The sequence below is a fragment of the Strongylocentrotus purpuratus genome, unplaced genomic scaffold, assembly GCF_000002235.5.
Source record: "Strongylocentrotus purpuratus isolate Spur 01 unplaced genomic scaffold, Spur_5.0 spur5_scaffold_7, whole genome shotgun sequence".
In the NCBI taxonomy this organism is placed as follows: Eukaryota; Metazoa; Echinodermata; class Echinoidea; order Camarodonta; family Strongylocentrotidae; genus Strongylocentrotus; species Strongylocentrotus purpuratus.
The window spans coordinates 17,828,714-17,900,802 of record NW_022145613.1 but is presented as its reverse complement, the minus strand read 5'-3'; the positions used below and the strand labels follow the sequence as shown (position 1 = coordinate 17,900,802).

Below are 72,089 nucleotides of genomic sequence, written 5' to 3'. Positions count from 1 at the left end.
TCTCATTACATGTACATGAACCCCTGCAGTATTATAATCCGGTATGTCAAGTTACAAGGGTTAACTTGAGGGTCACATTCATGGTCTTGACGACGAGACCCTTTGTTGGTAGCGGAGGATAAGAAATCGCTTGCATCATTCAGCTCAGGTTAAATTACTTAAATCAGCTCAGGTTAAATTACTTAAATCCAGGTGCATAGACAAACCTCCTCGCTTTAAGCTATCCATGAAATACAAACTTATAAACTGAGAATATATTTTAATATGTAGGATTGACTTAAACAAGTCCTATTCCAATAGAAATATTTTAATGCACATGATGTTTAACGCAAGCCTTACACTTCCTCCTCTGGTACTTATTGGATTTTGACTGTCACTCGTGCGAAGTGACGAAAAATGAAACGAGATTAGCAGTGCACTTAGACTGAGCGTTAACAAACACAATTAAATAATAATAATGCATATCACACCAAACTTCCGTTTATGAGTCTTATGCAACCAGTACTAATTATTTGTCTAATAATATTTCGATGACGTCAGAAATTTCATTAGGTGAATTTGTGGGGTGAGCGCGCGCATGCGCACGCACTCAAAGGTAAAACATAGGCGATCAGAATGAGGTCTACTCATCAAACAATACGTAAGGCACGTGTTGTTCATAATCTGTGTGATATATGCCCAAACTAGTTGGACCGCGGGAAAGGAATAGCCCGAACTGATTTTGAAAGAAATCATTCATTCATGAATATGGTGTTTTCGTGGTTTCGTGCTTTCATCCCGTCTGTATACAGACCAGAAGCAGATGGTCGTCCCATCGCTCTAATTATGTTCCGATGATGTGCACTCTTTGACTGTGTTTGGCTTCGGCTTTGAGCTCGGTCATTCACTCCTGCAAAGAAAATTATAAAAAGGTGCATGCAGTGGCGGATCACGTGCCTCCCGGCAAAATATGGTATATCATTGTGCCATTCGACGTAGGTCAGCCGCCTTTTAAATGTACCCCCTCTGTGGCTAATTTAGATTAACAAAGGCACCCCGAAATCTGATTAAACCTTTCATCGTTTGTCAGACCTGAATTTTTTTTTAGGGGGGGGGGGACAGGCGGCAGTGGTTTTATCAAAGACTTTTCAGATTCATATATCCACTAATACATATTTAGGATAAAGCAATCCAAATAAATGTACATCATTGATTACAACGAATATCAATGAAATATCACTACCCAAATCTACGCATAAATTCTGGAACATCAGCAAATTATATATAGTGTTATAGCACTCTGATACCCCCCCCCCCCCCCCCCCACTTTTTTGTTTGTTTTTGTTTTACATGTCAGAGTGTTTCCCTTTGTTCCGGAAAAGGCATCCCAAAAATCTGATGCGCTTTTAAAAGTTTTGGGGGAGTAGGGGGAGGGGGTTGGGAGGGGGCTTGTCCAAGAATGTTCAGGTTCATGCTCCCACTCTCAACTAGATTCCTGGATCCGTCAACGAGGAAGACAAGTACAAATACATAATACCTCTACACGAAGTGAATGTATGATAATAGGCCAGCACATTGTTGCCGACAGGATTGACGGTTTATCCTGTTCGATCTCCTTTTGTTTTGCCCGAACTAAATAACCCTGTATGCCTACGTTATAGCTAGATTCATACTCGAGATTATGTATAAATACATTTTTAGGCTAAAGCAATGCTGATAAACGTATATTGCAACGAATATCAATGATACACTGTTGCTCTTAAAGTTGAAATAATTTTTTTTTACCCCAGTTTATGGAATTTTTTTGACAATGATTTATTCCTAATAGATCTAGATAATAGTATACATTCTCAGATTTTATTGAATAATAATTTGCCGGTGTTTGTTTTGCGTGACTGCTGAAGCATGTGCATGCTAATATGCTTATCAACTAGGGACCTACGCCCTTAAGTCATAAATGACAGTAATGAGGATTAATGCCTCCACAAAAGGGTACTAATATAGCACATCGATATGGTTTTGATCCTGCTTTGCTACAGAACCATGACTGTACGCAGCGAGAGCTAGGGTAGGGGGCAGTTCCCACAAATAAAAAACACACAAAGTAAATGCAATAAATTATCAATAATTCACTGCATTTTACCCCGGTCCCCAACAAAAAAATCCTCTGTAAGGCCATGCATTATGGCTCAAGGCATGGGCACACAGAAGATTGTTTTCTGTTTGTGGGATATAGCACAGAGGTTAGGAAATTAATTTAACTTTATTGTAAACCAGAGTAGAAATGAAAACCGTATGCGAGTTGTTATTACTCAAAATGTAGGAATCAGCTGTCCGTATGGAAAATGTCATGCACGTATTAAGCAATGATATTTCAGCATATACTAGCCGCCTACCTACCATCAATCATTGTAAATGTAACGTCGACTCAAGCAGCCTATTTGTTAAAGACACGTACCTTTTATGATTACTATTCATATCAATTGCTCACAAAACAACACAGATGGCGAATGTAGTACTTTGAGAACGCCAGATATGTGAAAATCGGCATCTAATTTAATAAAAACGAAAAATCATGAGAAGTCTCAGATCTGCAGAAGCAGTGTTTTGACTACGAAGCGTGCCTAGTGACGAGTAGGCCTATGACAAGCCAAATGTCCAATGATTTGGAACACGCATGGAGATTATCGATGATAACTCGAAGTTGATCGAGCATATGTTTGCTAATGCTAGTTTTGTTTATAAACGAATTTAACACAATCTGGAATATAAACTCATTTCCCATCCACCCTATGCCAGTTCACAAGGTGAGATGATATTTCATACAATTCCAGAATGAATGATAATAATATTATTTGTGGCAAATAATTCGGCTAATGTATCAACTGAACTGAGTAGTTGCCAAAGAAGACCATATTAGCAAAGCATCATTAAAATATGAAATCCATCTATTAATACTTTTGGATGAACGAATCGTCAAACATGTGAATAGAGAAACAGGGTAATTTATCATATTAACCTTATTCGAATTCGTGAGCTATTTACAACCTTTTTACGATTTGAAGACATAACCTACATAATTTAATGACATCCACTAATAATGATAATTGTATGCAAACAAATTGCGTAAATCAGATTTAATAGTGTCGAGGACTTTACGGTTTTTACGTTTCATAAATTTTCCATTTTTCCCCAAATATTTTCCTGAATCTAAAGCTCACACAGTGTCGTCATTGTTTGAGCCCGTGTTGAGCGAAAGAGAGTAAAATATCATGGAGAAAAAACTAAAATAATATCCACCACATACAGCTTTGAGATACAATAATGGGGCATGTAATATAAACATCGACTTACATTTAATTGTAAAGATCTATTTTCCTCGATGTTGCTGCAATCAGTTGCATCTTACAATCATTGATAATCGTAAGTTATTATTTAATGTAAAGTTTCATTTGATTAAAGGGGATACGATTAATCTTAGAAGGAATAAATCGATCATATCTCTTATGTTATAGGGCCCTTGCATGATATAGATATATGGTTATGTAATCAGAGCAAGGCATGCAGGGAAGCATATTTAATCCACTAAAAAAAAACACACACGAGGAATCGTATCATACTCTTGCTTCTCTCACATTACACTAAATTATTATCTACTTTATCATTTTATAATATACCCTATCATACTCTGTGTGAGAAACGAAATACAAATGAGAAGAGAATTAATGTTAAAAAACAACACAAACAGTGAAGAAATACGCCTCTCGAAAGAGATGTCAGGATACAAGCTATTTTTTTTTTCTTTTAATGCTTGCTGGCGAGTTATATAAGGTCCTACATTATTCTGGTTATGATAATTTAAGGTACCAACAAGTATTGACTATTATGGTTAACATATCATATATACATGTAATTTCACCGTAATATTTATCGCTACGAGTAGGATCATTGCAATGCCAGGGAGGTTTCACTCTTCTGCCGAGTCTTTGGTTTCGATCCCACTATTACACACAACTGCTGAATATTGTTTTTTTCCCCTTACAATATTATTGTGTACAACAGTCAACATGGAAATAACCATATTATTTCATTGATTGAAAAGCTCAGCACATCTGAAACCTAATACCAAGCGCATAGATATGTGACTAGGGGTTAAAAGGTCCCAACATGGAATGACAGAGTAGGGGAGGGGTACATGAGGCGGAGAAAGAAACGGAAAGAGGAAACAAGAGGGTAAAACAATACAATCGTCTAGGCATATTGGAAATGGTATATTGTGTCTAGGCTAAGGCCTACTTATTGTTGTACATTGTCATGATTGTTCATGTCTACTGCCTCGCTCGGGTGACCGAAATATTTTAAAGTGGCGAGCGTGACATTCACTTTGGTAGCCAATTAATTTTGTTGTTGTTTTTGCTTGTTTCAATTATCGTATGTTAAGACTTTCTTGCCCACCTATTATTATTGTTGTTACGTCCTTCACCATTGCAAACCACTCATATCAAATATTAGTTTTTATTTTAGGGGAACCTATATGTATAACCTCTAAGCTAAGCTAAGTTGTTTAAAGTATATATTCATTGATTTAAAAAAAAACTTTATTTTCATTATTGCAAAGTTGAAACTTTGATTCGACAAGGTTATCAAAATTCAATGCTTGGAAACATTCGAAGTAAAGATTATTATAAATTACAAAACGCTTAAATACAGCCCCGGCATAGCACCTGAAGAGCTCTCCGAACGCTGCTGAGATGTGTGCGATCACAGGATGGACATGATTTGCACAAGCAGACGATGTCCCATGACATCTCACACATTTTCAGTGCCTGTTTTTTCATCTTCTCTTGAGTTCTTTCTCTTACTTCACTAGCGTCAGGCATAATGTTTAATGTATGGCCTCACTCTAAACCCCGCGCATGGTTTTTTTTTTATAACAAATGCAGCGATACAAAAATAAAGGAATCTGTCGCTTGTAAACAAATAAGACGCCGTTGTATATTCAGCTGCACACACAGCGGTATGTTCGGCGTTTCAAGAGGGAACAAATGCCGTCCTTAATATCATTCCGGGGGGTTTTCAATTTGAAAGTCTGGTTTCTTTAATTGTTAATTAACCCATATCCTGTGTATTTAGAAACAAAAGATTTTAGTTATTAGAATCGGTTTCATATCCCCTTTTGAATGGTTTGAAATGCCATCATATTTATATACACTAAACGCATTATAATTTGAGAAATAATAGCTTTTCAATTATGTTCATTCGTATGGGATGTCGTCTGCTTGGGCAGTATTGGTCCATTATAAAACATCGTGTTTTTCTGGCGAATCTCTCGTATTATATATCCCAGATGCTATGGAGGTGGTTGTATTTGTATTTTTTTTAAATAAATCACCCGATATGTAGTTGACCTAAAACTTGTACGATGGCCATCTGTTAGCTTACCAGTTTCTAGTGATACATTAGTTGACATATTTGTGATTTTCTTTGAATTTCTGCTTTAATAAGTTCCTCACATTTCACCCTGTATAACCTACCGTTTAATATAATTAATTTCGACATCTTTCCAAAGACTTTATTAAATAATGTCATACCTTGAAAATATTTCATATTATATTCTAATCCTGTTTGGTGAAATATCAAACAACAATTCATTTTGAAACACATTTGTGGAGGCCTTCACATGGCAATCCAAAGATGGCAATGTGTGAACAAATAAAGGAAATAAAAGAAGAAACACGTTTTTGAAACTGTGAAAGAATTGGACAAATAATTAGAAAGATAACTGATGAGATGACTCAGTATAGGTGAATCTGAAATTGAATATCGGTCATCTGTGTCCCGTTAGACTGTGACGCTGTACGATACAATAATTTATGGTATAGGAAACAAATTATGAAACTCCTTTTCTCTAATATTATTCCTGGAGCTGTACAAGTACGTTACATCTTCCACTGACACAAGTATTGCTCACAAAAATGGAGCAAGTTTGGAAAGTTGTCCAACAGTTAATCAGAGTGACATTTCGAAATAAGTAATTTTAGATTTCCCAACTCCTCCAAATGAAAAAACATCTCAAACTTTGACCCTCCAAACTTAAAAAACAAACATTTAAACTAGTAATGTAATAACTGATTTCCCATTCGCAACTTGTTTGTAAATATCTGCCTCTAAAGTGTATCTGACTGGAATATGTATTCGATAAAATACCTAATCATTTTCTTAAAACGGGTTGCTGAAGACACTTATGATTGGACATTATACTACACTATACTATCCCGTACTATACAGTATTATCCCATACTATGAAGTATTATAATTTTACATGAGATTGAAATTTTCTTGCGTTGTTATCTCAGATTCATATTTCCTGTTATTATATGCGTATGGTTGTCTTGTTTGCCAATGCTGGCACACAGGCGCGTACACAGGGGGGGGGGGGGTTTGGGGGGTTAAACCCCCTCCCTTTGGTAATTTTGTGTGTGTAAACCCCCCCCCCCCCCCTAAATTTCTCTAAAAAAAAAACCTTTTGGATTTTTTTTTTTTTTTTAAAAAAAAAAAAAAAAAAAATATTCCCATGGTTGACCTAAAAAAGCTGACCTTACCCCCCCTCCCCCAACGGAGCAAAATGTCAAATTTTCAAATTTCGAGACCAAAAAAAAAAAAAAAGTGTCCTCTTACCCCCAGGCGCGTACACAGGGGGGGGGGGTTTGGGGGTTAAACCCCCCTCCCTTTGGTAATTTTGTGTGTGTAAACCCCCCCCCCTAAATTTCTCTAAAAAAAAAAAAAAAAAAATATTCCCATGGTTGACCTAAAAAAGCTGACCTTACCCCCCCTCCCCCAACGGAGCAAAATGTCAAATTTTCAAATTTCGAGACCAAAAAAAAAAAAAAAGTGTCCTCTTACCCCCCCCCCCCCCCCCCCCCCCCCCCCCCCCCCCCCCCCCCCCCCCGCTTATTCAGCGGCTGGCTGAGTCGTTGCGGAACAGCTGTGCAAATTATGAAGTATGAAGCACAAAGTCCTATGTGTTAATTAATCATGCACGATATTATTTCCCCCTCCAATAAGCCATTGCTATTATGCGGAACAATGTTTCAGCTGCAGTTTTTTGAAGTCGGCTACGAATATAATTGGAACAACTTGTCCATACATTATGGATTCTAGTAGAAAGGAAATGATTTGGAATCAGTTTAAAATAGGTGACTTAGTCATGGTAGAGGCGGGAGGGGGTCATAAATCTGCTTGAAATGATAATTGGGCACGCTATGTTCAAAGTTACATGTACATGAATATGAAGTATAGTGTAGCCTTTGAAGCGCGAAATACAATTTTAATTTCTTTTTAAAATGTAAATTCAACTTTTAACACATCCCAAATGATAAATGTTGGACTACATTATAATTATTCAGACAAAGCATATACATATCCTCGCAATCAAGTAGTAGGCCTATACAATCATGAATTTCATTCATACATTTCAGTAAGTGAATTGTCAGTTATCACAACTGTCTATGTCATAAGTTGTACGACTGTTAGATTTCACAAAACAGAAGTCATCATTACAAATCATTGTTGTTCACTGCAAAGGTCTAAGACAATTTGATCTTTTTAGTTATAATTACATTACATTCAGTTTGAAAATTTATCCACAGTTGCCTTATTGGGAAGTGGAGATGGAATGCATTAATGTGAAGCAATGAACCGATGAATGAGTGAATGGATGATCAAAGCTTCCACTTTCGAAAAATCAACCTCAGGCAATTTCAGTAGCCTTGACAATGACACGACAATTACGTTGGTAGGAAGGAATTCCTTGAAATGCTGTGAGCGTCGAAATCGGCAGCCTAGCATAGCCGGGTAATGTTGGAGCGCCTTGAGGACCTTGCAAGGTCGATACATGCGCTGTATAAGAATCCAATATTATTATTATTATTATTATTATTATTATTATTATTATTATGTAATCCCAACATATGATTTATATGGGACATACAATAGATAGGGTATTGAAATTGTCCCTCGAGTTGGTTTTATAGATTCGATCGTGTTGTATCTTGCTCATCAAGAACAGGTGTTAAATTTGTTCATCTTGGTATTCTTAAGTCATAGTTAGGATGATAAATCATAATACCATTGCAAAATGGAGCCTGATCATACATAATTCACATTGTTGTACTTTACAAGAATTCATTTTTGGTTGTGTATTGTAGTTAATAAAACATTCATATTCAAAACTATTTCGAGTGATATGTTGTTTTTTCTTCACCAATGTATGTACTGCCACGAGCTCATGGGCAGCTAACAGGACAACAAATGTTTGTTATTAAGTCTAGGCCTACACATGAAATGAAAAAGCATCATGAATTTGGCAGGAAAAAACGGTTGAATTCGAGGGACTTTAACCTGTATTTCTCTCACGTTTCTTAATCACAACCATGATGTTATTATATAAAGTTACACTGTGTTATGTTTAACCCAACAAATACAATAATTCTGCCTTTCGGAACGTACTGCATTAAAGTCGAAAGCACATGACAGAATACATGTAGGCCCACTATCTAATATTTTTCAAGCGAAGCTTTGATATTGTTTGTTAAACTTATATAATAGAGTATTGATGAGGGGGGAAAAGAATCCGTGTCTTTTTCTAAATGTTTTCTTGTCATAACAGTTTTTGGTGGGATGAACATGAAGTAGGGTCTGATGACTGAATTTATGGAATTTCTATGCGATCTTTATAACTGATTCCGTTTTATAACATTCAATCTTAAAATTCTATGTACTTACTTCCTCAATACCAAATAAGCATTAAAACATCAAACAATTCAAAATATCGAAAAATGTTAGAAATTGATATATGCATACCTGATCACAAAATATAAGTTTCAAAATTATTTTCCCACGCTGTATTACCCTCAGGACACGTACGAAGTACAATACAAATTCATTTATAAAATATACATTACGATATGGAAGAAGGGAATATAATAGACTGGTCCTATAGCTTTACGTCTCGACATTTTGTGTGATAAAGTGATGAAATATTATGGCGGCACTGTTTCTTACCCCGACATTTTTTTTTTACCTCTGACATTTTTACACCGAGCCATACATATTAATAGCCTACTGCTCTTCCTGCGGGCCCTGCAACCGTTTTTACCCGAGCTTTGCCACGTACATTAGTCGAAAGGACCAACAAACATAGTTGATGTGGGCAAATCCCCTTATCCACAAGTAGGTAAACACAGTCTCTGAGTGAGCAACAAACCCAGGACCTATCATAATGAGAGTCAAGAGCTTTCACCAATATACCACAGTGCTCCAAAACGCTTAAACAATGTAAAACACTTCAAGCCAGGACTGATAGGTGTTATCTTCAGGTCCATATCTTAAACGGCGAATGTAGGTACATTATGTATGATCACCTATTTTTATTTTGTTCTCTGTTTATCTTTGTTTATCCTAAAACACGACCCTTTTGAAGCTTGTATCTTATGATTTTTAATTAATTTTCTGTCTCTTGTATTATTATGACCTAACGCCCCTTTGAAAAATATGGTGCCCCATAAATACTGTTAATCATCATTATTATGATCAGTTAGATATGGTCATAGAAAGTCAGTTTTCTACCATTATAAAATCAGAGATAGTTCCATTGCCTCTCAATCGACCAGTTAAGCGATCAACTCTTTGCCCGGTGCGTAGGTCATAGACGAGACTTGTTATCTACAGTTGTCTCTTTCGACCCAAGCAAGGACAGTATTAAAGGTACTATGTCCCATTTGCAGGCCAAAAAAATTAAAAAGTTAAATTCCAACTGCATTTGAAAGATAATACTAATTTAGAACTTCCCTAAAAAAGGTGGGGCTTGAAAATATCTTCAAGTGGGAAAATAACGACTATTAGTTGTCAAATCGACTTTAGGGCTATAGAGCCCAAAAGTAATAGTCTTGATTTTCAGACAATTGTACCGAATGGTCATACGCTTTATGCTGCGCAAAGATTCAATCAGTTTAACCTTGGCCATCACAAGAAGTGGGTTATTGATGTAGACATATGCTCATGTACCCTTTACAACTCTTTTCATGTATGTTATTACCAAAGAAGAAAAAAAGCCAGTCAGTCACTCAATAGTGTCTGACAGTGAAGTCTAGCAAGTAAACAGGTTTCCTTGCATAAAAATTGAATATGAGGACACTGCTAACGTTTAAATTTCACAGATAGGACATACATGACATATTCATAATTCCTGCAAAGTTCTACATAATTTGAGGTTGGCTGCAAAAGGGACATAGTACCTTTAAGAGATCCGAGTATTAAATGTGTATCGTAGAATTTATTCCCTCAATGCACTGTCCGATGATTCTTTGATTTGATATAATGGTTTCTGCATCTTTTTTCTTTTTTTCATCATACATTTTCATGAACATAATACGGTTTGATACAATATTTTAAGTGTATATAATTTTATACAGATAATAAACAAAATTAAACAAATATATTGAATGCATAATTAACATACATTAGATGCAGGAGAGCTACAGAAATAAGCAAAGTAGCTTGATGTGCCCGCAGCCCTCAACTTAGATACAACAATACAAAATAAAAAAATAATAAAAATAAAAAAGAAGGACTTGCAGAGAAGGAAAGGAAAGGGAGAGAAAGAGCGTTGGTAATAATACAATAAATCTCATACATCTGCTGATTGAATGCATGTTCATTCATGAATGGATAAACGATGCTAGGTCATGGACGATTACACATCATTGTTGAATATACAGTCAATGTACACACGAATGTACAACCAGAGCGAAATCTGTGAATAACTAGATTTCCAAGCAAGCATTGACAGGAAAGTTGTATCACAATATGATCTAAAATAAAATGCTTCATTATCGTTATTCATGTATCAGTATTTTTCCCGTTGTAATAAATATTTGTGAGACAGACATAATTATTTGTGAGACAGACATGCGAAAATTTCAGGCATAAGTCGGAATTATTTTGTTTGTGTTGGAGATACTCATTAGGCAGACACTTACCTGCTGACTCGTAAAGAACGTTAATGTTAAGAATCCTCTCTATAAACACCTCACGAAAGGTTAAGTTCTTCCATGGCCCAAAAGTTAGCTCCTATAGCATATAACTTTTTTGTACGAAACTTTTAGGAACGTAACGGAGATACACAGCCAGATTCGCGAACAGAAAACAAATTGATAGTGGTGAATTCTCAGTTGCATTAAAACTGACATACGCTGGTTTCACACGCTTAGCTGATTATGCGCATGTCAAGATAATTCATGCATAGACCGTACTTATCTTTACTACTTCAAACAAAAAAAATTCATTCGCTTCGTGTGTAAATTATTTTATCGTTCGTTTTTTGTTTTGTTTAGCATCAGCTGTATACATATTTTATCCACAAAACACCTGGACCTTTGGAGTTCCTCCTGACCCGTGTGTTATCGGCGTGTTTGGAGGATGGGGTAGGGGGAAACGGGGTTCTGGAAAACCTTGTATCTATACATCTTAACCTATTAATTTGTAAAGGCCAAAACTCAAAAGCATTAGTCCTGGAAATCTATTGGATTATTCTCGATTTCTGAAACCTTCATTAAACTTTTATGTAGTCTAAAATACCATGTATGCCTAAGTCATACACATTTCAGATAAACTTTCCAAGACAAAATATCGGGGAAATAATAGTCGCTTAATCAAAATAATCCTTGTTGCACGTTACCACCTATGGCTGTGGCAGTTAAAGGTACTATGTCCCTTTTGCAGCCAACCTCAAATTCTGTAGAACTTTGCAGAAATTATGAGTATGTCATGTATGTCCTAATCTGTGAAATTTAAACGTTAGCAGTGTCCTCATATTCAAATTATGCAAGGAAACCCGTTTACTTGCTAGACTTCACTGTCAGACACTATTGAGTGACTGACTGGCTTTTCTTCTTCTTTGGTAATAACTTCTTGTGATGGCCAAGATTAAATCTTTGCGCAGCATAAAACGTATGACAATTTGGTAAAGTTGTCTGAAAATCAAGACTATTACTTTTGGGCTCTATAGCCCTAAAGTCGATTTGACAACTAATAGTCGTTATTTTCCCACTTGAAGACATTTTCAAGCCCCACCTTTTTTAGGGAAGTTCTAAATTAGTATTATCTTTCAAATGCAGTTAGAATTTAACTTTTTCATTTTTTGGCCTGCAAATGGGACATAGTACCTTTAATGAATAAACAGTCATGGAGAGAGATGGGTCCACATTACGCTGGATTCCCAGTCCACATCGCCATCTAGCGATACCAGTGTTTGATCGATTTTACGTGATGCATTAGGGGTAGATCTGGCACTGGTAATATACCCTAGGACAGCGGCAGCATATATTGTAAACCGGGTGCTGCAGGACATTTCTAAGAGTTCCTCGAGACAAATTAGTTTAAGATCTTTCTTCTTTTTTTTTTTATCCATTATCAAACTTAACCTGAATTTTGTGTACAAAAGTGATAGAAGATGATATTTCTGTCATAAATTTAGGAATAGGTTGACGCGAAGCTATTTTCTCATACGAGTGCCGTGACTATAAAAGGTTGACAAATGCTGCCCTAGGAGATAAAGCAGAATGTGTTGATGGGGTGGTTTGAATAGTTTTTCAGGAGTAAAAATTTGCGCTGATTCCATAAAATATCAGTCTTTTTGACCACACTCACGACGTCTTTATGGTTAAAATCGACCATAATGGTCACTTTTGATCAGGGCTAATTTGATTGTTGTTATCCGCAAAGGAAATTTGATGTATATATATTCTATTATAAGAATGTGCTATGATATCCAGGGGACAAAGCAGGTTCTTGAGACATGGAATGTTGTAAAAAGGTGTTCAGGGCAACTCTGTGCACAATTTCTCGGTAGAATACCTTAAAATGCTGCTATTGTTTTTTTAAACATCAACATGGACATTAATTATTCATTTTTAAATAATTATATTTGGAGCGAACGGGGTGTATTGATTTAAAGCTGAATGTAGGAAACGTTCAAATATCAGTATATAATGTAGGTATTGGCTTTCAATATAAGAGCTACGTGCAAAATTAAAAGCATGTATATAACATGATAATTCTGCTCTTTTTAACAGGCAAAATTAAATAGAAGCAGCCTGAAGCGGAATGTCAACATTTCGCTTCCATATTACCTGTCAGCCATTTCCAGACATTGTCTATCTCATTGTCTGTATGTCTAGTGAACCATCAAAAAGCCACCAGGAGGCCCACAAGAGACCTACATTGTCGTCCTAGTAGGTTGTCTGTCTCGTTATAACTGTAGGTCGAGTGAACCATCAAAACGCTGTTAGAAATCCCTCGAGAACGACCGTTTCATTGGGTGTGGGTCTCTTGGGCTGTAGCCAAGATAATTAATAATACTATAAACTTGTTTGACAAGTCCGAAGCACTGCGTTTGACAGCTATTCAAAATCAATAGATTTAAGTAAAAATAAACTATACATTTTGACGTTAAACTTCGAAATGCTTTTCCACTCGTTTTGAACTGTCCAACTGTCACAAGGTGGGAATTGAGCAACACCTTGTGGCTGGGATGATGTCATGAGTTTAGAGTGAATTCTATTTCCGAATCTGCCATGTGATATTACCACAAACGCATAATTGATTAAAGCGATAATTTTCTACCCCACTTATTTTAAGTACATCAAAAATACTCTCTACATCTACCATGACGCAATCATATTACATAACTGATAGAATCAAGTCAAATTAAACATTTTAAGTACTCACAACTTCTTCTTGGTGTTTACCAATTTATATTGATTCAAATGTATCCACTGTGAAATTACAAGACCTAAGCATGGACCATCAGGTTGTCCTCTACAACACAAACGATGTTCACCGAATGCTGAATGTAGCATCTTGACGAACAACTCGTAATAATTTGTGTAGGACTCAAACAGCTAGTTCCTCCTTCGAATTGCAACAAATTCTGAATTGGAATCGACTGTCTAGTTGTATTTATAATGGTCAAGATTTCGGGTGACTAATATTCTTAGAAATAATGTTCTCTCTCTCTCTCTCTCTCTCGTTGTCAGATGGTGCCCAGGCGCTGCTGTAGCCTTCACTAAAGATCACCACCTTCCTCTATCTCTAGCTATAATTGTATCTTTTGCCATACTTCCACCTGACCAGACATTTATTTCATTTGTCCAAGCTGTTGTCGGATGCCCTCTTCCTCGATGTCCTTCCAAGGCACCCTGAATAATTTGCTTCTCAATGCAGTTTTCCCTCTTCATGATGTGCCCAAAATATTTCACCGAATGCTGAATGTAGCATTTTGACGAACAACTCGTAATAATTTGTGTAGGACTCAAACAGCTAGTTCCTCCTTCGAATTGCAACAAACTCTGAATTGGAATCGACTGTCTAGTTGTATTTATAATGGCATGTTTTCGGGTGAATAATATTCTTATAACTAATGTTCCCTCTCTCACTCTCTCTCTCTCTCAGCTTTCATTCTCTTATAAGATCTCTCACCACAAAGCGTGAACCAATCCTTTTAAGCACCCAATCATTTGATCTTTTGTCTTGTCAAGATATCTTTAGAAGAAGTCTGTAACACCACATCTCAAACGCATCAATGCCTGTTCTGTCATTTTTGGTTGGCGCCCAGGATTCACAGCCGTAAGTGTCAACGCTGAAGACCAACGCTGAAGACTGTCGCTAGTAGGAGACGTAGCTTCAGATTTGTTGATACTCCTCTACTCTTTTCCAGATGCTTATCATGCCAGTCTTCTTTTAATTTTAGTAGTAATGTCGCTTTCGATATTGATGAGCGATCCTTATCAAATTGTTGTACTTCCTCAAACTGCTGACCCTGTATTAAAGATAAATGCATCAGCTGTCCTTGCCTTGTCCAAAACCATTATTTTGTGTAGTGTCATCGGCATATCTGAGGTTGGTGATCTTCATGTTACCAAAGAAAATTTCTCCATCAAACCCTTCCAGTGCCTCCCTCATTAAATCCTCCGAAATACACATTATAAATGTTTGGTGATAAAATTCAACCTTGGCAAGTCCTCTTCCTCTTCTGAACCAGTCGGTGTTCACGTCCACTCGTTCTAACTGATGATTCCTGATGTTTGTAGAGTGTACTCATCTATTTGATGATGTGCTTTGGAAAACCCATCCTCTGCATAACGTTCTACATCTCATTATGGCTGACACAATCAAATCCTCGATAAAGCACATATGCAGTGGATGTTTGTGGTCCTTGCATTTTTCAATGACATTCTGTACGTTGATAATCTGATCTCTTGCCCCTCTGCCTTTTGGAAAACCGACTTGCGTATAACAGAAATCTCCTCTTCCATTTTGATCTTCATCCTGCCGATGATGATTTTTAGCATGATCTTGCTTGCATATGAGATTAGGCTGATAGTGCGATAGTTTGAACACTCTTTTGAATTTCCCTTCTTTGATAGTGGAACAAACACAGCTCTACACCAGTCTTCTAGTCATTCTTCCTCTTTCCAGATCTTGGTACACAGACGCCCACGCAAATCGACATCCACAGCTCTATTAGAATGTTGTCTGTTCCAGGTGAATTTCTACCATTTATTTGATGTAATGCCTTCTATACCTCTGACCTGAGTAGTGGTGGTTCTTCTTCTACCATGCCATAGTTGTATGTATATGTTGGTGGTCTTTGGCCTCAAACAGCTTTGCAGAATACTCTACCCAACGTTGACTTTGTCCTCAATTTCTCCGAGGGCATGTCCTTCCTCATAATTAATAACATCTGTTCGTGGTGTCCATTTGCAATTCAATTCTTTTACAGTTTGGAAAATCTGTTTTGATCCGTTTCTTTGCATCTCCAACTCTTTACATTTCCCTCGATGAAATTCCTTTTGTCCTCCTTTGCTTTCTTTGATACTGCAGCGTTCAAGCGGGACCAATCATTTTGTTGCCTTCTGCTTTCGCCTTCCTCCTTTCATCAGAAAGTTTCAGCGTGGCTTGTGAGATCCATGATCGTTTATTTTTCTTCTTTTGTGGGGAAGTGTTTCTTTGCTTCTGTTATAACATGTTCCTACATATCCTCCCACAGCTCATTTGGAGTTTGTTCTTCCTCATGTGAGTGCAGCGACTTTTGGAAACTGTTTCTCACCTCCGCTGTGAATTTTGATGGGATATCCTCAACATCATACCTGGCTGTTAGTGCCTCAGAATTTTTCACCTTCAACTTTATTTTCATTTTTGAAACAATCAACTGATGATCGCTTCCACAATCTGTGCCAGGTAAAGTTATAACATTCTGGGGTGATGACTTTCACTTGTAGTCTACGCCCCACCAAATGTTATGGGCTTGTGCCTGATCACTTATGTTGCATCTTGCACCTGACTGGTTGAAACTTTCATTTCCTACTAGCCGGAAGAACCAGGTAACAAAAACTGTATTTCTTCTTGGAAATGTCTGACCGGTGGATGTTTACTTTTTTTCCCTATTTAACATTTTCCTTCACCTTTTATTGGCATAAGGATTCCTTTTCAAGGAAAATCTTAGAACTCTGACTCACGACTACTGTGACGTTAGGCCAGCGTACGTACGCTTCATTATTTATTTAGAAAAATTCTAAAGTTTTCTTCTTCCTTTCCATGAAAATAATCATTGTTTTGGAATGTTCTGTCTCAAGCCTGTCCTACTAACAAAAAACATACATTAATGTACATGACTTAATGCCATGCATAACATTTGCATGACATTACTGACACATAATAGTAGTAATGCCTTTGCTTAGCATACATGATACCAACCGCTTACCATACAATGAATAGTCCTAATACATGACACCAACCGAGGCCGTATCACTTTAATCTTGAGTGGTACCATATACGAATTATTACATTAAAGGTAGAGACCAGTTCTGGTCATGCAATTGCACTGTGGAAGAAACGTTGTGGAATCGATCAGCAAAGGTTGATCATCAAGCATATAAGTATTGGTGTGTACTGCAAGGTTCTGGAATCATCAAAATGATAAGAAATTTGGCCCAATGGGACTACGATATATTTATCCAGTCCAGATAAATATAATAATTTACCAAATATATCAATTAGTAGGCGGTTTCCCGGCAAAATTTGTATCATCACGTATTAGTCAAAACGTATTCTTTCACATGATTGGTAATCAAAGCTTCAATTTCATTTGTTTGAGAGGGGTGCGTTTCCAAAACTGGTTTCTACCTTTAATGCCTAATCAAGAATAATTCACGCACATTTTTGTCATACTTCGCAAATTTCACGTAAACTAGACGTATGATCTTGACCAAGAATGTGTAATACATCAGACGAATTTGAATGACAAGTCATGATGTTGACTTGTCTCACAGACTACAGACATTGGATGCTTGTTCCAGACCTAAAACAGTTTGAAAAATAGTTTAAAAACAATTGCAATATACTTCTTCGAAATGCATTAAGTTGAAATATTTTGTTACAACTAGCTACGTGTTACGTGCAGATACGTTCGGATACCTCCCGATACGTTCATCACGAACCGATGCGCTCTGTTGCGACAGTATATGGTTGTGGTTACGGTGTCTTTCACGATAAGGGTCGAGAGTGATCAGGATTTGAGCTGCGATTGGACCCCGACGGCTATATATATACAAGCCGACTGACCATGGACTTCATTGTTTCTTGAACTTCTAGAGTAACCACTACAACCCAAAACCATTAATGATGGCAGGAGTTGAAGATGATGACAACGTGACATTTGCACTATTACTGTATGCTTATATTATCGCCAGAGAAGAAGAAGACGAGCAGCAGCCAGACCAGCCACAGGCCCAACCACAAAGGGCCAGGAGAGCTGCAGTCAGGCAATTCTGGGTGCGACCATGGCTCACAGAGGAGAGAAGACAACAGCTTGGCCATTTTTTCCAGCCTCCTAGACACCCAAGTGAGGTTGGACGATCCAGTAGCGTTCCAAAACTACACACGGTTAACACCACAGCTCTTTGATGAAGTCTTGCAAAGGGTAGCCCCAGCAATCGAGAGGAAACGCACCAGTTTCAGGCAACCTCTCTCACCTGGACTGAAACTGGCAGTGACACTGAGGCACCTTGTCACTAGAGACAACTATCGGTCCCTTGCGTATACCTTTAGGTGTGGAGTGTCCAGCATCTCAGAGATGGACAGCCATCGCTAACCAGTTTGAGCAGAGATGGAACATCCCCCATGCCATTGGAGCCCTGGATGGCAAACACATTGCTATAAAGAAGCCACCCACACTGTCAGCCTGTACTACAATTACAAGGGCTTCTTTTCGATACCACTCCTGGCTCTAGTGGATGCAGATTACAAATTTGTGTGGATCGAGCTTGGTGGAAAAGGACACATGTCAGATGCTCAGATATTTGGCGACTCTGAGCTGTTCAATGGCCTAGAAGAGGAAGGCCTAGGACCCCCGCCCCCCCCCCCCCCATCCTGCCCTCTGAGTGCAAGCCCTGATGACCTCCAAGATATGCCCTTCTTCATCTTGGGTGATGACGCCTTCGCACTCAGGAACTACCTCATGAAGCCATACGGCAGAAGAGGGATGGCCAGGGAGGAGAGGATTTTCAACTACAGAATATCAAGGGGAGGAGAGTGGTGGAAAATGCCTTTGGGATCCTGGCCAATAGATTCAGGTATTTCCTCGGGACTCTAGAGCAGACGCCCAACACTGTGAAGGATATGGTTGAGGCGGCAGTGGTTCTGCACAACCTACTGAGGCAGAGGCATCCAGGTATTGCAGGACAAGAGGCGGACCATTAGGCTGAAAACCACAATGTCGTCCCTGGAGCATGGAGGGACCATGTGGACTGGCTAGACGTGAATCAACCTCCTGCACCTCGCAACTCAGCTACAGCAGATGCAAAGCATCAGAGGGAGCTCCTGAAGGCCTTCTTCAACTCACCACAAGGCGCGGTTGCATGGCAGGAAAGGATGGCCGGGCTGGATGACGCGGAAGGTGGAGAGGGTGATATTTGATATGGTTTGTTTGTGGGTTGATGTCGACTATAATGCGGGTGCCACCACTTCCGGAAGTTACGCAGAGTAAGACTGGGTCGGTGGAAGGTCGTGTTAACCTAATCGTGGCAAGTTGGTCCGAGTAAGAGGGTGTGGACAATTAATGGTGTAAGTGAAATATACATGAGATATTTACAGCTGCAGGGATTAATTGACACCCACGATTGGACATGGCTTGTGACAGTGATTATTCTAAAATGCACAAAGTGAGCCCTCTCCATGTTTAAAGGACCCGTGGGTATTTGGGGGTTATTTTTATCTCCAAAGTCGCTTATTCGCGGCCTGCGAGCCAAATAGAAAAAAACACTTTGGAAAAGAATATAACAGAATTACAACAAAGTAACGATGCACTGATTAATACGATCGATATAATTATTTCAATATGTTAATATGCATGGTTTGGTCTCGGAATATTTGATTCACAGCTTGTGTCCAAAATCTTTTGTGCATCATAATGAAATTCGTCACACAATCAAATAATGAACAATAACATAATTGTATTAAAAGAGACGTCAATGGTCCGAGCTGTGAACTCGTGAACTTTATTCACCAATCTTTGTTATCAGTAGCTAGGTTCACACGATAGTCCGTTACATTTATGTTTAGCTACAGGTTTTACACTTCGAGGTTACCTTGTAATTAAGGACTATGCTGACATAGTCGTGATTTCGAAACTTTGCATTTAATCGAGCTATCTATTGGTTAACGCGATGACAACGATCTATTTACTTTGCAGTATCACTGGCTTGTAATAGTTACGATTCATTTCTCGGCTTGTAGTTTAAAAATATGAACGATTGTCTTGATTCGATACCGTATGAACCTTCGTCGTTGTTGGTACTTTCGATGTTTCGAGAAACTCAAGTCTGAGACTATAAAGGTCCCATGTAAACATAGGTTTTTTTATTAATGCTGTAGCTATATAGAGGGAGATAGAGCAAAGAGATCAACTCTCTACTGAAGAGTATAAGATAGAAGTTGAAATCTTCATCATTTCACATTTCAATCAGCAAGTACATCAAAGATGCATCAATACCCATTCTCGGCGTTTGCAAGGGGTACAACCCAGTTTATCAAAATCAATAGTTGTCCCTCCAGCAACAAACAAAATATGCCTCTTGTATAAATGGGAAAAAACAGGAGAAGTAAACAAACTCAGTTGTTATGACTTTTGTGCCTCTAACATTTTTGTTCATGACAACTTATTTTGCTCCTCCTAACGAACTGACAAAACAGCTCTAAATAACGATTACGGATATAATTTCAGTACAAAATGTGTTTTTCTTTACCCTTAAAAAAACACCCTTTTCTTTATGAATCGGTCATTATCCTACCCCGCATCAAAACCACATTAAAACATTGTGCTAAAAAATGACGTTTCTTGTAGTGCACGTTCGCATGAGACCCTATCGCTTTCACTGCTCACTCGAAATTTGGCACGACTGGGTTTAGTTTTCTTTTCCTCTCTTTTTATGTTATATTTTTCTGGTACGTGTTAAGATTTGTATAATCATGTCAATAAAAAGAAATAGATTTGTTCGGAATCTGGACCAGCAAACTGTAAGGATCTGAATCGTCTGAGACATTGAATACTAAACATAGCAACCACCATTTATCATCTGTTAACACCTTCAGTGATACACTTCACAATGAATATAAAGCAAGTCATTACGATTCATTACTTATATCTTAGAGTCCTTCTAATTTCAACATTATCAAATCTCTGTCAGTGACAAACCGAGAAGGTTCAAAATACATTGAATCAGATATATAAGTATATCAAAACAACTTTGGTACTTATTGTAAATGCACAATATTATTCAAACCTGACCCTCCCTATACAAATACATTTAACAAACATTAGAAAGCGGGCCATTGTGTTTTGAAACGCAATGCACTCCTCTTGAGAATGAACATTCTTATCTTATTTTTCTGAATAAAATGTAATACATGGTGTTGTTTATCTAACGACAGCTGCATCATACGTCAGTGTACTTCATCAAAACCTCTTTTGTGACTGATATTTTGCACCTGGTACTTGACCGTGCATGGCCTTGAGCGTCATTGTTATCAGCATGATTATTGTACTAATTGAATATTACATTATTATTGAAAACGTGATGATAACAACTATTCCGTTTTACGGTAAATATGAATAATCAAAATAGATGTTGTTTGAAGAACGTGAAGAGGTTCTTTGTCATTGATGATCATGACAGGAGGGTGTTTGGGGAAGGGCTAGGACAAAGGGTAGAGCATGGAGGTAGAGGGAAGCATACACCAGTGCCTATAACTAGTATTCTTAGCCGTAGGAATACGGACATCATACTTCGGAGGGAACTGTCCACATTTTGAAGATTTCGGCAGATGTTAGACTTACATGTAGTTGGATGATTCAGAGCAGGAAAACAATACAAATATCCTCTAGTGAAAGAAGGAAGGTAAGTTGAACCTCAACATCTAATAGATGGATTGCTCAAATCTTCTTCTTTTTCCTTGCAAACCAGGAACGATTACTTTAAAATGAATTACTTCTTTAAAGTCCCACTGTCCTGCTTGTAGCTACTTGCTCCCTCTATATAGAAAACTTCACCAATCGGTGCCTGTTGGTCCCCCATGATCCTCTATTTGTTATGTTATTTGAGAGCTGAGTTGACGAGATAGCCACCTGTCAGTGACCTCGTTGTGTGGTCTAATCCCTCCTAGCCAAACTAGTACTGACGGTCTTTAATAGAAAAGCATGTTCACATCTGAAACTTTGAAAGTACTATTATTCCTAAAAGAGTTCCAATTCAAATACACGTATCTATACATCAAAGTCCAAAAACATCGAGGGTGTCTCCCTGATTCCCCGTGAACTGTGGTAAAGTGTATTAGGGTCAGTTCCTGGAGACTAGAACCCCGTTCTCACTCACTTTCTAGACCGATCCAGGCTAGAATGATCTAGGCTAGATCGGTCTAACTGTGAGTGTGAATAGACAAGTGGTGCAGGAAGCAATCTTCTGGACCGATCCAGAAGATTTTGGGTTGAAATAACTGTGTAGAGCGGTAATATCTTTTCAGTATGTGATTGTGATATATTTTCGTCCTATACCTTGTCAAATAGTAAACTATGAATTATGTTGTATTTATGTTTGTTTATCAAATGATAAAAACAAGCTTTGTTATACTTATGTTGCAGTTTTGTATTAACTTTGTTAAGTACGAAAAAGAATTGGAGCTTTGGGAAATAAAATCAATGAATACAAAAATCTCTCGCGATGTGGTCTTCTGGAGCGGTTCGCTTCCTAGATCGCCCCAGACTAATTATCTAGCGTGCAGTGTGAACATAAACCGTGCCAGGTAGCGATCTTTAACCGGAAGTAAGTGTGTTTTGGCGGGAAAGTAATGAAAGAGAGAAAGAGATTACAGTGCAAGAATAAAAACAAAAAAATAGATAAGAAAAGGTGAGAGAAGGAAGAAACAAAGAATAACATGAGGAAGGATAGAAAGAAAAAATGATAGAATGATATTAACAAACAATAACGTGAGAGAAGTTAGAAGGAAAAAAAAGAATAACATAAGGAAAAAATGTAAGAAATAATCAACGAAGAATAACATAAGAAGTGAAAGAAGGATAACAAAAACTAACATAAGAAAAGAGATAAAAAGAAAGTGATGAATCAAAAATTAAAAAATAGAAAAAGAAGATGAAAGATGGAAAAATAAGAATAACATAGGAAAAACAGATAGAAAATGATAGGATGATAAAAAATGACAAAATATAGCAGAAGATGAGGGACTCTGTTCGGTTTTAAATTCCGCGCGAAACAATTGACGCGCTGACCTTTGCTACCCCAGCAACATGAGCGGTCTAGCTCGTTCGCGCTATACCATAGCAACAAGAGCGGTCTAGCTCGTGAATGTGAACATAAACGAAGCATACCTCTGGACCGATCCAGTGCAGCGGTCTAGCCTAGATCGGTCCAGGGAGTGAGTGAGAACGGGGTCTAGGTTTAACGCTAGAGAGATTTATCATCGAACAGTTCGAATAGATTACGAAAGTAGTAATATCGATCACAGACCTCGGAAAATTTTGAGGCTTCCAATATTCAGCAAACTTAATACTCCTCCCCCCCCCCCCCCCAATTTCCCCCATCTTTCCGTCTTGTAAGTTTATGAAAAATAGAAGCTTACAAAATTATTTTAATGTTGCCAATGAAGACAACAAGACGAAAAACTTCATGAGTATCTTAGCTATCCGAAGACTAAAATGACTTCACGTGTTTATGGCCAATCTGATCTTGCCTCGTTGTTGTGAAGGTTCCTGCTCTAACATTATAATTAATATTAAAAATGTAATAATCACAATACGTCCTCTCACGGTACTATTTGAGTAGTAATAATTTGAATAAGACTTTATTCCCCCACTCGGCTTCAGCAAAGACCACGTCGAGTCGAATGGGTGAACTTGTATGTAGAGTGAAAGAGATGAGTGGACTGTAATATGTTTTCAACAAATGATAATAGGGCGACAACACAGACCAGGGAAAGAGAAGGAGCAAAGAGAAATACATCTACATAATTATGAAGATAGAAGGAAAGAGAAATACAGGGTAGAATAGAGGGAGAGTGAATAAAAAGAAAGCGAGAGGTGAAGAGGTAAATGCATGGGCAGAGAAGTAAATATACAATCGACAGATGGGTAACAGACGGTGATACAAAAGCGATAGAGAGAGAGAGAAAAAAAAAGTAATACAGAGAGGAAAAGGAAGGAGAAAAAGAAAAACAGAGAAATAGACAGGGTTAGGCAGAATATAGACATGGGAAGAGAAATGAAAAAAAGAGACAGTTGTAATGGACTGAAAAAGAAATATTTGTAAGGTGAAACTATTTTTTCGAAACTATTAGAATTTGCAACTTGAAATCATATGAGACAATATTTAAAGTCTATAGTTTAGTGGACAAAATATTAATGTCTTTTCGTGCTCATTAATGCATGAATGAGATAATCATCTATATCACTGAAGGACGCCAGCTTATTACCGATTCAAATATCCCTGATACATATTAATTTAGTTAATCTGCTGGTTTCGATAACAACGTAACTTTATCTGCTAGGGCTTTAAAAAAATATATTCGTCAAAACAGTCTCTGCTACTTAACAGACATAATCAAGCAAATTTGAATGCCCCCTTTACTGGACACCTAAGATTTACCATAAAAACGACGATTGGTATGGTGTTCATTTCTCACGAAAATGTTCATTTATATGTTTAACTTTTCACCAATTTGTTGATTAATTATTCGCATATCCTAGTGGTCTCACACATGACCATAATTGTTGCTAATCAATTTCAGGTTAGCCAATTAATACCGAAAATGCCTTCATTTTGAATTTAATGGCTCCTCTTTCTGACATGATCGACCCAGTTATAAAACAGGTGTTTCTTTAGATAATCATGAAAATATAAAGGTTGTTACAGAACAACAGCAGTACAAAACAAAAACAAATCACGCCATGTTGGGGTACGTATGCATTTTAATTTTCTAGACACAATGATCGTTAGTTTCCAGATAATATGATAGAAACACAAATCTCATGAATATTCATGAGCAGAGATACCGAATTTTCTTATAATCAGGTCAAATCAATTGACAAACAGTAATGCGTATCGATTTTAGGGAATGTGAAAATAATGACTTCATTTGAGGAGCCTGCGCCTTTGAATGTTTTAGTAAAAATAAAAATCTTGGAGCATTGATTTTTGTCTTCATGAATTCACTCACTCATACTGCTTAGTTTGTACGTTCCTTTTGTGTTTTGTGTGTGTGTTTTTTTTTTCGGGGGGGGGGGAGATTTAATTATTGAAAAGTATGTATTGGAACAACCCATGGCATCAACGGTGACGGTCTTGCATACATTCTGGCAACGTGATTTTAATTCACAAGACTGACGGGTCACGAGACCGACATTTCCCCATTTTCACTTTTTTATTTCTTTGTTTAATCGGTCTCATAGACAATCGGTCTTTTCAGCCGTTGGTCTCGAGGATTTTGTATTGCCTTCTCCTTTTCTTTCTTTTTATTTGTGTTGTCGGTCTCTTGGGCTGTTGTCTCAAAGGATGACCCCATCCACGTAGTGGCTTTTCCGCCTAATGTTCCACAAAATCCGCGTTTATAAGTGTGATATCAGAGCCATCCAATCCCAGAGTTTGGCCAACTTGGTTTCAGTTTGTCACAGCTTGGCGTATATTCTTTTGTCTTGTGCTCGCCTAATGCCTAGATTACGTTTGCCCCGGGCGCCGTACGACAAATTGGTCTACGATTTTTCGTGAGATTTTTAGGGCATCGTAGGAGGCTACGGACTACGATGTTTGTGTTTACATTATCTACGATAATCGTGTCGTTTCTTGTATTGGCCCTCGGGGGCAGGCCTGGCTAATCCGTACAGAGGGTGCTTGGAGAAATCGTGCAATCGTGCAATTGCAGTGCAGTAGCCGTGCAGTCTCGGCAGCCTCCGCACAGAAATCGTATAGAGCCCGTGCAGCTTCTGTGCATAGCTTGGCACGAGAAGGCGCGGTGACCGTGCAGCCGCCGTGCCGTTTTTTGAGCGTTTTTGCCCCTTGTTCACCGAAAAATCGTGCTTTTGCTGCACGATCAGCGCGAGGCCTCCGCGCGATGCCCGTGCGGATATCATGCAATGCCGCATACGACATGTCTTCGGGCTACGGGCTTACGAATTTTCAAATTTGTACAACTTCCTGCTAAACAAAATTGTAGAAGCTGCGGAGCCCGTGAATCCGTACGGATATCTCGAGGAAAAGGGGATATGGGCAGGATACGGGCCCCGTAGACTTATCGCAGGCAAAATGTTATCTAGGCATAACAGAGCAGTAGTGGCGATTTCGTGGTACCTGGGTGGCCAACTCTCCTAATCAATGGCTCTGTGCCGTATCTTTTAAGAACGCCATCACATGTCAATATTAAGTTAGTCTATGGGCAGGCAGGGGGGGGAATTAAAACTTTAAAATACATAGAAAATAGAATTATGAATTCTATTTTCATTTTCATTAAAATTGCTGTGAGAATGTTGCCTTCTTTCTGCTTTTTCTGTTATTGATGCATATATCGTGTGTACAATGTGAACTTTTATCTCTAATACATGTTGATTGAAATGAAATGATAAGGAAGAAGTTGACTTCACTTTTACAACCGGCAATTCTTTTGAAATGCATTGTGCCCTGATTCTACCGCCATTAGGATTTATCATTATAGTAAAATCTCACTCACCGGGATATTATTATTATTATCATTATTACTTATACCGCGCTTTTCCGTACGGAGCGCTTGCAGTAAATAAAAATAACAATTACATAAATAAAATTACAAACTGCAAAAAAAAAAAACGTATTTCGTTATACTGCAATATGCTACTAATGCAATGTTGTAAATTTAGAAAAATACTCGAGCATTAAGCATCTTTATTAGTTAAAAGTAATATGCCAGCATTGGAAAAAGCCAGCGCTTGGAGAAATTCTCTTGAAAAACTTTTACGCTGCAACAAAAGTGGCTTCTTTTCCTAAGCCATGATTGTACGCTATTGTCAGTAATTTTTAAGAATTTCCCGTTACATACAGCAAGGTCACATATTTGAAGATACCAAAGGTCTACATTTTTAATAAATTTACATAAAGTGCGAAGACAAAAAAAAATTATATTTATTCATTGCAAAAGAAAACGCTTCGCATATGTGCTGGCTCCCATTATTTAGCCAATACAAACCCATTATCTCATGAATTTTAAACAATTTTGTAAAAAACGCAAAATAATGTTGATCTTTATGTTTAAATTCATGACTAACCTGTTTTCTGATTCATTAAAGAATGTCTTTGTTTTGAATAACACTATCCATGCTTACCCTACTCAAAATTCATTAAACTTTCATTTGATAAATCCTAAATTATTCCTTGGGACTTGTTTACTCTCTGGAGTACTTTTTTTTTAACTGTACAGTTTATTGATTCTTTCGTTTAATGTGGGGAATTCTACAACGCTGGATGGGAAATGACAACGCAAGACAAGTACAACAAAAATGGAATCGGTTTCATATTTGAAAGTGTTTTAGGCTTTAGCGACACTTCAGAATAGATGTCAGCAAATGAAAATGCTGTTCGTAGCTACACATCTCTCTCCCCTGCTGATACTGCTAACCTATTCAAGACCTTCTTCTTTGCTGAATTAGGAATCAACTTAGCAAAAGAAATTACTGATACGCCTCTCCCAATAGAAAACAATATACCTTTCATTAAGACTTTTGAGTTTACCCCTGCAATCGAAAATGATATGTTGGGGATTATAAACAAATTGAAGAAAAAAAAGAAGTCTGTAGGTGTACAGTGCGTCCCAGAAAAAACACACCGAGAAGTGTCGATGTTTTATCATAACTTAATCATAACCATAATTAATGAATGATACATATTTGGAAAGCTTAGAGTCTCCTCTTTCAGTTGATGCTACAGGAATAACAAAGTTCTGTTTGTTAAAGTAGCCCTTACATTTTCATAATTTTAACAAACGAATTCGTTTTCACTGGGTGCCTGCCGTAGCACAAAGCAGATTTGACAAAAGACTTAACTCCGTTTCGTTTACAATCAGCCATGCATGAAGACTCTCGTCTACGGCTGATTGTCAACGAAACGGAGTTAAGTCTTTTGTTAATAATAATAATAATAATATTGGATTCTTATATAGCAGCCATAAAATTATGGAAATGCAAGCACTACTTTAAACAAACAGAACTTTGTCATTCCTCGCTCATTTTTCCTGATTGAGGTGTCATATGAAAGGAGAGAAACTCAACTTTCTAGAAATGTGAATTTTTCTTCGAAATTCAGATACCGCCCGCCAAATGTCTTTTTGGTTTCCTTCCTTCAAATTGCTTTTAATCACTCATGCGTGAAATATGCATTATCTGAGTAGCATCACATGAAAGAAGAGACTCTAAGCTTTCCAAATATGTATCATTCATTAATTATAGTTGTGATTAAGTTATGTTAGAACATCGATACTTCTAGGTTTCGTTTTTTCTGGGACGCACTGTACACCTACAGACTTTAAACTTAGAAAATATGTATTACTCGATGTGCCAACACAAATAAGTGTCAACTGTCAAAAAACAGTTTGTATGCACATTGGAAGCAACCACTTGATATCTAAACAAAATATCCTTCGAGTGTCATTGAATGACATCTCAATAGATGAGGACACTCCAGTACAAAATTTTTAAAACTGTTAGAGAATTTTAGAAAACTATCCGGAGTCCGTGCAAACAATGATACAACAAACGTACTGTTGTTAGGCTCCCTACGGGGAAAGCTATGTAACATATCATCTGGTCAAACACTAAAATGTATAAAGATTCTTGGGGTAGCTTTTCCTTAAATATAATTAGTTAAACAAATAAATTATACAGAAATATTAAGTATCATACAAAACATGTTGAGTTGGTGTTTTTAATGAAGGTTTATCAATAATTCTAATGGTTTTCAATTTTAAAAAATTACATATCAATTCTATCTTACAAATTTCCTTTGAGCAGACTTAACATTAACTTGAAACAAATAAAGGTTCAAATTTTGCAGAACATGTAAACTAGCTAAAATAGTCGCAAATTAAGTTTGTTGCGTTTGGAAGACCAAGTATACAATAACCTAGGCACATGCGAAGCCTGCACACGACCCACAAGCAGGTTGGATTGCCCTTTAAGCACAAACTTGGAACAACGCGGTTTTGACAACACCTTTTAAAGGCCCTGGTGCTCACTTATTCGCGGCAGTAATAGTATGGATAGAGTATCATTAGACAGAAAATTGGTTACTCTTTATCATGGTTATAATCTTTTAATTAGGAGCTACAAAAGTTGGCACACTTTTTTATACGCACTGTAATGTCGGTTTAGTACGCTGTCTGTCCCGTCGACTGTAGGTGTGGTGAACCATCAATATGCTACATTAAAAGGCCACGAAAACGACCGTCGCATGGGGTTAGGGTCTCGTGGGCTATAGCTGAGATAATTGATAATAATATGAGCTTGTTTGACATGTTTAAATCACTGCGTTTGACAGCTCTTCAAAATACGTTTTAAATAGGTTTTAAATTTAAAAAAATGATGGGATCTTGCCTGAAACTTTCCGAAATGCTTTTCTACCCGAACAATCCAACCACTGCCATTTCTCGAATGGTACCCTTTATGATTTATAAATAGGCCTAATCAAGAATGTTTCACATCAATTTCTGTTATTCTTTGCAAAGTTCACGTAAACTAGACGTATGATTTCGGACAAGAATGTGTAATACATAAGACTAATGTGAGTGACAAGTCGTGATGTTGGCTTGTCTCACAGACTGCAGACATTGGATGCTTGTTCCAGACCTAAACAGTTTTCAAAATAGTTTTAAGACATTTTCTATGAAATACATTAAGTTACAACATATGAATCCCTATCAGATGCGGTGCCTCCTCCCCTACTTTTTCAAGTACCAAGAAAGTGCCTCCGTCTTTTTTATATACGAATAGTTCACCTTTAATTTAGTTAGAAGTGCCTCTTTTTACATGGGAACATGCCCCTTTTACTTTGTAAAGTGCCCCTATTCCATCGAGAATTTTGTTGCCTTTTTTCCTTTGCAATAAATGTCACTTTTTCCATTCTCATAAGTACCTTTATTATTCTTTAGTTAGTGCCCCGTTTCAGGTACGAAAAGTGCCCCTTTTCCCTTTTGATTAGTGTCCACTTCATCTCTGATAATTGCCTTTTTCAAATTTGAGAGATGCCCCTTCTACTTTGACAAATGACCCTTTCCCTTTGTAAGCAGTTCCCCTTCCCATTTTAATAACTGCCCCTGTTTTAAATCAGATAAGATCACCTTTAATTTTAACATGTGCCCCTTTTCCTTTCTAATAAGTGCCCATTTTCCTTATGATAAGTGCCCCCATTTAAAAAAAAGAGCGCCATCCCCTTCACATAAATGCCCCTTTTCACCGATGATAAGTGCCTCTTTTCATTATAATAAGTGCAACTTACAACTCCGAAAATGCCCTTATTAAAATCTGATCGGTGCCCCTCAAATGGCTCCGAATAGTCTCATTGGACAACGCCCCCTATCTTCAGAGTCCAGCAGCCTAACATGTTAGCCTACTGACTTTTACCCCCCAAAATCGTTTTTTGTTTTGTTTAAACGAAAAGCACATCCACCACGACGTTGACACTAGCTCTGTCATTGGAACCGTCATGTCCCATTGACTTTTGAAAGTTCACCCACCGTAATTTGGTCAAAATAGGTCGCTAGTTTGCCATTGCCTATATAACACATGTGAAACAAGTCGAACTTTGGACGCAATTTGCCACGCGATTGTAAGGTTATAGGTCAAGCACACGAAGGATAACAAGAATGAATTATCATAGATCAGTTTTGATCGGTTCATTATGTTCATTTTAGCCAACCCCCACCGTAATTTTTCCATTAAGTATAGGCAAGCATTTTGCCGAGGTAAGCAAAAACATGAATATTCATGATCGCCATGGACTATTCGATTATTTACCGAGGGGTGCAATTGTGCACCACATCAAACTCCCCTACTTTAAGTCAAGTATTTCACTGTATTATGTAGTTTGGTAGGTTTCTTTTAATGACTGTTTAATTATCAGATATCAATGATAGATTAAAGATATGGAAAATGTTATTGTATTTTATATTTAGCAAAGCAATTTCACATACAAATTCACTACCAAGTGTCGTCTAATCCGCCGATTGCCGTCTGCTATATACGTCCAGCGAGCGAAAATGAGACAACCGGAGCAATAAATTTTTTTTCAAAAAATGCAAATTTCCCTTTATTATAAGTGCCCCTTTTTCATTCTCATAGGTGCCCCTTTTCAGGTGCGATAAATGCCCCTATCAAAATCTGATGCCTGCCCCATTTCCGTTAACAAATGCCCATTTCCCATTCTTATATGTGCCCTTTTTAATCCCTAGTGAGTGCCTCTTTCCAGGTTTAAAGGTAAAGACCAGTATTGGAAACGCCCCAATTTAAAAAAAATGAAAAGGAAGCTCTAATTACCAATCATGTGAAAGAATATGTTTTTAATAATACATGATGAAAACAAATTTGCCGGAAAACCGCCTACTAATTGATCTATTTGGTAAATTATTTTATCTATTGGTGTGTGAGAGATAAAAACGCACATGTCGCGCACGTGTGCGTAGTCCCATATACATCTGTCTGTGCACGCGCGTATGCAGGGGGGGGGGGTTGGGGTTAAACCCCCCCCCCCTTGAATTTTTGTTATGAGTATGTTTTCTGTATGTTTTTTGTGAACCCCCCCCCCCCCCCAACGGAACAAAATGTCAAATTTTCAAATTACGAGACCAAAAAGAAAAAGAAAAAAAAGTGTCCTCGTATCCTCTTACCCCCCCCCCCCCCCCCCCCCCCCCCAAACTGAGCGACTTTTCGGCCGGCGCGATTTTCACATTTTCGGGAGCAAAATAATAAAGCTGAATCGTTTCGAAATTTTGGGCCCGATTTTAACCACCCCCCCCCCCCCCCCCCCTTGAAAAAATCCTGCGTACGCCACTGTAACTATGTACAGTGCTTGTAATTTTATGAAGACTGTGCCAAATTTCTTATCATTTTGATGATTCCAGAACCTTGAAGTACATCTAGGCTAGATGATCAACCTTTTCTGATCGATTTCACAACGTTTCTTTCACAATGCATTCGCATGACCATAAGTGTTCTCTATCTTTAAGAAGTACCTCATTTTACTAAACAGATTAAGGCTAATGAGAGAAAATGAATGGGTGACAATAAATCTGACAATAATATATCATGCCAAGATGGGTAAAGATGTGCTGCAAAGCCAGTTATTACAGTAAAACTAGTACATGCATCACATGTTTATATCCTCCTTTTATCTTTCAGCCGACATGTTTATGATGGCATTTCCCTTTCAGTTTTGTTTAATTGTAAAAAAGCTGATTAAAAGCTGTCTGGCGATAAAGTACTTAAAACGTCCATATGTATTGGTTTCGAATTACATAGTCCTTCAAAGGTCTTGATCTTTTGAAGGACACTCATTATATGATTAAAAACTTTCTAAATTATGTAAACATTTATCTCAATACGAAAAAATAAAACGTGTTTTCCTATAACATTACTTAAAAATGCCTACATAGATAGAAGGGAGAGAGAGAGTAGGAGGGAGAGGGGGAAGAGACAAAGGTAAATACATAGAGACAGACAGCGGGGCGGGGGGGGCAGAGAAGGGAATAATGATACAAGGGGAGAGATAAATAACAGAAAGATACGTCCACAAAACAGAGAGATAGAGAGAGAGAGAGGAGGTGGGGAGAGAGAGAGAGAGAGAGGGGGGAGTGGTGGGCAGGGGAGGGAGTAGCCTTTTTAAAGGCCTCGTGACTCTGGCTTAGCGGCTGAGATGAGTCTAGATACCCGGGGTGAACGCGCGACCGCCACGAGAGCCTTTTGCAATCTAGATATTACTGCTCCGCATGAATTATTCATAGCATTGGATTTATTGACCAATTAGAACGGCCATCCCCCAGTTGGCTTCGTTCGTGATTCGTTCATTATCAAAACATGTAAGAAAAGGTAAAAGACGTAAATACGTTTTGGTTATGAGATGAACATATAATTGATAGATACAAAATATCACATTCAAATTTATTTTAAATGCAAAATTACAATGAAATAGGAAGCATTTGATGACTTATGCTAACAATCATAAGTGAGATAATTGGACTTTTCCTGAATATAAAATGAACCAGTCTCGATTTCGTTCCATGTAGAGGTCAGTGGTCTTAGCCCGAACGTCAGTGTGTGTGTGTGTGTGTGTGTGTGTGTGTGTGTGAACTATGAACGTCAGTTCATAGTCAGTAGGTCCATGTTTGTATTATACGTAAAGTTTACTCCGTGTGTGTGTGTGTGTGTTTGATAGATACTATATGCTTACGTAATGCGAGGATACGTTCGGTGATTGGACGGCTACCTTTTTCGGTAGAGAATTCCAGTCGGAAACAAAGGTTAACATAAGAAATTCAAAACCAGATTACCAAAGGCTAACTGGCTGTGATTCTCGCTCTGTCGTTTACTCGGGCTTTTGCGATTAGTCTCTTTTTAGTCGCTCGGCGTCTATCAGACATGTGGCCTTGTTCAAAGGCTAGGGAATAGATTTTCTCTTATTTTGAAGACAAACAAATAATAAGTGCTGTGAATAAACCCCTAATCAACGATACACTCCAACTTGATGCAGTAAATGTCGAGCTTTTAACTGCCATAGCTATATGTTATAACGTGCAACAAGGATTTGAGTTTTGACCTTTACAAATTAATAGGTTAAGATGTATAAACATAAGGTTTTCAAGAACCCCCGTTTCCTCAACCCCAACCTCCCAACCCGTCAACACACGGGTCAGGAGGAACCCCAAAGGTCCAGGTGCTAGTTTTCTGTTTTGTGGATTGTGTATACCACTGATGCTAAACAAAACGAACGGGGAAATAATGTACAGTCTATGCATGAATTATCTTGACATGTGCGCGTGATCAGTTAAATTCTTGGTTAAGCGAGTGAAACCAGCGTACATGTATCTCAGTATCAGTGCAACTGAGAACCGTTTGCGAATCTGGCTGATCTCCGTTACGTTCCTAAAAGTTTCGTAGAAAAAAGTTATATGCTTTAGGAGCTAACTTTTGGGCCATGGAAGAACCTAACCTTTCGTGAGGTGTTAAGAGAGAGGATTATTAACATTAACGTTCTTTACGAGTCAGCAGGTAAGTGTCTGCCTAATGAGTATCTCCAACAAAAACAAAATAATTCCGACTTCTGCCTAGAATTTTCACATACATATACAAATAATAATGTCTGTCTCACAAATATCTATTACAACGAGAAAATACTGATACATGTATGACGATAATGAACCATTTTATTTTAGATCATTGTGATACAACTTTCCTGTCAATGCTTGCTTGGAAATCTAGTTATTCACAGATTTCGCTCTGGCTGTACATTCGTGTGTACATTGACTGTATATTCAACAATGATGTGTAATCGTCCATGAGTTAGCATCGTTTATCCATTCATAAATATAAATATAAATATAAATATTTTTGTATTGTTGTATCTAAGTTGGGGCCTGCGGGCACGTCAAGCTACTTTGCTCATTTCTGTAGCCCTCCTGCATCTAATGTATGTTAATTATGCATTCAATATATTTGTTTAGTTTTGTTTGTTATCTGTATAAAGTTATATGCACTTAAAATATGTATCAAACCATATTATGTTCATGAAAGTGTATGATGAAGAAAAAAAAGATGCAGAAACCAATAAATCAAATCAAAAAATCATAGGACAGTGCATTGAGAGAATAAATTCTACGATACACATTTAATAATTGGATCTCTTAATACCGTCCTTGCTTGGGTCGAAAGAGAAAACTGTGGATAACAAGTCTCGTCTATGACCTACGCACCGGGCAAAGAGTTGATCGCTTAACTGGTCGATTGAGAGGTAAGGGAACTATCTCTGACTTTATAATGGTAGAAAACTGACTTTCTATGACCATATCTAACTGATCATAATAATGATGATTTACAGTATTTATGGGGCACCATATTTTTCAAAGGGGCGTTAGGTCATAACAATACAAGAGACAGAAGAGTAAGTAGAAATCATAACTAATTCAAGATACAAGCTTCAAAATTACGTGTTTTTCGGATAAACAAAGATAAACAGACAACAAAATAAAAATAGGTGATCATACATAATGTACCTACATTCGCCGTTTAATATATGGACCTGAAGATAACACATATCAGTCCTGGCTTGAAGTGTTTTACATTGTGTAACGAAAACGGACGAAAAAAAATGGACGAAACGGGATTGACGTGACACAACGCGGGGGACCGTATGGGCAAACGTGACAGGCCGTGATTGCCGTGGATACCGTGTCAGATTTTTAAACTGTCAAAAAAAATTGCCACGGCAGTCACGGTGCGGATGAGAAACCTAGTAGGCCGTAATAAACCGGGGTGAACGTAACAAAACGTGACAGTCCGTAATAGGCCGTAACAAAACTTGGGGGTGGTCCGTAGTGGGACGGTTTAAGCGCCCGGCACGCTACGGCACGTTGCGTTTTACTACGGTCTGACACAACGCGAGGTCTCAGAACACCATGATTGCTATTGTTTGGGAGACCTTCTTTTTATACCGCCGGCACAAACGTGCTCCAAAGCTGCCCTGCGTCCACATTTCATCCGTACAAAGCCTTGACAGAACGTGAAAAACGTGTCAGACCTTGATCAGAACGTGGGAAACGTGAGGGACCCCATCAGAACGTGACGGGCCGGGAGGGAACGTTCTGGCATCCGTGGTAGAACGCGGGCCGAACCGTAGTGCGCCTTGGAGCCTCCGGGACTCAGCATCCCCTTCCCCCCACGGCCCGCCACGGATACCGTGGTAGACCGTGAAAAAACTTGGCAAGACGTCACAAAACTTGAATCCAGAGATAAAATTGGTCTAAATCCCACGGCGCACTACGTTTCGGGCAAACGGGGCTGCCGTGGCCGCCGTGAACATAGTGTAAACGTAGCAGAAGAGCAGTAGGCTATTAATATGTATGGCTCGGTGTAAAAATGTCAGGGGGAAACGTGTTAGAGGAAAAATGTCAGAGGAAAAAATGTAAAAGGTAAAAATGTCAGAGGTAAAAATGTCAGAGGTAAAAAAAAAAAATTGTCGGGGTAAGAAACAGTGCTGCCATAATATTTTATCACTTTATCACACAAAAAGTCGAGACGTAAGCTACAGGGTTAGTCTATTATATTCCCTTCTTCCATATCGTAATGTATATTTTATAAATGACTTTGTATCGTACTTCGTACGTGTCCTGAGGGTAATACAAGGTGGACAATAATTTTGAAACTTATATTTTGTGATCAGGTATGCATATATCAATTTCTAACATTTGTCGATATTTTGAATTGTTTGATGTTTTAATGCTTATTTGGTATTGAGGAAGTAAGTACATAGAATTTTAAGATTGAATGTTATAAAACAGGGAATCAGTTATAAAGATCGCATAGAAATTCCATAAATTCAGTCATCAGACCCTACTTCATGTTCATCCCCACCAAAAACTGTTATGACAAGAAAACATTAAGAAAAAGACACGGATTCTTTTCCCCTCTCATCAATACTCTATTAAAAAAGTTTAACAAACAATATCAAAGCTTCGCTTAAAGAATGTTAGATAGTAGGCCTACATGTATTGACCGTTGAGACATATCTAGCAAGGTATTAAGTCATGTGCTTTCGACTTTTATGCAGTACGTTCCGAAAGGCAGAATTATTGTATTTGTTGGGTTAAACATAACACAATGTAACTTTATATAATAACATCATGGTTGTGATTAAGGAACGTGAGAAATATACAGGTTTAAGTCCCTCAAATTCAACCGTTTTTTTCCTACCAAATTCATGATGCATTTTGTTTAATGTGTCGGCCAAGACTTAATCACAAACATTTTTTTCCTGTTGGCTGCCCATGAGCTCTTAAACTCGTGGCAGTACATACATGTGTGCAAATCATGTTACTCTGAATAGTTGTGTACTTGAATGTTTTAAAACACACACAAAAATGAATTCTTGTACAGTACAACAATGTGAATTATATATGATCAGGCTCCGTTTTGCAATGGTATCATGATTTATCATCCCAACTTTGACTTAAGAATACCAAGATGAAAAAATGAAACACCTGTTCTTGATGAGCAAAATACAACACGATCGAATCTATTAAACCAACTCAATTGCAATTTCAATACCCTAGCTATTGTATGTCCCATAGAAATTATATGTTTGGATTACATAATACGTCATCGTCATGTCATTGTCAAGGCTACTGAAACTGTCTGAGGTCAATTTTTCGAAAGTGGAAGCTTCAATCATCCATTCACTCAGGCGCGTACGCAGGGGGGGTGGGGTTAAACCCCCCCCCCTTGAGTTTTTGTTTATGTATATGTTTTGTGTATGTTTTTGTGAAAAAACCCCCCCCCCTTCCTTTTTTTTTTTTTTTTTTTTTTTTATAAAAAAAAAAAAAATTGCCAATGGCAGACCTAAAAAAGGTGACCTTACCCCTCCCCCCAACGGAACATAATGTCAAATTTTCAAATTTCGAGACAAAAAAAAAAAAAAAAAAAATTCAAACTGAATGTAATGTAATTATAACTAAAAGATCATATTGTCTTAGACTTTTGCAGTGTACAAAAGTGATTTGTATCGACTTCTGTTTTGTGAATTGTAACAGTCGTACAACTTATGACATAGACAGTTTTGATAACTGACAATTTACTTACTGAAATGTATGAATTAAAGTCTTGTATAGGCCTGCTACTTGATTGCGAGGATATGTATATGTTTCGCTGAAATAATTCCAATGTAGATCAACATTTATCATTTGGGATGGGTTAAAAGTTGAATTGACATTAAAAAAAAAATTAAAAAAACTGCATTTCGCGCTTCAAAGATGGTACAGTATGTACAGTCATGTAACTATACTTCATATTCATGTACATGTAGCTTTAAACATAAATGTAGATTGAAAGCCATAGCGTGCCCAATTATTATTTCAAGCAGATTTATGACCCCCCCCCCCCCCCCAGCCTCTCCCATGACTAAGTAATCTATTTAACAAAACTGATTCAAAATAATTTATTTTCTACTAGAATCCATAATGTATGGAAAAGTTGTTCCAATTATATTCGTAACCGACTTCAAAAAACTGCAGCTGAAACATTGTTCCGCATGATAGCAAAGGCACCTGCAGGCTTATTGGAGGGGGGAATAATATCGTGAATACATAGGACTTTGAGCTTCATACTACATCATTTGCACAGCTGTTCAAAAATCCACATGTTCCAGCATTGGCAAACAACACAACCATACGCATATAATAACAGAAAATACGAATCCGAGATATCAACGCATTCAATCTCATGTCAAATTATAATACTGTATGATATGGGATAGTACTATATAGTGCGGGATAGTATAGTGTAGTAAGTATAATGTCCAACCATAAGTGTCTTCAGCTACCCATTTAAGGAAAATTATAAGTTATTTTATCGAAGACATATTCCAGCCAGATACACTTTAGAGGCAGATATTTACAAACAAGTGGCAAATGGTAAATTAGTTATTACATTACTATTTAAATGTGTTTTTTTAAAGTTTGGAGGGTCAAAGTTTGAGATGATTTTTTTTTCATTTGGGGGAGTTGGAAAATCTAAAATTACAGATTTCGAAATGTCACTCTGATTTACTATTGGACAACTCTCCCAATTTGCTTCTTTTTGTGAGCAACAGTTTTTTCAATGGAAGATGTAACGTATTTGTACAGCTCCAGGAATAATATTAGAGAAAAGGAATTTCATGATTTGTTTCCTATACCACAAATTATTGTGTCTTACAGCGTCACAGTCTAACGACCACACAGATGACCAATATTCAATTTCAGATTCACACATACTGAGTGATGTCATCAGCTATCTTTCTAATTGTTTGTCTAATTATTTCACAGGTTAAAAAACGTGTCTCTCCTTTTATTACCTTATGTTATTCACACATTCTAATCTTTGGATTGCCGTATGAAGGCCTCCAGCAATTTCTTTCATTTAAAATCGTGAGTTAAAGTTTCAAAATTAATTTTTGTTTCATTTTTCACCAAACAGGATTAGAAAATAATATGAAATATTTTCAAGGTATGACATTATTTTATCAAGTCTTTGGAAAGACGTCGAAATTAATTATATTAAATGGTAAGTTAAACATGGTGAAATGTGAGGCTTATTAAACAGCTTAGCTTAGAGGTTATACATATAGGTTCCCCTAAATAAAAAATAATATTTGATATATTGGTTTGCAATGGTGAAGGACGTAACAATAATAATAGAAAGCCTTAAAGCCTTAAAACATACGATAATATACAAAGTGAAACGAGTAAAAAAAAAAAAGCAAAAACAACAAACAAATTAATTGGATACCAAAGTGAATGTCACGCTCGCCACTTTAAAATATTTCGGTCACCCGAGCGAGGCAGTAGACATGAACAATCATGGCAATGTAAATAATAAGTAGGCCTTAGCCTAGACACAATATACCATTTGTAATATGCCGAAACGATTGTATTATTTTACCCTCTTGTTTCCTCTTTCCGTTTCTTTCTCCGCCTGATGTACCCCTCCCCTACTCTGTGATTCCATGTTGGGACCTTATAACACCTAGTCACATATCTATGCGCCTACAATTATGTTTCAGATGTGCTGAGCTTTTTAATCAATTAGATAATATGGTTATTTCCATGTTGACTGTTGTACACAATAATATTGTAAGGGGGAAAACAATATTCAGCAGTTGTGTGTAGTGGGATCGAAACCAAAGACTCGGCAGAAGAGTGAAACCTACCTGGCATTGCAATGATCCTACTCGTAGCGATAAATATTACGGTGAAATTACATGTATATATGATATGTTAACCATAATAGTCAATACTTGTTGGTACTTTAAGTTATCATTACCAGAATAATGTAGGACCTTATATAACTCGCCAGCAAGCATTAAAAAAAAAATAGCTTGTATCCTGACATCTCTTTCGAGAGGCGTATTTCTTCACTGTTTGTGTTGTTTTTTAACATTAATTCTCTTCTCATTTGTATTTCGTTTCTCACACAGAGTATGATAGGGTATATTATAAAATGATAAAGTAGATAATAATTTAGTGTAATGTGAGAGAAGCAAGAGTATGATACGATTCCTCGTGGGTTTTTTTGAGTGGATTAAATATGCTTCCCTGCATGCCTTGCTCTGATTACATAACCATATATGTATATCATGCAAGGGCCCTATAACATAAGAGATATGATCGATTTATTCCTTCTTAGATTAATCGTATCCCCTTTAATCAAATGAAACTTTACATTAAATAATAACTTACGATTATCAATGATTGTAAGATGCAACTGATTGCAGCAACATCGAGGAAAATAGATCTTTACAATTAAATGTAAGTCGATGTTTATATTACATGCCCCATTATTGTATCTCAAAGTTGTATGTGTTGGATTTTATTTTAGTTTTTTCTCCATGATATTTTACTCTTTTTCAATCAACACGGGCTCAAACAATGACGACACAGTGTGAGCTTTAGATTCAGGAAAATATTTGGGGAAAAATGGGAAATTTATCAAACTAAAAACCGTAAAGACCTCGACACTAATCTGATTTACGCAAATTTACGCGATTTACGCGAGTTATCATCGATAATCTCCATGCGTGTTCCAAATCATTGGACATTTGGCTTGTCATAGGCCTACTCGTCACTAGGCACGCTTCGTAGTCAAAACACTGCTTCTGCAGATCTGAGACTTCTCATGATTTTTCGTTTTTATTAAATTAGATGCCGATTTTCACATATCTGGCGTTCTCAAAGTACTACATTCGCCATCTGTGTTGTTTTGTGAGCAATTGATATGAATAGTAATCATAAAAGGTACGTGTCTTTAACAAATAGGCTGCTTGAGTCGACGTTACATTTACAATGATTGATGGTAGGTAGGTGGCTAGTATATGCTGAAATATCATTGCTTAATACGTGCATGACATTTTCCTTACGGACAGCTGATTCCTACATTCCTCCCCCTACTCCCCCAAAACTTTTAAAAGCGCATCAGATTTTTGGGATGCCTTTTCCGGAACAAAGGGAAACACTCTGACATGTAAAACAAAAACAAACACAAAAGTGGGGGGGGGTATCAGAGTGCTATAACACTATATATAATTTGCTGATGTTCCAGAATTTATGCGTAGATTTGGGTAGTGATATTTCATTGATATTCGTTGTAATCAATGATGTACATTTATTTGGATTGCTTTATCCTAAATATGTATTAGTGGATATATGAATCTGAAAATTCTTTGATAAAACCACTGCCGCCTCCCCCCCCCCCCCTAAAAAAAACTTCAGGTCTGACAAACAATAAAAGGTTTAATCAGATTTCGGGGTGCCTTTGTTAATCTAAATTAGCCACAGAGGGGGTACATTTAAAAGGCGGCTGACCTACGTCGAATGGCACAATGATGTACCAGATTTTGCCGGGAGGCACGTGATCCGCCACTGCATGCACCTTTTCATAATTTTCTTTGCAGGAGTGAATGACCGAGGTCAAAGCCGAAGCCAAATACAGTCAGAACTCAAAGAGTGCACATCATCGGAATATAATTAGAGCGATGGGACGACCATCTGCTTCTGGTCTGTATACAGACGGGATGAACGCACGAAACCACGAAAACACCATATTCATGAATGAATGATTTCTTTCAAAATCAGTTCGGGCTATTCCTTTCCCGCGGCCCAACTAGTTTGGGCATATATCACACAGATTATGAACAACATGTGCCATACGTATTGTTTGATGAGTAGACCTCATTCTGATCGTTTTATATGTTTTACCTTTGAGTGCGTGCGCATGTGCGCGCTCACCCCACAAATTCACCTAATGAAATTTCTGACGTCATCGAAATATTATTTGACAAATAATTAGTACTGGTTGCATAAGACTAATAAACGGAAGTTTGGTGTGATATGCATTATTATTATTTAATTGTGTTTGTTAACGCTCAGTCTAAGTGCACTGCTAATCTCGTTTCATTTTTCGTCACTTCGCACGAGTGACAGTCAAAATCCAATAAGTACCAGAGGAGGAAGTGTAAGGCTTGCGTTAAACATCATGTGCATTAAAATATTTCTATTGGAATAGGACTTGTTTAAGTTAATCCTACATATTAAAATATATTCTCAGTTTATAAGTTTGTATTTCATGGATAGCTTAAAGCGAGGAGGTTTGTCTATGCACCTGGATTTAAGTAACCTGAGCTGAATGATGCAAGCGATTTCTTATCCTCCGCTACCAACAAAGGGTCTCGTCGTCAAGACCATGGATGTGACCCTCAAGTTAACCCTTGTAACTTGACATACCGGATTATAATACTGCAGGGGTTCATGTACATGTAGTGAGAAACCCGTTTTCGTTACGAGACCTATCATCATGAGTCATGACTGTCGTGCATACCGGCATCTAATGCACAAGCCGTCATTCTTTATTACTGCCCTGTTATACTGTATTCACAATAAATATATTTTGTTTAAAAAAATGTATTTAAATAAATTTGTAAAGGTCTTCCATCATATACCAGGTACTGTCCATACCGTGCGAACATATATATTTTCATGAACAATCGCATACATGTAGATTGTGTAGATTGTTTAATTTAAACATGCCCTTATAACTCATTTGTTCGAAGCGGCTTTCCAGTAGATTTAGATTTACTTTCACACAAGTGTAGTTGTTCATTTTTTGTGTATTTTTGTGTACCGGTACTTATAGTTTTTCTTCTCTATGCGCCTCGAACACATTAGTCATGTGGAGTTGGCGCATTACAAATACGCTATATTATGTAGCTTTAGCGCTGGAAATACTGTTTGTTTCATGCATTTATACTTTGTTTGATAACCATAAAATATAGGTTATCGTTTTTCCTGAAATATATTTTTCATACCTTAAAAATTAATTAAAACGAATGAATTTAAGTTACTGGAACACTGCCAAACGCTAATCAAATTGGCAGCATCTATGACCTGCATATTTTTTTTAAATGGTGGACTGCATGGATGGATTATATTTTCGTTGATATGCAGGCATTGTAACAGATGTAGAATCTTCTGCCAAGGTATGTTGTTGCATTTCGAAATAGAAACCTAGCTAATGCTATCTTACACAAGAAAAGAAACTGCATTTACTAAATGTCGCGCGTGAACGCAATATGCCTGGTAAACAAAATGGCAGAATTCTGAATTCAATTGACCTATACGCTACGACTTACATACCGTATCCTCTCTTATCTTTCTCATGCGAAATATTCTTTTTTTTTGCGAACCTTGTAGCAATCTCGGTACCACCAATATCATCGTGCACATATCTATTGAGATTTTGTTGAATCAAGTTTGTTTCTGCTCTCATTTATAATTGAAATAACAGTCTTATATTGAGTAGCCACGTTTGCTGATCTTGTCATTATTTGAGTCGTGTGTTGCTGACTGTGATATGTCTCCATTGATAAAGTTACGTTATTTCAAAGCCAGTTCAAACAAATGCATTCCTATCATGTTTGCGAAATGTGATCATACACGTCTGGTACTACCAGTATATTTAAAATTCAACCATTATATTGTTATACTTTATAAATCCACTGCAACCGATACAGTTGTAGCATGGCATGTACTGTAAGTCTAATCATGACATTCATGCAACTCGTTTGTCTCATTCCCTTATAATTATACTCTTCTATAGCTAAAAAAAAAAGTACCTAGAGAGGCACCAACAAAATAATGGTGAAATATGTTTGGGTCTCATGCAATACGTATATCTTCCATTGCCACTGGACATACGTTTCTGCATTCCTAACAATGTTTATGTGAATAGCGATTTGGTAATTTGGATTTGATTTGACTGGTTTAATTGTTATGGTTTGACTAATAAAGTTTACATTTAAAGCATAAGAAATGTCAACACTGAAATACAAATATAAGCCCATACCTTTACAGAATAACCAATGAAAGCTGACAACCCTAAAAAGAAAAGTGTGGTAGTTTCACATCATTTAAAGATTATATAAAATGCAAGACTTCTTTTGATGTTATAGACAGCAAGGAATTTTTTTTGTACATGTTTAGTTACTATTTACATACTTATCAATGCTTATCAATATTGGAATGTGACTATTGTATGTTTTTAAAGAGAATTCCAAGATTGTATGTCATTAAAATAAAAATATGAAAATATGAAAATATGGCTTTTCACTTGTATCATGTTTATTATTGGCGAATCCAGGGAGAGAATAGCTGCCCCCTAAATTGCTCCCAAAACGAGTGAAAGAAGAATTGAGAGGAAATAAACAAAAGAGAATAAAAATGGAAGGAGAGATACAAAAAGAAGAAGGAATAACAATAATAGCGTAGCTAATATGGTCTTTAGTATATATGCCCCAGTGTAATTAACTGTACAATATGTTAAATAAAACGAGCCCCCAATTTCCACCGTAAACGTGTTCAGACTTCTGCAAACCAAAAAAAAACTCTATAGATTTTTACTGGATGCCTTTTGTAGATAGTTCTAGATTCAAAATCATCGTGCAGGAAAATAAAGAGGTACAAGATTATTAGCATTATCGTGGTCGCAAAGAAAACGAAAGCAAAAAGTTGGAGTGAAGTGGATATTTCACCTGGCTCTATACGTTTCAAGTGATGTTTACTCAACGACCTTGTCACAAAAACTAAGTTCCGAAACTTAAAGCAAAAAATTGTTGTTTTTTACAAATCAAAGTCTGACGAGTGCAGGATACGGTTACCAGTGGCGGATCCAGGGGGCCCGGCCCCCTCCCCCCTGGGAAAAAAACGTGTAAAAACACGTTAATTTTTTTTTTTTTTTAGTTGCCCCCCCCCCCCCCCTCATGGGGGGTGGGTGCGATTTTTCAAATTTTCGAGGGCAAAAAAAATAGTGCTCACTACCCCCCCCCCCCCCCCCCCCGACATCGGTTTATGTTTCTCATCTCTATGAGCGAGATATTGGCCGGCACGATTTTCAAATTTCAGCACACTATATTTCAAACTGATTTCAAATTTGGGCCCCCTCCCCTAAGAAATCCTGGATCCGCGCCTGACGGTTACGGTCGGAGTGTATTAAACATTCAGAAACTTCAGGCCAACGATACCCAAAGGTCCTCGCCGCTGACAATGCAAATTAGTACTGTAAATTTCTGTAGTTTTAATAGGAATATGAAAGAAAAAATTCGAATAAAGGAAATATTGAGAGAAAAACAAGTCTGTACCTTGTAAAAAGGACACACCCATGTTTGTTTTCCCTTTTGAAATGAACGCATTGCTGAATTGATTAGAAAGAATCCGTAACCAAGCCGTCGTCCATTAATATGAATAGGGACTTTTAGATTTGCACGTCGACAGCTTTGACTGCAACGTGTGACGTCATTTTAAGGCAGTGCGCATGCGTCACGTCGTCTCAGTCGGCGATCGAGAATGCGTCAACCTTGATTTTCCTAAATCTAGTACGGTACTAAATATATATGCCGCGTGCGCATAAAATATACAGTTCATCAGGTAGACAAAGGAACATCCCTTCCCTGCTATTATGTAAAAATGTGTAGAACAGGTGTCACATGCAAATTCACCTGTTCTACACATTTTTACTTAATAGCAGTGAGGGGATGTTCTTTTGTCTACCATAGCAATTGTTGAGGGTAGAATGAGGAACTGTATATTTTTCCTTTTTCTTTGTCCGTCATATTCATAGCGTTACTTCCTGCATGCATGTATATCATCGAGTGTAATCTAAAAGATTTCTAATTGTAGTCAACATGGGCAGTTGAGTACGTTGACACGCATGATCAGTCGGCGTTCGTCGTGTTCTCGTCCACTCAATCTAAAAGTCCCTATTGAAGCTCATTTAGCCCCTTCTTCAAAAATAATAAAATTTGAACGCTGTAAAAACAAGTTTATGACTGAGAACTAAATGAACAGTAGGACAACCGAATCGCTTGAATATAAGAGAGAGACAGGAAGAGAAAGAAAAGGGATTAGTTTTGAAAGCTAAATTTGAAAATTTCACCCGGATAATATATTAAAGGAAATTCTGTTTGTCATGGATGTGGTATAAAAGCAAGAGTACATTAAATAAACAGAGGAAATGACTTGATTTATTCCAGTAGGGGCATTCTATCTTGATTTCGGAAAATGTAGGGGAGGCCGAGAGGGGGAATGCATCCGCCTGCATTGATCCCTGGTTCCGCCCCTGTTCAATGCTCTTATAGTATATACTTTAACTATCATGCCATAGTATAGCGAAACTGAACCCTACTTCTAAACACTTACATGCTTAAAGGTATAAACCAGAGTTGGAAACGCCCCCCTCTCAAAAAATGAAATGGAAGCTCTTGTTAACAATCATGTGAAAGAATATGTTTTGACTAATACGTGATGATACAAATTTTGCCGGGAAACCGCCTACTGATTGACATATTTGGTAAATTATTATATCTATCCGGACCGGATAGATATCCCACACGTGTCGCGTAGTCCCATACATCTTTCTGTGTACAGTGTTTGTAATTTTACCAAGACTGGGCCAAATTTCTTATCATTTTGATGATTCCAGAACCTTGCAGTACACACCAATATTTATATGCTAGATGATCAACCTTTTCTGATCGATTCCACAACGTTTCTTTCACAATGCAATCGAATGACCAGAACTGGTCTACAAGGGTGTCGATTTGAATCCGTGGTTGGGGGGGGGTGATAGGTGCCAAAATATTGTCGGCAATGGGTCAAAGCAACCAAGAGGTAGAAGCTTGTGGCAGGTTGCACCCCCTCCCCATGCGCGTAGCCAGGATTTCATTTTAGGGGGCGGTAGTGAGCACGTAAAACGTGCGAATCACTAACAGCTACTTACAGACCTAGAGGGCTGGGTGCAAGGAGGGGAGAGTTTTCCCCCTCCCCGCGAAGCGCGGAAGCTTTGACGTTTCATTAAATTATTAGAGAAAGAAGACGATTCGATGTACCATCCTCGACTCTTAATCCTTAAAGTTTAAATCAAGTTCCCCTTTCTCCGCGCGTAGCGCGGAAGCTCTGACGTTCCATTAGATTACTAAAGAAAGAAGACGATTCGATGTACCATCCTCGACTCTTAATCCTTAAAGTTTGAATCAAGTTCCCCCCCCCCCCCCCTCCTCCGCGCGTAGCGCGGAAGCTCTGACGTTTCATTAGATTATTAAAGAAAGAAGATGATTCGATGTACCATTCTCGACTCTTAATCCTTGTCTAAATTCAGTTTCCCCCCTTCCGCGCAAAGCGCGGAAGCTTTGACGTTTCAATAAATTATTACTCTTAGTCCTTATCTATATTCCTTTTCGCCCATCCAGCGCTGAGCGCGGAAGCTTTACCGTTTCATTAAATTATTAGAGAAGGAAGACGATTCGTTGTATCGTGTCCTTGTCTGAATTAAGTTTCCCCCCTCCTGCGCGAAGCGCGGAGATTGATTTTTAATTCACGTCTGAAATCATTTTCGCCCATTCCGCGCGTAGCGCGGAAGCTTTCACATTTCATTAAATTATTAGGAAAATAAGAGAATTCAGTTTCCCCACATGATGTACGTATGGAACGTTCGTTCGCAAATCTTTGCATGCACAGCCCGAGTGGTGGGTAGCATGTTATCTCCCGGCAGTGCTCGTCGCAATAGCTTCTGGAAAGGAATTGTATATTACTATTTATAAATCACTTGTATGAAATTGAAAATAAGTCATGGTTAGATTTTATGGGGGGGGGCTAGCGCCCCAAGCCCTCCCCAACAGTACGCCAGTGACGTAGGCCTACATCGGATTTTCAATGAAACAAAAATAAGTTGTGACATAATAATCTTTCTCCAAAAATGAAAAATGTTTTAGGAAATATCAGGAAATAAAATGAGTGAAAAAACACAAATAAAGATACAATGACGTGAATTTTAAAAAGGGTGAATGGAAACAACATTACAACTAGTGAACTATCTTATAAGTCACACTAATGTCCGAAAATCTTTCTCCTTGTCTCCGATCTCATCACGAATTCGGCACAGAGTTCATCTACGTTTACACTGTCCAGGATTATCTGATGTGCATTGCAGATTGCTACTTTTGCGCTTCGCGCTTAACATTTAGCTCGTTGCTTTTTAACGCTGCGTCTTTGCATATGGCGCACTGCATTTCAATGATGCTGTTGATTGAACAAATTGAATAAATTTATTAATTCCTGATGAAGCTGTATGAGTGAGAATTCAATTTATTCTTGTCTCATATACGGTTGTCTCATTTACTTCGTATATATGTATGTATTATGAAAATGAGATAGCAAAATGTGAATATTGATGGTCTTCTTGCGAGTAATAAACATTAACTTTTTCTTTTATTTTTAATTTTTTTTAGGGTGAATTATTAGGGGGATGATTGTACAGGCCATCCCCTCCCCCCACCTGAAATATTGGGGGGGGGATATATCCCCCCACCCCCCCCCCCCCCGGGGATTGACACCCATGCTGGTCTATATCTTTAACCATTGTTCATAATATCTTCTTCTTTTTTTTTTACTTTTGCTTCACTTAGAAACTTAAAGACATCTCTACGAACTGCGTAGCTGTGCCGACACACTCCAGGCACTATGATCATAAACAATCAGATTGCAAATTTGTACCGACGGAGCTTTGACAATGTGTTTTCGAGTGAAGATGTTCAGGTAAAATAAAACGTATACTAACATGTATCAATATTCCATTGATTTACTTGGCCCATATAATTGGTACATTATAATACACGTATATAATTGTGACTGCATTTGAGGTTGAAGAAAATAAACAATAGAAAAAGGGAGCATTTTTAACATGTATTCTTGCATCAGTTGCTCCGTTCATTTCACTCTATATTTTCACGTGAATGAAACAATTCTCCTCTCAAGGCAGTAACATTTGATATGTTAAGACTTTCTGACGTTTTCTAGAAATCCAGACTCTGAGAACTAAATTAACATTTCTTGTCATAAATATCTAGATAAATTAAATATCCAACAGCTTGACATAAATCATCATATCATTCGCTATCAACACTATATTATATCTAGAAAGTGACTGGATATAATGGACTTATACATACACTTTGGCCTGGGGCTGACCTACATATAGTGCGACCTTGTCATTCACCTTGACATATATTACAACTTCACTCTTCAATAAACAATACATGAATCTTCTGTATATATTCAAATCATGATTTTCAACCAACTACTATAAATCTACCTCTTAAACATGACAATTTCATGTGCAATAATCATCATCTTCAAATGTTATGGCATACAACATATGTTATCTTTTAACTTGAACTTATTTCACATAGGGTTAGGCCTATACAAACAAAAATGTTGTATTTCCCTTTAGGTGCCAAAACATGGGTCGGTCGGTCGGAAATCTTTTTTTTTTTCTCTCTCTCTTTTTTTTTTTCTCCCTCTTTGGGCTGATATTTGGCAGTTTTTAATGCTTTCAATTTTTTTTATCTAAAAAAGGGTTTTAAAAAAATTATTTAAAAAGCCGTCCGTAGATTTCAAGATTTTTGGGTCGGTCGCAAAGGGCAATACACCATATTTTGTTTAGGCCTTATAGCTATGGCCTATACATGTTAAGCTCATACAAGAATGGAAGCGTACAATGTATGGTATATGGAGCCAGTGGCGTACGCAGGATTTTTTCAAGGGGGGGGGGGGGGTTAACTTTTTTTAATTTTTCAATCGGGCCGAAAATTTCGCAACGCCTCAGCCAGCCGCTGAATAAGCGGGGGGAGGGGGGGGGGGGTAAGAGCACATTTTTTTTTTTTTTTTTGGTCCCAACAATTTCGCAACGACTCAGCCATCCGCTGAATAAGCGGGGGGGGGGGGGGGTAAGAGCACATTTTGTGCGTGTGTGTGTCCTAAAATTTGAACATTTGGGGGCGATCGATATTTCGTTTCGTTGAGGGGGGGGGGGGTAAGGTCAGCTTTTTAGGGTCACCCTTTTATACCACAATTTTTCATTTATTTTTTATTTTCATTATTATTATTTTTTTAATATATAGGTTTTCCCGGCCAATTTCGTAAAAGCAGCAATCAATTTCAGTAACTTGCATTCATGTTCGAGCAAATTTTCTCCACTCGTTCCTCCCCTGTTTCATTTTTAAACTTGTTGCATTCAATTTCGTTTCGAGTCACCGAATTTTCTAAACATGCACATTCAAATTAAAGCTTGGTTCTGTCAATTTGGAAATGCGTAAGGGTCATTCAATTTCGCCAATGTTGAGTGGGAGGTGAATTCTTTGGCGAATTGCGATTTCATTTTCGTTTATGGGCAACCTCTTTCGCAATCGGGTCATTCAAATTAAAACTAGACCTCATAATCATAGTATGAGACTCGATGTTCATTTGGATATTCAGTATTTCATGTTCAGTTATTTATTCTTTTTCTCTATGATCTTTTCTGACATGATTTCACATTATATAATCTTCTTACTTGTCTGATATATTTATATTGCATTTTATGTTTTCTCTGTCTTTCGACATTCTTTATTTTTGTTGAAACATCTCTTTATTTATACCTTCATATTTTTCATTATAAATGCCTTAGGGGTTATTTTTAAATGGTTTGTTTTGATCACTCTTGATTGAGTAAGTGATCTTTCTTTCTTTTCATTTAACATCTTTTTCTTTATTCATTATTGTATTTTGTTCCCATTATGTCCATGTATATTAATCCTGAACTCTACCTCTGTCCAAGATCTGTTTATTTATAGCTTGTGATTAGAAGAGAAGTCACATATTGTGCACCTTCTCCCGGGACAGTTACCTGTGTAATGACAGAACGAATACGCATGTCATTCCTCCAAGTAAACTTTGCATGAAAGTATTCAAACAGAAGTATATTAAGTGATAAATTAACATCAAATGAAAAGCAATGCACAAATGTCACATATGTATGCCTAATCACGAAATTAAATGCACGAAGACATACCACCGTCTGTCCGGCGCGAATTTGAATGCTCTTTGCACGCTATTCTAAATTGAGTGCTCGTTTTGCACGTCTCCGTGACAAGAGTATGAAATCGCTTGCTACTAAATCAAATTGAATGACGCATTTAGCTTTTTGAATGTTGATCTACATAGGCGCCGGAAGTGGGAGGGGGGGGGGGGACAAAACGCATTTTGCCCCCAAAAAAGTTAAGGAGAAAAGAACATAACAATAATAAAAACCTGAATTAAATCATATATAAAATTCCATTAAAAGAAAAGGAAAGTTTACAGGAATTAAATTTCCTAAACATTGCGCATGCCTCCTATATCAATGGAGATTTTTTTTTTATAAAAGCTTGTCTGTTTTTTGTTAAAGGATGAGAAGACATGAGCCCCTGAACGCTGGCGTACTGATGGCGGGGGGGGGGGTCATTTCTCATTCGATACCTGTAATTTACAAATGTTGCTGAAATGACATGATTTTCCGGTATTTTTTCTCAATTTTTTTGTAAGTCATACCTTTGTTGGAAAATTAAAAATTCCCAAATTTACAGTCGGGCGAAAAATATGCTTATTTAGAAGCCTTTATGTCATGGTCGGCAAAATGGCAGGACTCGGGGGCTCGAGCCCCCCCCCCCCCCCCCTCACATTTTGAAGAAGTATGTTACAGAGAAGAAAAAAAGAAAGAGAGAGAAAAAAAAAATGAGGTAGTCACAAAATGAGGTATTAAAATATGACCGTAATTAAATGCCTAAAACCCCAGAGCTTACGGGGGTTCCGCCCCCAGACCCCACCAACGCCGTAGGGCGGTCCCCTGTATGCTCATTTGACCGTAATTCAATACCTAAAAACCCCAGGCTTCCACGGGCAGTGCCCCCTGGACCCCACCAAGGGCCCTAAGGCGGGCCCCTGGGTGCTCATTTGACCGTGATTAAATACCTAAAATGCCCTGAGCTTTCGGGGGCCCGCCCCCTGGACCCCACCAATGGCCCTAAGGCGGGCCCCTGGATGATCATTTGACCGTAATTAAATACCCAAAACCCCTGAGCTTCCTGGGGCTCTGCCCCCGGACCACGCCAATTTACGCTCTACCTGATCGTTAATATACTCCACTTTGAAAAACGTTCCGCGGGGCCTGCATGTATAACGTGTAAGAGCGGTGGTGATGCAGATTTTTCTCCTGCCCCCCCCCCTCCAAACATTTTTGCTCATTACGTCACTGCCCCTGGAAGGTGAGCAGGCACGTAGCCACGGGGGGGGGGCATGGGGGGGCACGTGCCCCCTAAATTTCCAAGATCGGTTGAATTTTTGTAGACCCCTTTTTTTTACCTCGATCGATTACATGTATGTGCCCCCCCCCCCCCAAACATCAAACTCTGGCTACGTGCCTGAAGGTGAGCCCCCTGGAATGTTTGCCCCCCCCCCCCCTCCATCCCAAACTGCTTCCGGCGCGCCTGTACATAGTCATTAATTTCGCACGAACTTGAATGAACGTAACATTAATTCGGATGCTAAGTTTACGAAGTTGGGCGGGAAAACCTAAACCTTGAAGGGGGTTTCCTCCAAAACACACACATAAAAGAGAAAAAGGGGGGTTCAACCCCCAACCCCCCCCCCCCCCCTGAGCCATTGTCATGTAATCTACACTTGCTGCAGTAAGATCCAAATCGAACCTATTAATTTGCACCATTAGCATGCATTATTTTGTAACATACATCATTCATGTAATAAACTAACATCTCTGCACTAAATTGAAGTACTAGGTTCGGGTTCCAGGATGCCCTGTATTTGAGGAAATTATGAACTTAATTCAGTCCCATGTTTTCATTGTCTGCCCCTAGCCCCCATAATGTACAGTCGTGATTCAGTGGCAAAGCAATGGCATCATAACTGCGAGGCCGTAGGATCAAAACCATGTCGATGTGCTAAATTAGTGCCCTTTTGTGAGGCATTAATCCTCATTAATGTCAGTTATGACTTTAGGACGTAGGTTCCCTAGTTGATAAGCATAGTTTCACACACATGCTTTTGCAGTCACGCAAAACAAACACTCGAAAATTATTATTCAATAAAATCTGAGAATGTGTACTATTATCATTATCTATTAGGAATAAATCATTAACAAAATCATTCCATAAATTGGGGTAAAAAAAAATAATTCCACCTTTATGACAAACAGTGTATATAAAAAAGCAACTTGAGTAGACAAGTACGGTCGCGCACACTGCAGAACCCAAGTCTGACTCGTGTGCGCACGGACGTTTTTATATTTTTATTTATTTCTTCCTACCACTAACTAACTGGATGTCGTATTAACGCGTTTTGAGGTGGATTTATACCTTCTGGCTGTACATATTTTTGTTTTCCTTGTAGATGATTGGTTTCCTTTAATTCCTTCATGAGGCAATCAATATTTTACTTTCAATTCTTCTTAAAATACCATGGTAAATTATATACAGAAATCGTTACCTACATGGATAACAAAGCTTTATATATGCCTTATTTCCCCCACAGACTGCATTCCTGTTTGCTTTATATCTTTTACACCTGGAGCATTTGGACTCTGACTTCGACAACTGTAAAATGCATAAGTAAGATTTTTTTGTATTTTTGGAAATGTTATGACAAATCTATTGAATAGGGACTTTTAGATTTGCATGTCGACATAGTGGACTGCTACGTCGACGTGCAAATCTAAAAGTCCCTAATGTACCATCAATATTATGAATAGAATCTTCAAACGTGTCTGTAAAATTACATGAAGAATAATGCAAAGCCTTTTAATTATACTTTCCCCTTGAGGGTATAGACCAGTTCTGGTCATGCGATTGCATTGTAAAAAACATTGTGGAATCGATCAGAAAAGGTTGATCATCGAGCATATACATGTACGTGTGTACTGCAAGGTTCTGAAATCATCAAAATGATAAGAAATTTGGCATAGTCTTGGTAAAATTACAAGCACTGTACACAGAAAGATGTATATAGGACTACGGGATATCTATCCAGGCCGGATAGATATGATAATTTACAAAATATATGAATTAGTAGGCGGTTTCCCGGCAAAATTTGTATCATCACGTATTAGTCAAAACATATTCTTTCATATGATTGGTAATAAGAGCTTCCATTTCAATTTTTGTGAGGGGGCGTTTCAAAAACTGGTCTATACCTTTAAGTAACAAGTTTAATCCTGCTAAATAGTTTGCAAGTATATTAGTGGTTAAGGCTATTTGCATTTGGGTCATTGCTTTCTATGAGTTTGGGTTTGGGGGAGTGCCAGTGAGAATATTTATGCCCTGTCGTTCCATACATTTATTTGTATCAACGTTGTTTGAAGATCGCATACTGTCTAAGCCTCGGTTACAAATACCATTACGAACCGCTACAAACGAACGATTTTCAGACCATTTCGTATGATCTTCATGAGAAGGCCGTACGAAACCAGCGTTTGTAGACTGTTCGTAGACCGTTCATTAGTTCGCAGACTGGGCGATGGTCTTATCCAAGATTTTTTTTCAACATCGTACAAAACCCTCTCTTTGTAAGGCGGCCGTACGAACGTCGTAATAACGTCGTAGGAACCACGCAAGATCTTCGTACATTTCGTAGGAGCCTTAGAATTCTTACGATGATCGTGAGAACGGCTTTAGTTGTTCATAGAGGGCTCTCACGGCGTTCGTGCGAATGCCTTACGAACGGAGATTTGAACGACTCCAGGTGTTTGTATAGCCTCGGTCACAAATGCCCTTTCGAACTGCTACGAACGCCGTACGAACGACTTTCAGACAATGAAAATTCGGGAAGACAATGGAAAAACAGGAAGATTCGTACGAACGCATCGTTCGTACAACCTTTGTGACCGTACTTTTACATCACGGGTGGCCAACCCGCGGCCCTCGAGCTCTTCTGGTGCGGCCTGCGGAGCTTTGAAAAATTAATAATAAAAAAAGCTCATAAGTGAAGTGCGGCCCGCATAGCAGCGATGAAATAAGGTAAAACATTTACACACAGCTATTTCCTTTCCGTAATTTGTTTTCATCAAGTACAACATATTGACTCGTCACTTGGTTGATACAAAACTCGTCAAATTCCCTCTCATTAAATTACATTAACATCACTCGCCGTGTTAATTTCAGTTTGTAATTTTCACACGCAGTAACGTTTGTAAATTATACATATGTTGTGAATCGAGAAATATGTTTAAAATGTATGTTTAAAATTCCCTTCCCTTTACACCGCGTTCAATGAGATGTTCAGTGTACAACTGATAAAGTTAGGATATTCTTTCTGCTCTATCCTTGATTTTGTTTGAAATAACAACCAACATGGTATCGAGACCTGGGAAGAAAAGGAAAATTTCTGATGAAGACAGAAACTTCAAATCAGATTGGTCTCTGAAGTATTTCTTAGTAGAAGAGAAAGGTAAATCACTTTGCCTCATTTGTCACCAGAGTGTGAATGTAATGAAGGTTAACAACATAGCAAGACATTATTACACGCTGTATCTAGCAAATTATGGAGAGTTACAGAGTGAGGCTAGAAAACAAAGACTTGACAAATTATTGACCGGTCTGACTTGCTGAAACTTGTCCATCAAATGCAGCCCTAGAAATCACACTAAAAAAGTAAGCCTGATTATTTTTCTCCACTGATGTTTTTGTTTGCTTGTTTGTTTTTGCAAAGTTGCAGGTGTGTACACGAATTGAGTGTGTGTGGGGGCGGGGGAGACTACCTACGACCCGCCAAGTTATGCCAATCGTTAGCTGTGGCCCGCGAGCTTTAAAAGGTTGGCTCCCACTTAGCCGAGTTGTATTAGCGAGTTATGGCGAATTGTGGTGAGTTGCCTCAAAGAGGCACTCGCAATAACTCGCGAACAATTCGGTATGGCTTAGCGTAACTCTTTACAACATTCCAAGACTCTCCTCGAAGTCGCGAGCGGTTCCAAAATTTGGAACATGTTAAAAAAAATTCCCCGATTCGTTGTTATTCGAGGTGAACTCGCCTACACTCGTAATATTCTCGCATTACTCGTGACAAGCTTGCGCTGCACTCTTCATAACTCTTAGCAACTAGCCACTTGATGAAGAGTGCAGCGCGAGCTTGTAACGAGTAATGCGAGTATATTACGAGTGTAAGTGAGTTCACCTCGAGTAACAACGAATTCACCTCGAGTAACAACGAATCAGTGAAAATTTTGGACATGTTCAAATTTTTCGCTGTTTCGTTGTAGCTCGAGGAGAACTTGCTTAACACTCGTAATATACTCGTGGCAACTCGCCACCTTATGAAGAGTGCAGCGCGAGCTTTATACAAGTAATGTGTGTATATTAACTTGAACTTGCTGTTAGCATATTTGTTACTTCCTTTATCATAAAAGCAGTCATGTTCACCGAAGAAGTCTACAAGTTTTTGCTCTGTGGTGGCATCGAAGTCATACTTTTCCTTTCTTAGTTTCCCCGTTACCTCATCTTCATCGCTATCAAACTGCCGTCTTGATGGTTCTCCCAGGCGCGAATCCAGGATGCCGAGTAGGCCTCTCCCCCTCCTCCCCCCCCCCCCCCCCCCCCGCAAAAAGAGAGAGAGAGGGAGAGAGAGAGAGAAATGAAAAGAAGGGGAAAAGGGGAAGGGGAAAAGGAGATAAAGGGAAAGAAAGAAAGGAACGAAGAAAAGAAAAAAAGGGGGACCGAAAGGGCCTTGCCTCCCAGTCTGTTGCCTTCCCCCCCCCCCCCCCATAAACAAAAAACAGAAGGAAGGAAAGGGAAAGAAAAAAGGAAAAGAGGAGATAAAGGGAAGGAAATAAGAGGAAGAATAAAAGAAAGGAAGGGGTTTAGTTTTCAATTTTCCCGCCAACAAGGTGTAGATCCGGTGGCTCTGCCCCCTGGACCCTGACTAAGGCCCTAAGGCAGCCCCTGAATGCTTATCTGACCGTAATGGAGGCTCCGACCCCTGGACCCCACGCAAAGTAGTGTCCTGCCAGTATCACAAATAAGGTATCAACATATGCTCATCTGACGGTAATTAAGTGCCAATAACCCTTTTGCTTCCGGGAGCTCCGCCCCCTGAACCGAACCAATGGCCCTAAGGCCGATCCTAGATGCTCATCTGACCGTAATTTATTGCCTAATACCCCTGAGCTCCTGGGGGCTCCGCCCCTGGACCCCACGCCAATTATTGTCCTGCCAGTGTCACAAATAAGTTATCAAAATATGCTCATCTGACCGTAATTAAATGCCAATAACCCCTGAGCTTCCGGGGGCTTCGCCCCTTGACCCCACAGTTTTGCTCGTTACACCACTGCTGGTCACCGTTACGTACCAATATTTTAATAGCATAATTTCAAAAGAAATCCTGGATCCGCGCTTGGGTTCTCCCTCCTCCTCGTCGTCATCTTCCACCGCCTCCTCCCGGACGCTTCCGATGGCCATCATTTCTTGATATTGTTGTTGCTGCTCTCCTCCTCTTTCTCCTCCCTCCTCATCTCTTTCCTTACGTTTGTTTCCCTTCCCTCTCTTCCCTCTAACAAATTTCCCTTTTGGTCCCATATTTCTTCGACAGGAGATGCACCCTCGACGAACACTATGAACAGAGTGAGGATTTGAACTTCGCGTGCTTGGCATTATAACCGCTAAAACCTAAAAATTGCATAAATTGTGTACATACACCTTACGAGCACCTTACGATCGCCGTAAGAGCCCTCTATGAACAACTCGAGGTGTTCTTACGGTCATCGTAATAATTTAAAGCTTTTAGAACTGTCCCTCGACCCTACAAAATGTATGAAGATCTTGCGTGGTTCTTACGATGTAATTAAGGCGTTCGTACGTCCGCATTACGAAGAGAGGGTTTCGTACGATGTTAAAACAAATCTTGGACAAGACCATCGATCAATCTGCGATCTTACGAACGGTCTACGAACAGTCTACGAACGCTGGTTTCGTACGGCCTTCTTCAGAAGATCTTACGAAATGGTCTGAAAATCGTTCGTACGGCGTTCGTAGCAGCCCGTAAGGGTATTTGTGACCGAGGCTTAACCTCTGTTATAAAGGACACATCACACCCACTTTTTTTCACATTTAAACGCTCAGGAATTCGCTGGGCGTACCAAGAACACGAAGAATCAGATTCAGAACTTCATTCAATTCAAATTGTGTCACATATACAATGCAAACAAAATAAGGAGGTCTCAGTTGTGAACAATACATGATGATTTTAAACTTTATTTAGATAGCCTTGTTTTACCTTTTACGGGTTGTATTCATTCTTGTTTTAGCATTAGCTTAATACCCCTCTTGCCATCACCACACGGTATCATGTTTACATTTATGTTTACATTGTATGTAACAACAATATGAAATACATTTATTTCGGCATTTTATACGGACAACAAAACTAAAGTCTTGAATTAACATTTTCATGTTGACTGTTCAATTTCATGAATACCAGTTTAACTTTATAACCGGACGCGTGTATATTGAGAGAGCTTGATATTATAAACGTTCATTTGTTCAGCTAAAACTCTATTCCTTTCAAAATCTGATGTAGAAGAAGAAAATCATGTAAACCAAACTCAGGTGTTTAAGTACGCAGTCATGGTAATCAACCTCCTTAGAATTTATTAGTCCTCCATATCCATTTTTTTTCTTTAGTTTTCATTTCTTTCATATTGGGCTTAATTCAGTTTACACGTATTCTGCATCTCGCACTGTTTGACACAAAAGTGTTTTTTTGTGTATTCCTGACACAGATATTACAGTGGATTGCGCAAAGAGCATCACACTCACATCCCCGAACTATCCTTCGCTTTACCCCAATGATGCATTTGAGGAGTGGTCCATCACAGCACCTCTTCAGAGGAGGATCCTCGTCACTTTTAATGACTTTAGCCTGGTATCTCCAAATGATTTTATTTACATTCAAAACAGGGATGATATAAAGCAATACACAGGCTTGAATAAGGAATTTTCTCCTTATCTGACGTCAGGACACACTCTTCATATTGAGTTCACCTCATCTCGAAGTGGCAGAAGGAAAGGATTCAATATTACAGTCTCCTGTACCGATCTTTCAAGTAAGTTCACTCATTAGGATCAAGATATGAAATAGCATTATGGAAATACTAATCTAGTTTGCACGCAATGATAACATGACCCTCTCTCCAGGTAATCTAATTAATGTACGTTATTTGCTTTTATTCTTCTGTCATTCGATACGTTGTAGCACGATTTGGTCATGATTGGTAAATTTCAGGTGACACGATCTGGTCTCCCGTTCATATATAATCCGATAGGATTGTCCCATTGAGTCCACGATAGGCTCTCGATGTGACACGATCATTACGATCATCCGATTCGGGACGATCGGGTAATAGCGGATACGTTTGGATACCTCCCGATACGTTCATCACGAACCGATGCGCTCTGTTGCGACATGATACGATTGTGGTCGCGATGTCTTTCACGATGAGGATCGAGAGTGATCACGATTCGAGCTGCGATTGTACCCCGACAGATTATATACAGGACTACTGACCGAGGAATTCATTGTTTCTTGAACTTTTACTGTGTGAACGCTACAACCCACAACCGTTGATGATGACAGGAGTTGAGGATGATGACAATGCGACATTTGCACTATTACTGTATGCTAACAATACATTATCGCCAGAGAAGAAGACGAGCAGCAGCCAGACCAGACACAGCCCCAACCACAGAGTGCCAGGAGACCTGCAGTTCTGGGTGCGACCATGGCTCACAGAGGAGAGAAGACAACATCTTGGCCATTTCTCCAGCCTCCTAGACGCCCAATAGAGGCTGGAAGATTCAGTAGCGTTCCAAAACTACACACGGTCAACACCACAGCTCTTCGATGAACTCTTGAATAGGGTGACCCCAGGAATCAAAAGAGAACTCACCAGTTTCCGACAACCCCTCTCACCAGGACTGAAATCGGACTGGAATCTCACCTTGCCACTGGAGACAACTATCGGTCCCTTGCGTATGCCTTCAGGTGTGGAGTGTCCAGCATCGCAGAGATGGGTCAAGACGTACGCTAGGCACGTGTGCAAGTGTACAAAGATGAGGTGAAACATCCCGCACGCAATAAGGGCCCAAGATGACTAACACATTGCTGTCAAGAAGCCACCCTACACTGGCAGCCTCTACTACAATTACAAGGGCTTCTCTTCGATACCACTCCTGGCTCTAGTAAATGCAGATTGCAAGTTTGTGTGGATCAAGGTTGATGGAAAAGGACACATGTCAGATGCTCAGATATGTGGCGACTCTGAGCTGTTCAACGGCCTGGAAGAGGAAGCCGTGGGACTCTCTCTACCCTGCCCTTTGTCTGCAAGCCCTGATGACCACCAAGGCATGCCCCTCTTCATCCTGAGAGACGACGCCTTCGCACTCACAACTACAGACTCCCAACGTGCCTCCTCAGGACTCTTGAGCAGAAGCCTAAAACTGTGAATGATTTGGTTGAGGCGGCAGTGGTTTTGCACAACCTACTGAGGCAGAGGCTGCAAAGGAGGCTACATGTCTGGCATCCATCGTCTCAATTTGAGGGATCAAAAAATAGAATATCTCCAACACAAACTTATCTTGGCTGTTCATGTCAGTAATGGCATTTCCTCCTGACCCACCCTTCTCGGTGTATTTCTTTAGCCGAACCATCATCGTCCTAATGCTTGTGTACCATATTTTAAGTTTAACCACAATAGTTTTTATCTTGGCAGCCTATGCAGCCCCTGAGATCCTCCTTCCGGGTGACATCCTTCAAGCATGCAGGGCGTTTGCTGTAGAGGACCTCATTTCTCATGAGGAACTGCTTTCCTATTATTGCTCGTCCGTAAAGGCAGTTACTGTTTTCTTTCTCTTGGCTTTCTGGGTGGGATCGTCTCCTCTGCCTCCTCTGGTGCCATCTCTGGCTGTAGTGGTTCAGGCTCAGAGGGTGAAACAATCTGACCATTTCCCTTCTGGTATCTGGCACCCTTGACTGGCATCTCGCCAATGCTCCGAACATTACTAGCAAAAGCAAGTTGACAGTAAAGATGTGCTCTTTCCAAGTGTAGATCACTGAATGAGGCGCATGTGTGTGTGTTTGGATTTTTGCAGACGTGTATCAATCAGATATGATTATTTACGTCTGGGGACAGACCTTTTAACTTCACCATCCGAAAGACGTGACTCAGCTTCGAGCCTGCGTCCTCGGCATTCAATCTTCAATTGTCCGGTATATATATATATATATGGGCGCGAGAACTCGTTGCAGATCGTTAACTTACGTGGAAAAGCGTGACTTCTCGTATTTAATCGCATTTACTAGCATCTGCTCGTCATCTACTCCCAATTTCCCACATATCTCCTCTCCAGCGCATCCAAAATTCAGCAGCTAGATTGATCACATTAAGTAGGAAATATGACCATGTATCACCTGTTCTTCGCTCACTTCATTGGCTCCCGGTCCGTTCTCGCATTACTTTCAAAATCCTACTTCTTTCATACAAAACTAGAAATATCGCAATCTGTATTGTCGCGCAATGCGAATGTATCCCCCGGCAGTGGCAGCAATTTTGTGTCATACTTATGTTCGAAGGAACAAGGATCCCCTCTCCCCTCCCTGAAACAAAAGGATGCGTAGAGATCGCCACTAGTGGATCGGACTATTGGCAAGACTAGGAGCAGCATCACCAAAACAATATGTGTGTACATTAGAGTATAATGCATCGTTGTAGAAAATTTGAAAGAAATCTGTCAAGAAATATGACATGCAGAGCGCACACTAGACACCCACCAAAATATTACCTTTTGACCCTACAAAACACGGGACACTGGTGGCAGTTAGACCACATGCTAGAGTGCACATAAGACATCTATCAAAATATGACCTTTGACCTTAGAAAAGACAGAACACTGGAGGCAGCATCAGGCGCGGATCCAGGATTTTTTAGGGGTGGGGGCCCAAATTCCAAATCAATTTGAAATTTATTGTGCTGAAATATGAAAATCGTGTCGGACGAAAATTCGCTCAGTGGGGGTGGGGGGGGGGGGTGTAGTGAGCACTAATTTTTGTTGGCCCTCGAAAATTTGAAAAAATGCACCCCCCCCCCCCCTTCCTTGACCGGCAGAGGGGGGGGGGGCATCTCCAAAAAAAGGTAAAATTAACGTTAAAAAATGTAAATATATACATTTTTTCCCAGGGGAGGCCCAGTCTACATACATACATACATATTGATATTTATATAGCGCCTTTATATAAACATGCTCAAAGTGCTTTACATTAGTAAATAAAAACAGAATAATTATTTTGCTCTCCAAGTGTATTACACTGTAAAATAACAATTACAATGAATACAACTCAACGCAAAGCGTAGCATCCCCTCGCAGGGTACAAATGGCCTATATACAATACGTCAGAACAAGTTACCTCCATTGGACTATACAATTATACTACTAGGCAAGGAAGTTAACCACATATTCACATATATAATTAGGTGTTTTTGCATATTTAATGAGCTACGACCTTTCATCTTTGATCAACATACTCAGAAATCGAAATTGGGCTGTACATGTACTTTGATACCATGTACCTTCATATCAAATTTCATTAAAATGTGTCAAACATTACTCAATTTATCGAATGGAAACCAGATTTGCATATCTAATGAGCTATGACCTTTGACCTACATACTCCGAAATCGAACTTAGCCTGTGTTTTGATACCTTGAACCTTCATATCAAATTTCATTAAAATCCGTCAAACATTACTGAAGTTATCGATCGGAAACCAAATTTGTTACGGACGCACGGCAGCGTTAATATATCCCCTCCGACTTCGTCGGCGAGGGGGAAAAATTGAGTTTTGAGACTTCTCCCTTTGATCCTCCTCTTCTGCCAGATCCCTCCGTTCATCTTTCTCCATGCAACTAATTCACGGCCCACAAACAAAAACACGTTATGGTGACCGTGCCTTTTCACCAATCGTCCCCGCCCTCTGGAAAAAACTCCCACCCCATATTCAAAATGCCCCATCCATTGAATCATTCAAAACCCTTCTCAAAACCCACCTCTCGCAGGCTGCGATCTCCCATGAAATGTGACGCTCTATCGCTTACCGTTGCTCACGACCTGACACGAAAGACTCACGAGCAGATACAAGTTGATAATAATAATAATAATAATAATAATAACTAGAAATGCAATCGTGTCACAACGATATGCGTGCAATGACGCCATGTTCGCAGCACATCTCAACAGAGCATAGTGTTTGTCTGAACCAAAGTTGATCAAGATCACCACGATTTGGAAGCACGATTAGATGCGATATGACGCGATGATGACGTTTGGAAATTAATCGTGTTGATCGTAGACATTTTTTTAACCGTTCAAAACTTTCGTATGATCAACACAATTGCCACGACTGACCTCGAGATCTGATAATGACAGTATCACCACGATTACTCCATGAAGACCAAGATTGCAATCTTTCCGCGAATCGTTATAGCATGGACCTATTACGGATGGACATTCAACGTGATTCTTTCTTTGATCCAATGATAGTCACCGCCTTCTGATTATGTGCATCTTAATGAGAACATTCAGCTGTTTTAACGACTGCGTAAGCATTTTCGGTCATTGACAAAGGAGCAGTTTCCCTCTCTTGGGTTTTGTTTGGATAGTGTGCTCTGTAAGAGTGTGTCTTAAATAAAAGCATCCCCAATGGGGAGCAGCAAAGTTGAAAAGCAGACGATTTTGGTGATATGAAATGTATTATTACGGATACGCAAACTTTCGCACACACCTATGACCTTATAAAACAATTAGGAGGCCATGATCTGTATCAGCCCTGTGCGTTGTAACTCTGAAATATTATGAGGAAATAGGGGGAAACGGAATTTTAAATCACAACCCCAAAATCCAAAAATATCCTCTATCTGGTAATATAAACATGTTTTTCAAAATAAAATGCATGTACAGTACATGGAACAACAATTTCCGATTATAAGTCAGAACCGCACATCGATTTTCCATGATTTAGGCGAGTTTTTATCTTCTGCGCATGTAGATTAACATGTGTAAAATCACTATCTTGATTCTGTCCCGGCTTATTGGCGGCGACCATGATGAGATCAAAGAGAAGAAACATGTAGGGAATGTTATTGAGACGTCATTGACGGAGACAATCACAATGAATTCGTTAAGAAAACGATGAATGTCCATCCGTAATAGCTAGGTCTATGGTTATAGTGGGGACCTAGCATTATGTTAATATCTCGCTCTTTCTAATATTGGCAATATTCTCCTGCTACTCTGGCCTATAACATAAAATTCCACAATATATTGTATTGTAATCTATTCTATTTATATCTTATTGTACTGGTTTTGTGAGATAAAGTCAATGAACAAGCAGCTAAAAGATGAAATTGTTTAAGTTACGAACAACATGCTCATTTTATTTTTTAATTGTTCAATTACTAATTACATTGGACGGTTGCATATATTGTACATGTTCACGTACTTACATTGTTGATCGAAATTTCAATTCATAATTTATGTTTACGTAAGCGCTTTATTATTCGGTTAAAGTTCCATTCGGGCTAAGATTTACGTTTGCAGTTGGCATGATTTTTCACCTTAAGTCAATTCTTTGAAGGTCTGCAGTACTAATATCGAAATATTCTCTCATTAGATTCCTTTTCTGGCCGTTTAATGGACGGTGCTTCACCAGCGGAAGGGTTCCTCGAGCTACCCACACAATCTGGTGAATGGAAGAGAGTCTGTGAAGACAGCTTAACCGAGAGGGTGGCAGAGGTGATTTGTGGAGAACTAGGCTTTCCTGGTTTCAAGGAGATCTCATACGACAACTACACATGTGCTTCAGATCAAGACAACTGTACAAGAGCTCCAAGTTGCAATAAGGGTTAGTATATGCAGTTCTTCTCAATCTTAGAAGAAAATTACTCAAAATTCACACTAAGATTACAACAAATATATTTTCCGAAATATTGTCCGAGTGCAAATCTCTATAGTCGATTCACTCTGTTTTTTATAACTTTTTCTACAGATAAATATCGTCTGGTGGATTGCACAGCTCAATCTTCAATGTGCTCGTCTGAGAAGGGCGTCAAAATAAAATGTCATGGTGAGTCAAGATGGCTCTTGTTTGTCCTGATTTCTGTAAAATAAGATACATACATTATGATTATTGCTTATGATACTTTTTCAACCTCTCTTTTTAATTGTTGATTAGTTTTTCGTGCAAGACTCTAAAAGCCTTTTTACATAATTAAATATTTTTTAAACCTTAGAAAAGTATAAAATTCCAAATCTGGTTCCATGTAAACGATGATATTGAATGCGGCCTTGATTAAAGGTTCTATGAGAGATAGAGAGAGATAGATAGAGATAAAGAGGGGAGAATCAGAGAGACAGAGACAGACAGTTCAGACAAAGAAGGAATAGTACATGTACCTCCTAAGACTCCCTCCTCATCATTACAAGGGTTTGCTTATCATCATTTGACTGAATATTTTCAGATTGACAACCTTTTATTCCCCCCTCCTGTTGTCTTGTGCCCATTGTGTGCTGAGCCTATTGTCGATGTGCTGTAGTCTTGTATTATTTCTCATATTTTCTCCTTTCTCACGTCTTGTCTAGTCTCGTCTCTCGTTTTTTTTTGTGTGTGTAAACTTCTTGCTTCTTATACCACCTTTTCTCTATTGTATTATTAGGTAGTCACAAATATGTACTCCTATCATGTTTATCTGGCCCAGAGGGGACCCTAAAACTTACTTGCTCTGCTTTTACTAAGGTCTCCTCGACTTTCTTTTAGTTAACTTTGTTTTTATCATTGCCATAATTGCTTTTGTTTGCATTGTAAATGTGTAATGGTCTAATTTTATGCTCTATGTGACATTTGAAAGAAAGACGAATAAACATCTTATCTTATCTTACCTTGATGTTCGTTTCTACATTCAAGTATCTTGTTGGGTTTTTTCCCCCTCAGAACCCGGATACAAAGGATGTTTTGAACTCGAAACCGTGACATTACAGAGCAGCTCCAGATTTAAATTCTCGTCGACAGCACATTGTATATATTTGTGTAAAACACACAAAATCCGAGCTATCGCTATTATGGATCAAACGGGATGTTTTTGTTTCACATCTGCCGACGTCCATTTGGAAGATGCACTGAAGTGCGGTGAAGAAGTAACGTCGCTTTCAACATTTTCCGTTTACGACGGTAGGCATATGCAGACATTATTTAATACGATCGCAAGTTTTCCAAGATATAAACTAAAAAGCATTTTCAAAACTCTACTGTAAAGCTTTAGAAATCATATTCCGATAATGTTAAATTTCATTGCCATGTTGACACATTTCGAAAGGTAATGCACAAGACTTTTGAAGTTGTCTTAGGTTAATTTTTCCAACGTCTTATTGCAGGATATCATCAAACCTTACATTGGTATTATGCTTACATTGGAATATTTGCACTGTAATCATCTATATTAAATTATGTCCAGAACGGAGCAAAGAAAAGATGGCAACTATCTTGGAAATCTTAAAATCAAACTGATAATTGTTTGTTTGTATTTAAGCATGCATATCATTGTGTTAACATTTCAAGTATGTCTTGGATTTTTGTTGTGTGGAGAATTTTGCAAAGTACCATAATCACCTTTCAAATTTGAACAAATTCACAAAACATATTCCATTATATTTCATTATATTTCACCTCTGACGAAATCAGAGCCGATGAATTTCTCACAATATTTAGATCTCATACCTCTATTTTATAGCCTCTGTAGGTTTCTGTGAGGAGCTGAACGACACGATTGGTGGATCTTGGGATTCTAACATCACGTGGTTTGGTTCTATCGTTCATCTTACATGTATTGATGTATACAGTCTGAAAGGCAATGGAACCCTGCAATGTGTGCCGGGATCATCACCATTGGATCCTGTGTGGAACGATTCAAAGCCAGATTGCATAATAGATGGTAAGTGACGAAAGCCAACCCTTTTTAAAGAACGTATAGTGGTGTTTCGAGGGTTTCCGGCGTAAAAGAAAAGCTAAACCTAAAGCTCATTACTATGTTCCTTTATCCATTCATTTCGATTTGATTTAACAAATTCCTTGTGGAAACCGTCCAAAGACAAAGATATATACAAAGTTTTACAGAGTTGTAGTATGTAATAGTTTATAAAAGAATGCTTTAACCAAAAGCGGAATGAACAGTTATAATCTATGGCAGGAATCAGCAAAACATTGGAAATAAATGGATATTTCTGGAAAGCATTAACATTTAAGAGAATGGTTATCTTTGACGATTACGCACAAAAACATAATACCTTACAATGATTTACACTACATTTTGGTCTTTAAACAATTTTTTTTCCAGTGAATATTATTTATTATAAAAAAAACAACCAGACAAGACTGAACTATAGAAAAAATATACAAGATACGCGAGAACAAAACACTCAATAATCGATAATGTGAATCATGTTGATTTTTTTCTTCATTCTTTTTTATTTGTATTTTCTTTATGGGATTCCATAGGTTTTAGGGAGGACCATTTTTTCCCGTAAGCCTTAATAATTTCAATACCCATCGCAAGTAAGCTAGTACTGCCGTTATACAATTTCATTTGGAAAACAAAAAAAGACAGATTTTGAAGAAGAAAAAAAGAAGAAAAAAATACAAAGTAACAAACATTTAACAAGATTTTGTATTTTATTGTATCTGTTTCAAGACATCTCCAGAATAATTATATCTTGATTTATTTCATTACCAACAGGTTCTTCTACACTGTTGGATGTAGATTCACGTACGTTCTCTAGTTATTTTCACGTCATTCATGCACTAATGAAGTCCCATATCTATAAAACCGTACTCGATCGTAGACTAATTACTTCAAGAGAAATACTAGTTCTGGAAAAGGCGAAAATTAATTCCTGACTACCCTCTTTCTTTTTATTGTCATGAAGAGCAATTATTCATATTATAAATTAAATCCTTTGATATTTAAAAACTTGTAGGGTTTTGCACGCCTCGGCTGCACAAATTCCACGTGGTATTCGTTCTGACTGCAGATCGTTCTATAAAAGGTTATCGACTTTTTTTAATAAGTGGTAGAAATCTCGAAATGAAATATAAAAACTCCAAATAGTTCCTGAAAGAGGATGGCAACAGATATCGGTACTTGCGCTGTACAGAAAATATACACTCTTCAAATTGAGAATAATAAAGATAGCGATATCTTCACCATGTTTAACAGAATGGTTACATGCACGAGAGAAAATGTCTGTACTGGTCTATTGGATTTCGTCTCAGCAACGTTTTCACCAATATTAACTGAAATAAGCAACAATTTCATAGTACCGTTGCGTTCGCTGGTGCCTTCATCTTCGTAAAAAGCGAACACTTTAGCGCTGTGATTGTTTGCACTGTATCTATGTATTTGGCTGATCTACTTTTTCGTTCGTGTTGTTCTGATCATGTGAAAATTACAGTTTTGAAGATTCCCAGTTGTGATAATTAGTGAAATTACAAAGAAATTTTGATTTTCTGGGACAGGCTAAGATTTTGTTTAATACATCAGTAATTGATCAGTGTCCTCTTAACTTCTTTATTAAGCAGAGTCTACCGTATTGCAAATTTGGTAGTTCTATATTTTGTGTGTGCTGAATGTACCTGGAAAATGAAGTACCATAATTAATGATGAGAAACAGTTCAACAAAAAGGAACAAAGTTTAAAATGAAAGGCATATAAAACAATTGCATTTTCTCTATTTGTCGAAGGCGGCCTTTTCGCGAGTAATGGTAATACCCATAGCAAGTAAGCTAGTGCTGCCGTTATACAGTCTCATTTAGAAAATAAAAAAAGACAGTTTGAAAAAAGATGAAAACTAATACCAAGTTACAAACATTTAACAATATGTTGTATTTTATTGTATCTGTTTCACGACATCTCCAAAAAAATTATAACTCGATTTGTTACACTTCCAACAGATCCTACTACAGTGTTGGATGGTGGCACACGTACGTTCTTTTTTTATTTTCACGCCATTCATGCACTAATGAATTCACATATCTATTTTTTTTTAAACGTACTCGTATTCTAGAGAAACATCAGTTCTAGAAACAGGCGAACATTTGATTTTTTATTCCCATGAAAAAGAATTATTTCATAATAGTGATTTCAATAGCCTTGACAAATATTGCTCACGAAGTGCTATCCTATTGAAGATTTGACTAAACCTAGTTTAACATTTGGGACCACAGTCTGATGCTACATATTTGTATAGTGACTATAGTCCCACGTTCGGTGCTTTTCATTGTTAATGATATTAAGCAAGTGCTTTGACACACCATTTTGTAGTAGCTTTGGTGCACTGGATTCTGGAGAGTAATACAATTTAGTTACAAAATTTCCAAACCAATCTGCGTTCATAATGCATCGGACAAAGAGAAAGAGTAAAAGTTGAAATTCCTGTTAAAGTGTAAAACGTCTAGAGTAAGCTTTTTGAAACTTGTGTTTACATAATCAACAGGCAATGTTAATGAAATTATCTTTTACACCTTATAAAGCGGTACGCAATTTTATTTGTGGCCGCTTTCATTTTTACAGGATCATATAGGCCTATATAAGTAATAAAAGTACATTATGTATTCGTATACTGAAACTTAATGGAGAAATTTTAAGGATATGTTCAATACTGCCAAAGATCCATGCTTTGATTTTGAATTGCTCTAAATTTACTACAGTATAAGTTGCCTATTTGTAAGATTTTTTTGTTTTCGATGATTTTAGTATCAACACTCTACCTAGAAATTAAGTCTACGACCATGATTTCTGATAATACCACTGAATATACGGCAACACTGGTTTCTACGTCAACTGGTGAGGGACAAAAATGTTATAGTGATCAAATGCACATTGGTTCACAGCATATAGGCCTACAATGTGCCCTCCGTGGTGCAAATGTGCATTCTTTAATATCGATACCATTCTCATTGCAGAAGAGTATATACAATCTAGTACTAAAACACTAACCCCATTTCAGAGCAAAACTAAACCATAACTTTTTATAGACGTTTCTTTTAATTTTCAGATTTATTTTATGTTTCTCTTACATTTTTATAAAATCCGTATGCACACCATCATGGGACAAAACAAATAATAATCAAGGAGATCCATAACAAGAATAAGCTTACAATGTGTATATTAAACAAAATCACATTGCATATAGTGGGAAAGGGGAAACTTACATGACTGAATATTACGATATGTTATTTCGTCAATCAAAACCCATTCAAACATAAGCAGGATTGATACATTTACCCATGTAATTGATCAGTATTTACATACCATAGCACTATCTATTCCTTGAGTTCTCTAAGACTTTCAACGCGATTAATCAATTTAATCATGATATTTTCCTCTATATGCTATCAAATATCACTATTATAGAGCTAGTCTATAGGAGGAAGACGCACTGTCAAAAATATCCCCCAAAACCAATTATACACAATACTATATGATCATGTTGGTATGATGGCAAGTGACCTTTTCCTTTAATATGACATTATAATGGATAACGGAGAAGTGATCATATTCGTTATCATTATCAATGAAAAATTTGTTATCATATTTGTTACGTGTATCAACTGCTTTGTTCCTAGCTTTGAATGTTCAAGCAAGTAAATAGCTCATTGACTAGAGATGGAATAAGACTCCTTGAAGGGGCCAACATTACGAAACATTCTCTGAAAAGAAAACAAAAGAAAAAAAGAGAATAGAAAGAACAAAAATCACAATTATCAGGTACCTTTGGGGTCTACTATTTAAAAAACGGTAAAATTGCATACACACAAACAATAAAAGAAGATTCAATTCGAACACTTTCAAATCCTACTCAAATCTCATTGTCCTTTCTACAATTACAAAAAGAACATCAAATTCATCTTGATGATGTTTTGTATTAATTTTGTATTCCTGTACCTCAAATTTTATATTATTCGATGTAAATTTCAAGAGGTAGAATTAAATTTCCAGGGCTTCCTTTCTTTTGTACAAATGAAACAGAAAATTGAATATAAAATAGCAGAGAAGAAAGGTAAACTAAACTCCCTCTTTAGGAAATGGTCACTTTCTTTCTTGTAGAATTTTAGTCCCCTGGTATTTAATGAATTTTATACTTCCTTATTGTCAATTATGTTATTATATTGTTAATATTACTGTATTTCAGTGGAGCCTCCCCTTGACGAGTCCAGTCTCGGTTTTGTTACATGATATATAACCTTGAAGCATTTACAAATGTAACTGACTAGAGTAAGGCATTTGTGTTGTGCTGTTTTGTGTTGTATTGTCCTGTGTTGTACCGTGTTCTGTATACATCCATTTACTTGATTGATATGTTATTACTGTATGCGATGTCGTTGAGTTTTATTTTCAATAAAAACACAAATACAAAAATACAAAAAAAAACACCTTGAAGTAGGGTGCGATGGCCGGGCACAGAGTTCCAGATTAGTCCGAAACTAGATCGGCAATAGGTTCGGAAATGAAATTGTATGTGCGCAGGCGTCATTAACTCGAGGGTGCCTATTTGGCGTAGTCGAATAACGCCTCGTATGTTACGAGCTGTATGATTTTGTGTTACTTTGAGTTACGTTTATTTTCAGTAATTCCACTTTATTCTTGGTTTACGCCTTTCATTATTTTGGTTAATATGTTGCTGATTATTTGCTACTTTTGTTCTGTTGCTACATTGCTTCGTTGATTTTACTTCATATTATTATTTATACTATTTTGTTTGATTTAGTGCTATATTCTGTAGAAGGTAAGGCGACGAAAACTTTGTACCAATCAGCTTCATCCTTACCCTAGTCAGACACCCTCCACCAGCCGCACACACCACTATAGGGAAATGCTGTCAACCGTGGACCAAGTTTAGTACTTGTGTGTGTGTGCGTAGGTAATCACCAGCAACCGCGGACCACTCCATAGAAAACTACATCAAACCGCGGACGTACCTCCTATGGGATGATCCAGGTAGCGAGCGCCTCTCCCGCGCAGTCAAAAGGGGGCGCTGTGACATTTCGCGATACACATCGGACTGATCCAGTCGATGTTGCCTACACGCTGTGACATCTAATATTCAAACGCCCCCTACGTCGTAAATTTGGTCCCCCATTGCAGGTACGTCCGCGGTTTGAGGTAGTTTTCTATGGAGTGGTCCGCGGTTGCTGGCTTTTTCCTACGCACACACACACACACCCGTGCACAC

At 38.1% G+C, this 72,089-nt stretch overlaps 1 long non-coding RNA gene across 1 annotated transcript; it reads left to right on the top strand.

Annotated features, from left to right (window-relative positions):
* Positions 1-42,552: 42,552 nt before the first annotated feature.
* Positions 42,553-58,855, top strand: LOC115919727. Its single transcript, XR_004061979.1, has 4 exons — positions 42,553-42,890; positions 48,369-48,498; positions 53,305-53,381; positions 58,538-58,855. It is a non-coding gene; the product is annotated as an uncharacterized LOC115919727 (long non-coding RNA).
* Positions 58,856-72,089: the final 13,234 nt, after the last annotated feature.